Consider the following 72,089-nt stretch of genomic DNA (forward strand, 5'->3'; position numbering starts at 1 on the left):
ATTAGCAGGAGTCCTGCAGGACCAGCCCTTAAAGGGGCACTCTGCCCCTAGACATCTTATCCACTATCCAAAGGAGTGGTTCTGCAAGTGGTGACCGCAGACCACTTCTCAGTTCCTATGCTTCTTGGCTGATGTTTTGGATACTTTTGAATGCTGTCAGTGCTTTCACTTTAGTGGTAGCATGAGACGGAGTCTACAACCCACACAAGTGGCTCAGGTAGTGCAGCTCATCCAGGATGGCACATCAATGCGAGCTGTGGCAAGAAGGTTTGCTGTGTCTGTCAGCGTAGTGTCCAGAGCATGGAGGTGCTACCAGGAGACAGGCCAGTACATCAGGAGATGTGGAGGAGGCTGTAGGAGGGCAACAACCCAGCAGCAGGACCACTACCTCTGCCTTTGAGCAAGGAGGAGCACTGCCAGAGCCCTGCAAAATGACCTCCAGCAGGCCACAAATGTGCATGTGTCCACTCAAACGGTCAGACACAGACTCCATGAGGGTGGTATGAGGGCCCGACATCCACAGGTGGGGGTTGTGCTTACAGCCCAACTCCGTACAGGACATTTGGCATTTGCGAGAACACCAAGATTGGCACATTCGCCACTGGCGCCCTATGCTCTTCACAGATTAATGCAGGTTCACACTGAGCACATGTGACAGACGTGACAGTCTGAAGATGCTGTGGAAAATGTTCTGCTGCCTGCAACATCTTCCAGCATGAGCGGTTTGGTGGTGGGTCAGTAATGGTGTTGGGTGGCATTTCTTTGGGGGGCCGCACAGCCCTCCATGTGCTTGCCAGAGGTAGCCTGACTGGCATTAGGTACCGAGAACAGATCCTCAGACCCCTTGTGAGACTATATGCTGGTGCGGTTGGCCCTGGGTTCCTCCTAATGCAAGACAATACTAGACCTCATGTGACTGGAGTGTGTCAGCAGTTCCTGCAAGAGGAAGGCATTGATGCTATGGACTGGCCCGCCTGTTCCCCAGACCTGAATCCGATTGAGCACATCTGGGACATCGTGTCTCGCTCTATCCACCAATGCCACGTTGCACCACAGACTGTCCAGGAGTTGGCGGATGCTTTAGTCCAGGTCCGGGAGGACATCCTCAGGAGACCATCCGCCACCTCATCAGGAGCATGCCCAGGTGTTGTAGGGAGGTCATATGGGCACGTGGAGGCCACACACACTACTGAGCCTCATTTTGACTTGTTTTAAGAACATTACATCAAAGTTGGATCAGCCTGTAGTGCAGTTTTCCACTTTGATTTTGAGTGTGACTCCATATCCAGACCTCCATGGTTTTTTTTGTGTGATTTTGTTGTCAGCACATTCAACTATGTAAAGACGAAGGTATTTCATACGATTAGTTCATTAGTGTGTTATCTTAGTGTTCCTTTTATTTTTTTGAGCAGTGTATAAGTCTTGTTCCTGCCTTCCCTCCAACTGTACCATCCACCTTGTTTTTTTACTTCATCCTATGCACATTAGTACTAAGGAGGAAGCGTCACCGTGGTTGAGGCCATCCTGTTAAGGAGATGGGTCCCTTAAAAGGCAGGGTGAGTGAAATTGGGGGGCTTTTACTGTAGGGTGGGCACTATCCTATCACCCCCCCCCCCTTTGTTTCTCCCCTGTTTCTCTAAAATTCATTATCTAATATTCATTGCATCCCTACTCACTAATTCATAACACCACACCATCATTATTTGTTTCATTACATTTGTATTTTTGTAGTGTTATGTCCAGGTGGCCATTAATTGTATAGTACCTTTTTACCTAGTTTTCTAATAAAATTGAGTTTATATCTACCCTAAAAGGTAGTTACAGCTTCCGTGAATTGTTTTTGGTCCTCTACCTTGGGAGTGCCCTATTTACAGCTTTGGTTACTGTCTATCAATAACCAATTCTGTGACTTCGTATTCATATGATTCATGATCAGTAAGGCTGCATCCACACTACGTTTGCAGCCTATGGCTGCCGTATTTGACTGGGAAATTTCAAAACCGGGAGCTCCTGTATGCCAGCTGGATCGGCGTCGAAACCAATTCACTTTAACCGGATACAGGGCAAAAATGAGCCGCTATCTGACTCCGGTCGGCTCAATAAAGTGAATGAGAAGCTGCGCGGGCAGATGTAGGGTGTTATAATGCTATAAGAGACACAAAGGGGGCCATTATTACAGTGTGGGGCAAATCAGTTCTTGCTCTTTAGGTGGTTTATTAAGGTCTCCTTTGACCCTATGATTTTCCGTGACCATGCACTTTATGATGCTGTTTTACACGTTTAATAAACCGCCTAAAGAGAAAGAACTGATTTTTGCTGGATTTCTCTACATGTGTCCTTACAAGTTGCTGTTGTTCCAAAGCTGCTTCTTGCACTTCTTTCTTGCAGAGGGGGGAGCTGAGCTGATTTGTGCTGCTATTACACTAAATGGGGTCATATTGCGACCCCCAAATTACAGCTGCCAGAAACTCATCCTGGATGGAATTATGTTTGTCATGTTGTAGTCACAGCTACTTGTGGGCAGCACAACATGGTGATCTTTGGTCCCGCTATTTTTAATTTTGCCCAGGGCAACACTTAGTCTACAACATAACCTGCTGCCAGAGATCATGGCGGGTACCATTTAACTAAAAGGAGTAATCAAACGGACCAGGTCAGGAGCAAACAAGCATGTCAATGTCAGAATCAGAATCCAGAGAGAAAAACAGAAAAAGCCAGAGGTTGGAAACCAAGAAGCAGCAGCATCAGAATCAATTCAGAATCCAAAACAATATCAGAGGGCAAGCCGGGTCAGGACAGAAGGTCTCCTCTAGGCCAAATACTTATCCAAAGGAAGGGGTCAGAGAAACAGGCAAAAGTCCAAGGTAACAGTCAGACATTAGAAACTCCAACCACAGGCTAGCAGATGCCTGTTTAAATCTGGTATCACCAGACAGCCGATGCTGTGCCTGATTCAGATTACTGTCTGGGGCTGGCAGAGCATGGAGGACAGGAGATAGAGGACAGAGTGCAGGGGACAGAGAACAGGGGACAGAGCGCAGAGGACAGAGAGCAGGGGACAGAGCAGGGGACAGAAGAGAGCAGAGTGCAGGGAACAGAGCGCAGGGGACATAAGAGAGCAGAGTGCAGGGAACAGAGTGCAGGGGACAGAAGAGAGCAGAGTGCAGGGAACAGAGCGCAGGGGACACAGCGCAGGGGACAGAGAGCAGGGGACAGAAGAGAGCAGAGTGCAGGGAACAGAGTGCAGGGAACAGAGTGCAGGGGACAGAGTGCAGGGGACAGAGTGCAGGGGACAGAGTGCAAGTGACAGAGAGAAAAGGATGGAGTGCAGGGGACAGGGCACAGAAGACAGAGTGCAGGGCACAGGAGACAGAGCACAGGGGACAGACCATAAGGGACAGAGAACAGGGGACAGACCATAAGGGACAGAGAACATGGCACAGAGAATAGGAGACAGAGTGCAGGAGATTGCACAGGGGACAGAGCGCAGGGGACAGGAGACAGAATAGAGGGGATATAGCACAGGGACAGGGGGCAGAGGATATATCACAGGGACAGGGGAAAGAGCACAGGAGACAGAGTGCAGGGGACATCGCAGGAGGGCTTGAGGGACAGGGAATAGAGCGCAGGGGGGGACAGAGTGCAGAGCACAAGGAGTTGGGGCAGAGCACAGTGGATAGCGTGCAGGCGGCAGAGCACAGGGGAAAGAATAGAGGGGATATAGCACAGGGACAGGGGGCAGAGGATATATCACAGGGACAGGGGGCAGAGTGCAGGGGATATATCACAGGGGGAAGAGCACAGGAGACAGAGTGCAAGGGACATCGCAGGAGGGCTTGAGGGACAGGGAATAGAGCGCAGGGGGGGACAGAGTGCAGAGCACAAGGAGTTGGGGCAGAGCACAGTGGATAGAGTGCAGGCGGCAGAGCACAGGGGAAAGAATAGAGGGGATATAGCACAGGGACAGGGGGCAGAGTGCAGGGGATATATCACAGGGGGAAGAGCACAGGAGACAGAGTGCAGGGGACATCGCATGAGGGCTTGAGGGACAGGGAATAGAGCGCAGGGGGGGGGGGGGGATAGAGCGCAAGGAGTTGAGGCAGAGCACAGTGGATAGAGTGCAGGCGGCAGAGCACAGGGGACTGAGAACAGAGCGCAGGGGACAAGACACCGGGCACAGAAGTCAGGGCACAAGGACCGGGGCACAGAGCAAACGGCATAAGGCAAAGGGCACAGACCACACGACACCTCTCTTATTATTATTGTTGTGATGCTGCGTCACTCCCAGGCCCCGCCCTGCTCCCGCCGCTGGCTCCTCCCCCTCCGCCTCCTCACCGCGGAGACTCGCCGTCCTGCACTCACAACAAAGAGCAGCCGCGGCCACCTCTCCGCTCCCGGATCCGTCTCTGCCCGGTGCGGCCCGCACACATCATGGTGAAGTTAGCCTTTAATTCGTCGCTGGCGCAGAAAGACGCCAAGAAGGAGGATGAGAACAGCGAGGTGCTGATCATCCCGGAGAGCAAGGTGAGCGGACCCCCCGCCCGCAGACGTGTACCGGGGACGTGATCGGGATCCTGCAGCGTCATGGCCGGTGATCCCGGGGGAGGGCTATGCGGGCCGTGATACCGAGCTCCAGGTGCTGTCACCTGCCCTGTGTGTCCGGAGCCCTGAGCGCCACGTCCACCTCCCCCACCCCCTCCTCTCCCGGGAACCTCTGCGTTACCTGAGCGCTCAGGTATTACCCCATCCGGCAGAACGCATCGGGCGCAGCTTCCTGGTGTATGTGCACAGGGCCAAGACTGGGAGTGCAAGAAAATGGAGGCAGCTGCTTGTGAGTGTCAGACAGTAGTGCTAGAGAAAATGGCTGACGGGAGCAGCCGGGGCATGAAATGTCTCGTCCCTGCTGCACATTGTACCGGATCTGCTGCTGTGCACAGTGCTGGGTCGTATGGCTGTATCTGCCTGCTCCCCGAAAATGTCGCACGTCACAAGTCGCGTTGTATAAACCGTGAGGTCACCAGGATTGCCTGCTGTTGCCTATAGCAACCAGTCACGAAAACTACAACTCCCAGCATGCCCGTGCATGCTGAGAGTTGTAGTTTTGCAACAGCTGCCGGTCCACAGTTCGGAGACTGCTGCCCTAGTTATAGGTTTGCAGACATGACATAGATGGTAAAACTGTCTTCGTTGCCCATAGCAACCAATCTTTATGAGCTCTGCGGCGGTGTCTGGTTGCTATGGGCAACAAAGACAGCTTAGACTTCTAGTTCTTGGTTATTCTGTGTATTTGTGTGGTCCCCTAATGTGGGGGGTTAGTCTGGTCCAGTGGTGTCCAAACAGCAGACCTCCAGATGGTGTAAAACTACAACTCCCAGCATGCCCGGAGTTGGTTTTGCAACAGCTGGAGGTCCGAGACCTGGGATCTAATCCAGTGTTTTCCAACATTATGCCTCCAGATTTTACAAAACTACAACTCCCAGCATGCCCGGACAGCCGTTGGCTGTCCGGGCATGCTGGGAGTTGTAGTTTTGCAACAGCTGGAGGTCCACAGTTTGGAGACCTAGGATCTAGTCTTATCTAGGTAGAGACTTTTTGAGAAATTCTTGAGAATTTTGCATTGAAAAATGTTCCCGACCACTCTTCATGTGTCCCCTGGGGGTGTCCAGAAGAATGCAGCATATTTTCTTATAGACAGGCACCCACATTTTGGGACTGTAGAAGTGATGGACTAAAGTCACATAGGGACATATTGACCAATACAGGGGTCATGCCCATTGATATGCCAGAAGGGAATTGTAATGTATGGTGCGCCATATTCATTAGCGCTGATACGGTGCGACTGCTGCCTGTATGTGGCAGAAATAAAATCGCTCCAAGTTCAATTTTCAGCATCAACAAAAGGAAGTTTATTTGGGTTTCTCTCTATTCGTGTGACTGATTAAAGGAGTACTCCGGGATGGAAAAATAGTGTTTCAGACTGCTGGCAGTAAAAGAATAAATAAATAAAAGGATAAATACCTGCCTCCGGTAACCCGCTCTGTCCTCCGCCGCGATCCTCTTCCTGGTTGCCGGTGGTCGGTGAGTCATACTGCACAGCAGTGGGACATTTTCAGCCCCGGTACTGGTCTTCTTCCTGGTGTCGGGACCGAAAACGTCACACTGCCACTCAGCCTATCACCGGCTGTGTTGGGACTTCGCTGCAGCCGGTGATTGGGTGAGTGCAGTATGACTCACCGGCAACCAGGAAGAGGATTGCGACGGAGGCCGGAGTTACTGGAAACACCGGGGGAGCGGCGGCAGGTATGTATCCCTTTTTTATTTTTTTTATTTTTTTTTTTTACTGCCAGTAGTCGGAAACAGTTATTACGTCCCGGAGTACTCCTTTAATATTTTTTCTGCTGTGTCCACACTGACTTTGCATAAAACTGACTTTGCATGAATATATAACCCCCTAACCAAATGCTGTATTTTGGGGTTTGTTAGCTAGGGGTCAGTAGTTTTTAGCTATGTTTTAGCAAAGATTTTTTGGCTCACTGCAGACTTCAGTGGGTCCTCAGTAAATCCACAAGCGGAATTTCTGCCACGGAAAACACTCAGCGGATTATGCACGAGTGAATGTATCCTTAAAGGACAACTGCAGCGGTATGACACTTATCCCCTTTCCACAGGATAGGGGATAAGTGTTTGATCGCGGGGGGTCCGATCGCTGGGACCCCCTGCGATCTCCCTAACGGGGTGCCACCATTAGCGCTCATGGTGAGCGCTAAGGCGAGTAGCGTCGACCTAGAGGTCGATGGTGACGCCCCATCTCCTCCCCGTCCCCATACAGTTCTATGGGGGAGGCACAAACGCTGCCTCCCCGCCTCTCCCATAGAGATGTATGGAGGAGGCGTGGTGGCTGCAACATCATGCTGCGGCCGGCACGCCCCCTGCACGGGACAGCCGCGGCCCCTTACAGGGGGTCCCAGCAGTCGGACCCCCCGCGATCAAACACTTATCCCCTATCCTGTGGATAGGCGATAAGTGTTAATCACGCTGCAGATGTCCTTTAAAAGGGAACTCTGGGATTAGTGACTGATCATGGGGTGTCCAACTGCTGTCGCTATCTTTTGCCTGGCACCCCTGCTTTTCTCCAGCACGGAGCAACAACTAATTGGTAGTTGACGTGCCCCCTCCATGCATCTCTATTGGAAAGCCGGAGACACGGTGCTCATGTATGGGTGAGTTCACACTACGATTTTGCTATACGGTTCCATGAAAAAAAATGTATACAACCGTACAGAAAACCGTGCCCATAGACTTCCCATTCAAAACCGTATGCACCATAATGTATACAGTTGTCTCCGTTTTTCAAACCATACATTTTTTTGTTTTTTTTTTTACCTACCACGGTTTTTGGTCTGGGTGAAAAACCGTATTAAACCGTATGTCATTTTTTTTAGAACATGGGAGTCAATGGGAACTGTACAGAACCGTATGTGCGTACGGTTCCATCCGGTTTTCACCTTACGGTTTTTTGCTTTGCACAATTTTTTATTTTCTTGGAATTTCAAACTATTGAAACTTTATTCATAAGGGAGTGAAAAGTTAAAAATGTATACGTTTTTTTTCTTTAAAACGGATGCAACCGGACATCATTTTTCAAACCGTATACGGATAAAAATTTGTTCACGTTTTGATACAGTTTAGTCAGGTTTTGAGAAATCCGTTTTTTATCAAAAACCTGATACAGGAACTGTATAGCAAAAACGTGGTGTGAACCCAGTCTCTCTGGTCTACACATTATAATTTTTTTAAAATTATTTGTCTTATTGTGACTACTTTGTTTCTATAAGATGATGTTTGTATTTACAAACAGACCTCCAATATGTATATACATAGGTCTTCGTTTACATATTTCTTTTACTCAAGCTTTATAAAATGAGGGTGAGTCCCGGCCATTTGATATCGGCTGATACTGCACACTGGCTGACACTTAATCAGTTCCTATGCATGAACACACTGGGGGAGACTTATCAAAACCTGTCCAGAGGAAAAGTTGCCCAGTTGCCCATAGCAACCAATCAGATCGCTGCTTTCATTTTTAAAATGGCCTGGGAAAAATGAAAGTGATCTGATTGGTTGCGATGGGCAACTGCACCACTTTCCTCTGCACAGTTTTTGATAAATCTCCCCCACTGAATCCGTTCCTATATATGTGGACAGTACCTACATCATGATGATTTAGTTAGCCCAACCGAATCCTTATATATATGCATATACTTTTCTATTAAAACACCCTTTTCTACTACTTTCCTTATGCCTATCTGCATTTTCCACCACTCATTGGCTAGGACCATCCGGCCAATGAGAACACAGCCCCGCCTTATCTGAACTCCGCTACTATTAATATTGCTCCTTCCAGGGCTCAAGTCCTGCAGGAACGTGTGGGAACTGAGTTCCTGCACTTTTTCCACAGCTGAAACACCGTTCCCATTAGCAGGATCAGCCCTTGAGTGGAAATCTTGGGTGAGTTCCCACACTTTTATTTTTATTTTTATTTTTTTACCAGAACTTGACCCCTGGCTCCATCCCTTGTGACTGAGCTATACAAATAGACCAGTCTCGTTTTGCCGGACACCTGCTGTCACCAACCCCGCTCCCCTCAACCAGCGCTACGACAGTCTCGCTCTTCTCTACTTATTCGCCTGACAGCCACTGATGTGAATATTACTAATCCCGCCCCTTCATACAGCGCTACGGCACTAGCACTCTCCCGCATTATAATGAAACATTGTGACAGAACTTTTCAAAGGTCCCTCTCCTTTACCAATCATTCACTGTGATATTCAGTGTCACAGCGCTAATGTATGCCGCAGACAACATGCATAAGTCCCGCCCACTTTCAACTCTGTGATGGCTGCGTATCGCTTCCATAACAGCCTCGCCTGTGATCTGCTATGCTTGCTACGATATTAGCGCAGCCTACTCCAAAAATAGTAAAGCATTGTCATTAAAGCTAGTGAAACACACTGAATAACAAATCTTTCTTACCTCTGGCACCCCCAACCTTACATTTTATCATGTGAATTCCTATAGTTTTAAGTTTTGTGATTTTATACATGTGATGTTCCCTTTGTGAACAAATGTGTTCAGCTAAGTGTTCTGTGAATTCCCTAATTGATGTGCCCTTTACAAGGACACCATGAGGATATTTGTTTGCTCTGCCATTCTTGTGTATGCACCTGACGAAGGGTCCATTAAGGGCCGGAAACGCGTTGCTCTGTGCAAATAAATGCCTTTTTTTGGACAATATTTCTGTGTCCGCACCTACCCACTTCATTTGATCAGCGCCCAGAAGCTTGAATTTTGTTTATGTCTGAGCAGCGCATGGGGAGAAGCGGGGGAATAGACAGGGAGTCCCACCTGTCGGACCCCCATAATCAGACATTTATCCTCTATCCTGCTGATAGGGAATAGGAACTTTAGTACCAGAGTACTCCTCCTTTAGGGTACATTCAGACAAGTGGATCCACAGCGTATTTTACTCTGCGGATCTGCGGCCAAAGGACCCCTACAGGGTGCCTCAGATGTGCCTGCTCGGAGTGGCAATGCGCCGCTACAAGCAGACACACTGCTGCAATGTGCGAGTCGCCTGTTCATGCGTACGGCTACTCGCACATAGCAGCAGAGTGTCTGCTCGTAACGGCGTTTTGCCAAATAAAAAAAAAGCCTATACAGTTATGACCTTTGAAGAAGAAAAAAGACCAAAATCTGCATCATCGAGGATAAAAATAACGGGGCAGGTTTGTTTGTATTTTTATTTTTTTTTCTTTATTTAGGAAAAAAACAAAAGTTGTGTGCATCCGTAACCTCACAGTGTCCGTTACAACGCAAATCCATGACAGACTTCAAAAAGCCCCTGACTAACCCTATTAACTCATGATGGTGTCAGTTGTTTTATAATTTCTTTGCATAGCGCCAATGTATTCCACAGTGCTGTACAGAGACTGTTATCACTTACCTCACTCCCTGTCCCCATAGGGAAATATATATTCTGAATTCACTTTCAATAAGTGCCCTTTTAGGTGGGCTGATGTGTGCCCTCTCGTAGAGTAGCGCTCCTTTTGCCATCCTATTACATGGCTGGACTATTTTGCGGGCTGGGCTGCACGAATGATTGCTAGGCCACTTTCATCATTGTCGGCCACCCGTCTTCTATTATATATCACTTTCTCATTCATCAGCTGAACCCTTGGCCTATTACATAGGTCAGTATGGGCCTGTTTGGTCAATAGTCGCCCCGTGTAATAGGGGCCTTAGGCCCCTTTCTCACTACCGTTACCACATGGTAATGTGACGGCCGTTGGGGCTGCCAAGGAAAATAGCAGGAGAAAAAATACAGCTTGCGCCATCTTTTTCTCCCGCTACTCCCGCTGAAAAACAGCGGTGCCTGACAGACCCCATTGCCTATAATGGGGTCCATCGGTACCTGCTGTTGCCTGTTGTGCACTGTCAAAATGACGGCCAGCAAACTCGGGGGGGGGGGGGGGGGGGGGGAAGAGAAGAGAGTTTGACAATGTGAAAACCGTATGACAAACTATGCATCCAGTTGCATCTGTTTTGCGTCTTGTACGGTTTTCGTTTTTTTTTTTTTTTCTTTTACCCAAAACCGGTTTTTGGTCCTGGTGAAAAACCGTATTAAACCATATAAGTTTTTTTTTTTTAACACGGGAGTTAATGGGAACCGTAGAGAACCATATGCGTACGGTTCCATCCGGTTTGCACCATACGATTTTTGACTTTGCACGTTTTTTTTTTTTCTTGGAATTTCAATCAAACAAGTGAAACTTTATTCATAATGGATTGAAAAGTTAAGAACGTATACTTTTTTTTCCCCTTAAAAAAACGGATGCAACGGACATCATTTTTCACACCGTATACGGGTTAAAATTTGTACACACGTTTTGATACAGTTTTTAGTCCGGTTTTGAGGAATCCGTTTTTCATCAAAAACCGGATACCGAAACTGTATTGCAAAAACGTGGTGTGAATGCAGCCTTAGTCTTTTGGTTGTGGGAAGAGACTGGAGTACTTGTAGGAGACACAACATTCCAGGGAGAACAGACAAGCTCTAACTAGGTGTTGTCCGTTTGGACCCCAGCGCTAACCATGGAGCCTCATGCTATGTTTTCTCTTCCCATCTTATCGGATTGAAATACCGACACCGTAGTGTGAATAGAGACTGAAGTTTTCTTGGCATTGAAACGTAACTGTGTTAAAGGTGAACTCCTGAATACAAAAATTGTCCTCCATGCTGCGGACATACCTTCCTTCGGGCCTCCGGTAGCCCACTCTGGTCTCTGCCGCGATCCTCTTCCTGGTTGCCGGTGGTCGGCAAATCATACTGCACTCAGCCAATCACCGGCCGCAGCGGATTCCCGACTCGGTCGGCGATAGGCTGAGCGGCAGTGTGTCGTTTTCGGCTGGGGTCAGGACTCCGCTGCGGCAACCAGGAAGAGGATCGCGGCGGAGACCGGAGTGGGTTACCGGTGGCACCAGGGGAGCGAAGGAAGGTATGTGTCTATTTATTTTTTTACTGCCGGCAGTATGGAGGACCATTTTTCTATTCTGGAGTTCTCCTTTAAGAAACAGGTAGTGCAAGTGGAAGTATTCTACTGAGTCATGACTTAGTCTGCTCTGCTGAGTGGCGCTGACAGGTCTGGTGTACGTACGCATGTCATGTCATCACCGCTGCTGGATAAGCTCACGTTCCTTGTATGTTCCTTATTGCAGGGAGACGTATCTCAGCCGTATCTTGTGAACTTCCTTCTCTGTGTTTGTTGGCACAGGATGTGATTCGCCGCCGAACCAGTTGTCTCTTGAAATTCCACAGCTTATTTGCATTAATAGGCACGGCCGTATTCCCATGTTGGCATGTTAGATATGTTGTTGTTGAAACTGGCCCTGAGAAGCGGATATGGTTAGATGTTCCCATTGAACAATCTTTCTTTTGTGAGGCAACTCTTCATACTTTTGATCAGTATTTTGCCATCAGTATTTGTAAGGGCCCATACACACAGCTATTCTTATGTCTAATAGTGACTGTTGGGTCCATACACCAGTGTTTCCCAACCGGTGTGCCTCCTGCTTTTGCAAAACTACAACTCCCAGCATGCCCGGACAGCCTTCGGCTGTCCGGGCATGCTGGGAGTTGTAGTTTTGCAACAGCTGGAGGCACACTGGTTGGGAAACATTGCCATACACTGGCCCTTATTTACTAAGAGTGGAGTGTAGGTTTCTTTCCCTACAATTTATTTTCCACTGTATTTACTAAGGTTTCCCTACACTTTCAACTTTCCCTACATTTTGCTTTTTTTACACATGTTCTGATCTGTGGGGTTTTCCTCAGCTCAAATCCACTACATTTTATGTGGAAAGCTTAGTAAATATGTTGGGTTTTTATGAAAATGTCGGGAACACGCCCCTTCTAGGAGACCACGCCCTCTTTTCCTGGCGGCCATGCCCCTTTTCCAGGTTTCCTTGGAAAAACCCCGACTAACTCTCCATTTTGCTATTTCTGCCGCACAACCCGACAAAACATGTCTGGTTTGCAATAGTAAATAAGGAGCAATATATTGGACTGACCAGAGCCACTGTTGGGCTATCTGCCCGTTACAGGGGTACTCCGGTGCTTACACATCTTATCCTCTATCCAAAGGATAGGGGATAAGATGCCTGATCGCGGGAGTCCTGCAGCTGGTGACGCCCGTGATCATGCACGCGGCACCCCGTTTGTAATCAGTCCCTGGAGCGTGTTCGCTCCGGGTCTGATTACGGTTGACCGCAGGGCCGGCGGCGTGTGACGTCACGCTCCACCCCTCAATGCAAGCCTACGGGAGGGGGCGTGACAGCTATCATGTCCCCTCCCGTAGGTTTGCATTGAGGGGCGAAGCGTGACGTCACACGCCGCCGGCCCTGCGGTCCACTGTAATCAGAACCGGAGTGAACACGCTCCGGGGACTGATTACAAACGGGGTGCCGCGTGCATGATCCCGGGGGTCCCCAGCAGCGGGACTCCCGTGATCAGGCATCTTATCCCCTATCCTTTTGGATAGGGGATAAGATGTGTAAGCTCTGGAGAACCCCTTTTAAGGTTTTTTGCCTTCCTCTGGATCAACTCAGTAGGGACTCTTTAGGGATATAGGTTGAACTAGATGGACTCTGGTCTTTTTTCAACCTTATGAACTATGTTACTATAGATCAAAACTTTTCACATGGCAAAAAAAAAATCTACCACCTTACTTCCACTCCCTGCTCTCTGGCACTTCAGGGTTCGGGGACGTGATGGCCGGCTCAGCCAATCAGTGGTTGCAGTGGTACCCCACCACAGCAGACACTGATTGGCTGAAAAGGCCTGTAACTTATCGCAGAACCTGGAGGTGCTGGACAGTGGGAGCGGAGCTCTGTTAGGGTGGGTTCACACTACGTTTTGTCCCATACGGGAGCGCATACGGCAGGAGGGAGCTAAAACCTCGCGCTCCCGTATGTGACCGTATGCGCTCCCGTATGCCATTCACTTCAATGAGCCGACCGGAGTGAAACGTTCGGTCCGGTCGGCTCATTTTTGCGCCGTATGCGCTTTTACAACCGGACCTAAAACCGTGGTTGACCACGGTTTTAGGTCCGGTTGTAAAAGCGCATACGGCGCAAAAATGAGCCGACCGGACCGAACGTTTCACTCCGGTCGGCTCATTGAAGTGAATGGCATACGGTAACATACGGGAGCGCGAGGTTTTAGCTCCCTCCTGCCGTATGCGCTCCCGTATGGGACAAAACGTAGTGTGAACCCAGCCTTATACTGGCAGCAGTGTGAAAGCAAGCCAGAAAGGTAAGGGAGCTTTTGTGTATTTTATTTATTTATTTTTTCCACCAGATGTAAAAAAAAAAAAAAAACAAACAAAAAATAACGTTATGCCCAGGCAACTTTTTTATGCGTATGCTGTGTCCTCCACAGTGGCAGCTGGGTTTTTTTTACTGCTGTATTATCTCAGAATTCCATTCTTTGCTTTTTCCTAAGCCTGACTATCCTTTTAGGATCACTTCTATTACCGAACTTCTCTGTTTGTTTGGTTTTAGGTCAGGCGATTGTTTTCTAAGATATCTGTCCATTTGATGTTGAGAGAAAAAGAGTTCCTGGCAGTGACTTGTTTTTTTTTCTTATTTGCATTGAACACTTGGCTTCGGAGACATTTGGCACACCCAGGCAGAATTTTAGCTTCAGTTTCACCTTAACCCACATTTTCTGCGCAGTCACTTTAGTTCTGGTAGATAAGTGACTCTGTGGTGGGTCTGGGCTTAGAGATGTGCCTGTAAATATTTGTCATTGTGATGATTGGTCTGATCATTCGCTGTACTTGTATGAACCTATTACTTTTATGGCATAAACAACCCTCGTTCTTTGGGTTATGCACCCTGTTCATCAGACCTAAATGGCAAATCTACATGGATAGTGGAAAAACCTTTTGTAAAGTATTGTTTAGAAATATTTATTCCCTTTTCATTACCCCTTGGTGCCTAAGCTAATTTGGGCTTTGAACCTCAAATAATTTTTTTCATTATTGCATTCTAATAGTTATAACATATTTTTTTTTTTTTTTTTTTTTTTTATTACTTTTTCGTCAATATGGCCGCAGCGGCAGAAGGACTTTTTTTTTGTGGGACAAGTTGTACTTTTTAATCGAACAGTTTTGGGCTTCATATAATATAAGATAATTAAAAAAAAAAAAATTGTATTTTCTTGTCCTAAATTTACACAATTCACTGGTTCAAAACACATTTTTATTCTGTGAGTCGGTATAATTACAACGATACCAAATTTATATAGTTTAGGTTTTTACTAAGTTTTAGTAGATTGCCACAATAGAAACCCTTTACAAAACAAAAAAAAGGAAAAAATTTCCATAACTATATTTTTATTTTCTTGACCGAGCTGCTTGGGGGCTTGTTTTTTGCTGAAACTCTTTAATTTTCAGGTACATTAGCCTCTACTTTATTTTTTTAAATTTATTTATCATTTTTTGTGGGGGAGACAATGGGATAAATAATGATATATTTTTACAGTTCAGGTTGTTATGGACTTGGCAATACCAAATATGGATAGGTTTCCTTTTTTTATTATATTATTTTTTATATATGAACATGTATGCATTTTCATTTGGGTGGGGGGATTTTCTATACAATTCTAGTAGAGATAATCTCGGCACCATCCGGTATACGCCTATGCAATGGGGAAGACACAGTACTTATAGCCAGCACAGTCCCTGGAAGCTACACCTGATTCCTTCTCGGTCCTAACTCACTTATGATACAGATAGAATCAATAAAGCAATGTAAAAATGGCTGCGGAGCACTCGCCAGGTAGAAACCTGGGGGATTTTTTATGTTATTTTATAAAAGTTTTATATTGTATTTTAACTAGTCCCACTAGGGGACTTTTAAATGCATTCTTCTGATTGCTCATATTATACATTCCACTATTACTGTAGTGCAGTGTATTATGCCTGTCAGTGTTATGCCTGTCAGTGTCCATGCCTTGGACACTGCTGTATACAGGTTTATCCATGACAAGCCTCTGGTCCTTCAGAAAGACCCCAGCTGCCATGGAGACCAGCCTAAGCGATCTCTTCAGATACCACTCTAGTAGGTTGGAGGCCTCGTCAGTTCTGTTACATTCTGGGGGTCATGTTTTGACTGTGGCATATAACAGGTTAGCTGCAATGAACAGAGGTTTCCAGCTATCATTCTGGCATGGGGGTTCCACAGCAAACAATATAGCTGCCGCCGTTTAAAGACAGAAGTCTAGCTTCTAGCACCTCTCTAACCACCCTTTTTAGACGTAAGGCTGTCATTAAGAGTTATATGGGTCAGGCTGGGTAAGGAGCCACGTGTACCTTATCTCTTGCCACTGCCGGTCAACACTAATTGGGTCCCTGCTGATTTTCACTTCCAGGTCCTATCTCTGCACATGTGATTTTCAACCATTGTGCCTGAATCTGACAGCAATATCTTAGATAATTCATCCTGTCTGTGGCCCTTTTCTATGGAGTAATCATACACATCACCCCTCCATCGCATCTGTGTGTAACACTATGGAGAGGTCTGTGGGAATCTCTACCTATTTATTTAGAAGATCCTTGTTATGATGTCAGATACTTATGTTGGATGATGGGTCCTTGCTCACAATCTTTCACCAGCTTCATCCCAAAGGTGCTGGATGGGGTTGGGGTCAGGGCTCTGTGCAGATCGGACAAGTTTTTCCACACCAAACTTTCTTTGCTTAGAGTAATACTGAAACAAAAAAATACTGAACTCAAGCTGTTCAAAGATGGAAGCCTCAATTGTCCAAAATGTCTTGGTATGCTGAAGCATTAAAGGGGTACTCCGGCCCTAATACAACGTATCCCCTATCCAAAGGATAGGGGATAAGATGTATGATTGCGGGGGTCCTACCGCTGGGGACCCCCGCAATCTGTCACTCCGCACCCACCTTTGTGAGCTATCCGCTGCGCTGAAGGCTGTGTGAAGCATGACTACCACGGGGTCGGAGTATTGTGATGTCACGACTCCGCCCCGTGTGATGTCATGCCCCGCCCCCTCAATGCAAGTCTATGGGAGGGGGCATAGACTTGTTTTGAGGGGGCGGGGCATGACATCACACGGGGCGGAGTCGTGACATCACAATACTCCGGCCCCGTGGTCGTCACACTTGGCGCCTCCAGTGCTGCGGAGAGCTTGCAAAAGTGGGTGCTAAATGACAGATTGCTGGGGTCCCCAGCAGCAGGACCCCCGGGATAAGATGTATTAGGGCCGGAGTACCCCTTTTAAGATTTCCCTTCACCTCAACTAAGGAGCCTAGTTTAACCCTTGAATAACAGCCCCATGCCACTATCCCTCCAAAAAGGGTCATATGTACCATATTTTGCTGTGTTTTATTTATTTATTTTTTTTGCTGCATGTTTGCTTTGTTACCCACTGACTTCAATGGGTAGCAAAATACATCATGCGTGACCCTAACAGAGGATATACTGCTGACAATAATGCAAGTGAAGGGCTGCACAAATAGTTCAGAGATCATTTGGGTGACAGTACACTCCCAATTATTGGCTCAGCTAAAAGGTCTTTTGAACAAGTACCAGTTAAAGGGGGTACTCCGGTGGAAAACTTTATTTTTTTAATTTTTTTAAATGAAACTGGTGCCATTTGCTACAGAGGAAAATCTTTAATTTTTTTTGAATTTCTTTTTTGTGTTGTCCACAGTTCTCTCTACTGACACCTGATGCCCGTATCAGGAACTGACATTGACAGAGGTGTCAGCAGAGAGCACTGTGGACAACACAAAAAAGAAATTCAAAAAGTAAAGAATTTCCTCTGTAGCATAAAGCTGTTAAAAGTACTAAAAGGATTAAGATTTTTTTTAATAGAAGTAATTTATAAGTCTTATACAAAAAAAGAAGGTTGCAGCAGCACACTTGGTCAAAAAATGGAGGCTCTTGGTGCACTATTTGATCAAACCCCCCCCCCCCCCCCCCCCCCCCCCCCCATCCACCACGCGGAGGTGGCCTCATTTCGGAAATGAAATGAGGCCACCTCCGCGTGGTGGATGGGGGGGACACATTTTGATCAAAAATTGCGCTAAGAGCCTCCATTTTTTGGGGGACGAAGAGTGCTGCTGCAACCTTCTTTTTTTGTATACTCTGTATTTGCCACAGCAGCGTGCACCCGTGTATTAGGTAGTTGTGCTGGCTATTTTTCTTTTTTGCTTGTTTGTACAATTTACAAATCTGTTTAACTTTCTGACACCAGTTTATTAAAAAAAAAAAAAAAAAAGTTTCCCAACGGAGTACCCCTTTAACTTGTACATATTCAATCCTCTCCTGTATGGGCCAGCTATCTGCATGCGTAGGAGGAGCCTCATAACAGGGTGCATGCTGCGCCATTCTTCCCATCAAATCTGCAGTTATTGCCAATGAAGGCTCCAAACAGCTTCTGATAGTAAAATATATATATATATATATATATATATATATATATATATATATATATATATATAATATGTATAATGCTTCAGGGAAAATTGCTCTAGAATATGGAATAAAAAGCTCCACTTTAGACCTCGTTCACATCCAAGGCTCTGCTCAGGGCCTCTGTCCAATCACAGCAGAAAAAATGGAACTGGATGGTTTATTGAACAATGGACACCAAAAGAGCCGAAAGGATCCCATTTACTTTTTAGGTCCAACGGGTTTTCATTTGGTTTCTGTTTACTTCTAATTCTGCTTTAAGCATATCGGACAGCCCTTGGCTGTATAAGGAATGTTGGGCGTTTGTAGTTTTGGAACAGCTGGAGGCACACTTTTTAAGACCATTGCTATAAATAAATTAATAAATAAATGAAAATCATTGTAAATTAGAAGTATCTAAACATTAAGCGGCTGAGTGCTATCGACTGCCAGCTGAGAGATTAAATGTTCTTTTCTTCTTTGTCCCCTGTATTTATGAGGCAGAATAATTTTTTTCTAATTATAGTGATTTTTGTTCTGTTTTATTTTTTCAGCCAAGCTCCCCCCCCCCCACCTCCCCCACACCCGCTACAAACCATTTTAACAAGCGCCAATTGTCTTGTGAAAACCTGACCTCATAGTTTAAGTGAACCTCCATATTTTACATTGGCTTTATAGTCCATAAATATAAAAGCTTGCTTCTCTGTAATAAATTGTATCAGACACTCAATCCTTGTTGTCAGCTGGAGGACAGGAGTGCAGCGGTGCTCTCTATAAAGAAGAATGGGGGTGTTATTGGGTATTAACTATGTATTGTGCATTAATAAAAAATTAAATTATACAGGAAACACATGATCTATTGGAAATACCCCAGGATATGTGCCAACAAAACATAATGGGAGACTGCTGGTAAATGTGACAAAAAGTGTGTAACACCTACAGTCATTTTAGTAGAAGTAAGCTTCTTGGGGGACATGTATCAAAGATTTTACCCCTGTTTTGTGTGTATTTTTTTTGCGCAAAATTTTGCGCAAGCCCTCTTTTTGCGCAATTTTTTTGCGCACGTTTTGGTAGAGCATGTCCTCCAGATGTGGCTGAATCAGGGTACCTTGGAGTGACATCTATAGTACACATGGATTTATTACCTGCGTTCTTTTCCTTTACACCAAAAATTTTGCCGCAAGAGCTGTTTTTTTTGCGCAAATATAAGCCATCTTGGACTTAACGTAGCGAGATGCTCTAAATCATCAATTCTATTTTCCAAAGAGTGGATTGAGGAGATTACTACATTTACCCGCAATTTATGAAGCTCATTGCGCTTGATTGATAAATTTAGCGCTTCTGCACATAATTTAGAATTCGGGAAAAGGGGTAAAATGCTTCTACCATACACAAATAATGATACATGTCCCCCCGTGTGTGTGTGTGTGTGTGTGTGTGTGTGTATATATATATATATTCGAAGTATCACATTCTGTAGAACATTTCCTCTTCTGGTCAGACACTCTCTGTTCTCACACACCGTCGAATATACAGCAGCATATACAGCTGCTACACTGGCCTATCAGAAGCTTCTAGAAGTAGATCATTCACTGCAATAAATATGTATGAGGGGGTCTGGCTGAATATTCACTGGCCATGATGAGGTAAATATACATTATGTCCTGCCACAGCTTATTTATTATAGTCTGTAAAACTTAATCCACTTGACAGGAGGGGAAGGGGGTAGGATGTTATTCAATAGAATACCACTGAATGCTATCAGATAAGAGATAACTTTACCATTATGAAAATCAGATTCTTGATGCAGCACAGGAATTGGCATCTGCAGTAATGACTGCTGGGAAATGAAGTTCAATGCAAACCCTGTGACAGTCAGAAGCTCCACCCACCACACAGGTTTTCATATAAAAAAGGAATAGGATAAATAGAAGGCAAAGTCAAGAAATAAGGTCATGACTGTGTTATTTTTCTGAAGCAGACATTTAAAGGGGTTATTCACTATAAGGTGATTTTAGTACTTGCCTGCCAGACAGTAATGGACATGCTTAGAAAGGATCCGTACTTGTCTTGGGGTTAAATGGCTATGTAGTGAGATTACTATAACACTGTAGCTATCTTTTTGTCAACTGGCTATTTCCTGTTGGAGTTCTCTCTCTGCAAGTACATGTCCTATGATTCCTTGTTTGTAAGTCTGAGGTTACTTTTCGCCACCCCACCCATTGAAGCACACCTGTGATCGTGCCATGCAATGGACCAGTGTTTTCTAACCAGGGTGCCTCCAGCTGTTGCAAAACTACTATTAATTGCAAAATGATTACCCCACCCAGCAGTGGCTCCACGCATTGAATTAGACAGGCTCCCTGTCAACACCTGACTTGTGATGTAATGTCCCACACAGCAACATGGGAAAACCTGAGACCACAGTCATTTTATATGCTGTTAAATATAGACATTGTTACAAAGATCACATAAGAATTGCGAGATCACCATTACATACATGTACAGACACTATATTATGAACTATTTTAGCTTTATAGCCCCTGTAGCATAGTCAAATAAAAAATTCCTGGAATACCCCTTTAAAGTCATTCAACCTTAAAGTCTTAAACACAAAAGCAGTGAAAAATAATAAAGTTGTGCAAAGTTCACATATGCCACAAGTGCCTGTATCAACAGGGGTGTGTGCTCTTAACCACACTAAAGAACAGGTCATGATAGATTTGCCTTTCATCCACAAATGTAATAAAACTAGCTACTATGCCACCAAAATCTATATTTTAAATATATACATATATACAGTCATGGCCATAAATGTCACCCCAACATTTCTCCCAGAAAAGGATTGCAGTAACACATGTTTTGCTATACACATGTATATTCTCTTTGTGTGTATTGGAACTAAACCAAAAAAGGAGGGGAAAAAAACAAATTGGACATAATGTCACACCAAACTCCAAAAATGGGATGGACAAAATTATTGGCACCCTTAGCTTAATATTTGGTTGCACACCCTTCCTTTAACCATCAATAAGCTTCTTACACCTCTCAGCCGGAATGTTGGACCACTCTTCCTTTGCAAACTGCTCCAGGTCTCTCTTATTGGAAGGGGCCTTTTCCCAACAGCAATTTTAAGATGTCGCCACAGGTGTTCAATGGGATTTAGATCTGGACTCATTGCTGCCACTTCAGAACTCTCCAGCGCTTTGTTACCATAAATTTCTGGGTGCTTTTTAAGTATGTTTGGGATCATTGTCCTGCTGGAAGACCCAAGATCTCAGACGCAAACCCAGCTTTCTGACACTGGGTTGTATGTACAGTGCAACCCAAAATCCATTGGTAATCCTCAGATTTCATGATGCCTTGCACACATTCAAGGCACCCAGTGCCGGAGGCAGCAAAACAACCCCCAAAACATCATTGAACCTCCACCATATTTCACTGTAGGTACTGTTATTTTCTCTGTAAGCCTCATTCAGTTTTCGGTAAACAGTAGAATGATGTGTTTTACCAAAAAGCTCTATCTTGGTATCATTTGTCCACAAGATGTTTTCCCAGAAGGATTTTTGCTTACTCAAGTTCATTCTGGCAAAATGTAGTCTTGCTTTTTTATGTCTGTGTCAGCAGTGGGGTCCTCCTGGGTCTCCTGCCATAGCATTTCATTTCATTTAAAGGGGTACTTTTTTTTAAAAAATCAACTGGTGCCAGAAAGTTAAACAGATTTGTAAATTACTTCTATTAAAAAATCTTAATCCTTCCTGTACTTATTAGCTGCTGAATACTGCAGCGGAAATTCTTTTCTTTTTGAAACACAGAACTGTCTGCTGACATCTCTGTCCATTTTATGAACTGTCCAGAACAGCATATGTTTGCTATGGGGGTTTCCTTTTACCCTGGACAGTTCCTAAAAATGGACAGAGATGTCAGCAGAGAGCACTGTGTTTCAAACGGAAAAGAATTTCCACTGTAGTATTCAGCAGCTAATAAGTACAGGAAGGATTAAGATTTTTTTAATGGAAGTAATTTACAAATCTGTTTAACTTTCTGGCACCAGTTGATTTAAAAAAAAAAAAAAAAAGTTTTTCACTGGAGTACCCCTTTAAATGTCGACAGTTTATGCTGACACTGATGCTCCCTGAGCCTGCAGGACAGCTTGAATATCTTTGGAACTTGTTTGGGGCTGCTTATCCACCATCCGGACTATCCTGCATTTACATATTTTCAAAAAATTTTCTCTTTTGTCCACGCCCAGGGAGATTAGCTACAGTGCCATGGGTTGCAAACTTGTTGATAATGTTGCGCACTGTGGACAAAGGCAAATCTAGATCTCTGGAGATGGACTTGTAACCTTGAGATTATTGATATTTTTCCAAAGGGTGCCAATAATTTTGTCCAGCCCATTTGTGGAGTTTGGTGTGACATTATGTCCAATTTGCTTTTTTTTTTTTTTTCCCTCCCTTTTTTGGTTTAGTTCCAATACACACACAATGAATAAACGTGTATAGCAAAACATGTGTTACTGCAATCCTTTTCCGTGAGAATTACTTCATTTTCTATAAAAATTTCAGGGTTGCCACCATACGTGTGTGTGTGTGTGTGTGTGTGTGTGTGTGTAATTTATTTTTTTTTTTTTATGCAAACATACAACAAAATAATGTATTCTTGCAAATGCATTCATGCAGCTGAGGTTCGAGTCACAATTATTGATACCCCTGTGGCACAGATATGGATGAACTCTCCGCCTGTCAATCCCTTCTCAGTGGTCTTCAACCTGCGGACCTCCAGAGGTTGCAAAACTATAACTCCCAGCATGCTCGGACAGCCATTGGCTGTCCGGGCATGCTGGGAGTTGTCGTTTTGAAACCTCTGGAGCTCCACAGGTTGAAGACCACTGCGGCCTTCGTCATCATCCAGACATCCCCTTTAGTTTTCTACTCACCTCCCCTCAGTGGGAAGGAAGGGTGAGCTGGTCTGGGCCATCTATGCTGCAGGGACCGTCCGGTGGGGAGGGTTAGTCGTTCCTGGCTTTCCATTTTCACCGGGAGGCCCTCTTCTTGGGGCCGGGCCGGCCACGGACTAGTGACGTTGCCTTGACAACGACGCGCATGAACGTCCCTGTGAGTCATCATCAAGGCAACGTCACTAGTCCAGGGCCGGGTGCGGAGAAGAGGGCGTCCCGGGTGAAAATGGACTCTACTATAAGCCTAGGGTGGGAAATACATCATCCTCCCTGTCATCCTCTAGACCCCCGTCATCATCCCCACCCCCCTCCATCATCACCGCCTGTCAATCCCTTAATCAGTGGTCTTCAACCTGCGGACCTCCAGATGTTGCAAAACTACAACTCCCAGCGTGCCCGGACAGCCATCGGCTGTCCGGGCATGCTGGGAGTTGTAGTTTTGAAACCTCTGGAGGTCCGCAGGTTGAAGACCACTGTGGCCTTCGTCATCATCCAGGCACCTCCTTTAGTTTTCTACTCCCCTCCCCTCGGTGGGAAGGAAGGGTGAGCTGGTCCGGGCCATCTATGCTGCAGGGACCGTCCGGTGGGGAGGGCTAGTCGTTCCGGGCTGTCCATTTTCACCCGGGAGGCCCTCTTCTCCGCACCCGGCCCCGGACTAGTGACGTTGCCTTGACGATGACGCACAGGGACGTCCCTGTGCGTCGTCGTCAAGGCAACGTCACTAGTCCGGGGCCGGCCCGGCCCCGAAAAAAGGGCCTCCCGGTGAAAATGGACAGCCAGGAACGACTAACCCTCCCCACCGGACGGTCCCTGCAGCATAAATGGCCCGGACCAGCTCACCCTTCCTTCCCACCGAGGGGAGGTGAGTAGAAAACTAAAGGGGGTGTCTGGATGATGACGAAGGCCGCAGTGGTCTTCAACCTGCAGACCTCCAGAGGTTTCAAAACTACAACTCCCAGCATGCCCGGACAGCCTATGGCTGGGGATGATGACGGGGGTCTAGATGATGACAGGGGGATGATGTATTTCCCACCCTTATAGTCGAGTCAATAACTTTTCCTGGGTTTTTGGGGTGAAATTAGGGGCCTCGGCTTATATTCAGGTCGGCTTATACTCGAGTATATACGGTAAATACTCAAACACAGCAGCAAATCTGCTATGGACTGTATGTGTGAATGCACTCTTAAAAAGGTTGTATAACATATGATTAAGAAACATGAGTCTCAAATGAAGACTAGCAAATCCTGGAATACTATTCAAATACTAAGAATGCAATTTCTACTTCTGGGCTAGAATACGGCTGTAACATAGAATCTGAAGGGTCGTGACACGATTAGAGAACCTGATAGAATAGACTGCATGCCTTTGTCTGATATGTAAGGTACAGCGTGACCTCCTGGCCGACAGGTTCTCGTTTTACCTATTTATATATTTAATCTACATTCCCGTCTAAATTTTTTTATTTTTTTAAATAGATTTTCTCACTTTTCCATCTGAGCTTACCTAGCCTTCAACCCTGCATTTCTAATAAAAATGTCAGCAACATTGTCCAGTCATCCAAGCTTGAAGAGCATCGGCTTCTGAAGTGTTATTTTCCCTCTCCTCACAGTGCACCTTCAGTAACCTTCACAGACAATACTAGCATTCACTTATTCATGTGGATCGAAATGACAAGTGGGTTTTAGTTTATTGGATATTATATTTTGGCTTGGGTAAGTGTCATGAGGATTCTTTGAGTATAGATAAATAGATAGAGATCTCTCTCTCTCATGAAACATCAATTAAAAAAATATATATAATAAGCAGTTAGTACACAAGAAATTGAGGATACTTGTGTTAAATGTTAGTAGTAAAGCTCTAGTTTACGATGTAGTGATTAACCCCTTAAAACACAGCTAATCGTGGCCTTAAATGGGCACTGTCGGGTACAAAAACTCTTTATGTTGTACATCTTGGCAAAAACAGTAACCTTTCTAATATACGCTGCTCCAAAAAAAAAAAGAAAAAAGGAACACTAAGATAACACATCCTAGATCTGAATGAATGAACTAATCGTATGAAATACTTTTGTCTTTACATAGTTGAATGTGCTGACAACAAAATCACACAAAAATTATCAACGGAAATCAAATTTATCAACCCATGGAGGTCTGGATATGGAGTCACACTCAGAGTCAAAGTGTAAAACCACACTACAGGCTGATCCAACTTTGATGTAATGTCCTTAAAACAAGTCAAAATGAGGCTCAGTAGTGTGTGTGGCCTCCACGTGCCCGTATAGCCTCCCTACAATGCCTGGGCATGCTCCTGATGAGGTGGCAGATGGTTTCCTGAGGGATGTCCTCCCAGACCTGGACTAAAGCATCCGCCAACTCCTGGACTGTCTGTAGTGCAACGTGGCATTGGTGGATGGAGCGAGAAATGATGTCCTAGATGTGCTCAATCGGATTCAGGTCTGGGGAACGGGCGGGCCAGTCCATAGCATCAATGCCTTCCTCTTGCAGGAACTGCTGACACACTTCAGACACATGAGGTCTAGCTTTAGAACCCAGGGTCAACTGCACCAGCATATGGTCTCACAAGGGGTCTGAGGATCTCATCTCTGTACCTAATGGCAGTCAGGCTACCTCTGGGAAGCACATGGAGGGCTGTGCGCCCCCCCCCCCCCCCCCCCAAAGAAATGCCACCCCACACCATTACTGACCCACTGCAAAACCGGTCATGCTGGAGGATGTTGCAGGCAGCAGAACCTTCGCCACAGTGTCTCCAGACTCACTCTCCATGTCTGTCACGTGCTCAGTGTGAACCTGCTTTGATCTGTGAAGAGCACAGGGTGCCAATGGTGAATTTGCCAATCTTTGTGTTCTCTGGCAAATGCCAAACATCCTGCACAATATTGGGCTGTAAGCACAAACTCCACCTTTGAACGTTGGGCTCTTATAGGACCCTCATGGAGTCTGTTTCTAACAGTTTGAGTGGACACATGCACGTTTGTGGCCTGCTGGAGGTCATTTTGCAGGGCAATGGTGTGCCCCTCCTGCTCCTCCTTGCACAAAGGTGGAGGTAGCGGTCCTGCTGCTGGGTTGTTGCCCTCATACGGCGGCCTCCACATCTCCTGATGTACTGGCCTGTCTCCTGGTACTGCCTCCATACTCTGGACACTACGCTGACAGACAGCAAACCTTCTTACCACAGCTCGCATTGATGTGCCATCCTGGATGAGCTGCACTACCTGAGACACTTGTGTGGGTTGTAGACTCCGTCTCATGCTACCACTAGAGTGAAAGCACCGCCAGCATTCAAAAGTGACCAAAACGTCAGCCAGGAAGCATATGAACTGAGAAGTGGTCTGTGGTCCCCACCTGCAGAACATCTCCTTTATTGGGGGTGTCTAGCTAATTGCCTACAATTTCCACATGTGGTCTGTTCCATTTGCACAACAGCATGTGAAATTGATTGTCAATCAGTGTTGCTTCCTGAGTGGACAGTGGGATTTCACAGAAGTGTTATTGACTTGTAGTTACATTGTGTTGTTTAAGACCCCTTTCACACTGCCGGTATGCTCCGGCAGATTTGGCCGTCAAACTCCCTTTTTTTTTTTTTTTTTGCAGTTTGCCGTAAGCATACCAGCAAATAAGGGGTCCCGATAGACCCCATTGTATTCTCGGAGAAAAAAGCCAGAGAGAAAGACGGTGTAAGCACAATTTTTTTTTCTCTGTCTTTTCTCGATCCTAAAATAACGGACTTCACACTGCCGGAGAAGTGTTCCCTTTATTTTTTTGAGCATTGTACTTCATAAGAAAATGTTATTTCTTTTTATTGAAATCATGGCTTATAAAATCATGTTTTTTTCCAAGCTGAAGCACAGGCATGGACAAAGTCCAGTAAGTGAGGGTGGGCTAGCGCTCCTCTGTCCTCTCTCCTGTCTGATAGCACTCCTCTGTGTGCTCTCTCTCCGGTCTGATGGCGCTCCTCTGTGTGCTCTCTCCGGTCTGATAGCGCTCCTCTGTGTGCGCTCTCCTGTCTGATGGCGCTCCTCTGTGTGCTCTCTCCTGTCTGATGGCGCTCCTCTGTGTGCTCTCTCCTGTCTGATGGCGCTCCTCTGTGTGCTCTCTCCTGTCTGATAGCGCTCCTCTGTGTGCTCTCTCCGGTCTGATAGCGCTCCTCTGTGTGCTCTCTCTCCGGTCTGATAGCGCTCCTCTGTGTGCTCTCTCTCCGGTCTGATAGCGCTCCTCTGTGTGCTCTCTCTCCGGTCTGATGGCGCTCCTCTGTGTGCTCTCTCCTGTCTGATGGCGCTCCTCTGTGTGCTCTCTCCTGTCTGATGGCGCTCCTCTGTGTGCGCTCTCCTGTCTGATGGCGCTCCTCTGTGTGCGCTCTCCTGTCTGATGGCGCTCCTCTGTGTGCGCTCTCCTGTCTGATGGCGCTCCTCTGTGTGCTCTCTCCTGTCTGATGGCGCTCCTCTGTGTGCTCTCTCCTGTCTGATGGCGCTCCTCTGTGTGCTCTCTCCTGTCTGATGGCGCTCCTCTGTGTGCTCTCTCCTGTCTGATGGCGCTCCTCTGTGTGCTCTCTCCTGTCTGATAGCGCTCCTCTGTGTGCTCTCTCCTGTCTGATAGCGCTCCTCTGTGCTCTCTTTCCACTATAGAGGTAGCCGGAGGGCTTACCTCTCTTCCCTGGTGTCTGTGGCTCTGTCATTGATAGATCCTGGCTGGACTAGGCTCTATCAATGGAGCGCAGAGCACACAGATCAGTGGCGTTCAACAGAACTCTAATGATCTATATGAGGAATCTAATGATTCCTCCTAAAAGTCCCCTAAGGGACTAATAAAGTGTAAAAAAAAAAAAAAAAAAAAAAAAAAAAAATGAATATATATATTAATACGTTTGACACACATTAACCCCTTCCATATTAAAAGTTCAAATCATCTCCCTTTTCCTATATAAAAACTTGTAAGCATAATAACAATAAATCAATTTGATATAGCTGCGTGCGCAATTGTACGCAATATTAAAATATAACATTATGTATCCCGTACCGAAAATGACGTAAATGTAAAAAAATAAATAAATAAAAACACAGAATTGCAATTTTTATAATATCCCAGAAAAAAAGTTAAAAGCGATTAAAAAGTCAGATCAATACCAAAATGGTACCAATACAAAAAACAGATTATGGCACAAAAAAATTTGGCCTCATACAGCCTCGTATGCGGAAAAAAAAGAAGCCAGGCGCCAGAAAATGTCAATTAAAGGCTATCACGCCCCCTCCCGTAGGCTTGCATTGCGGGGCGGAGCGTGACTTCACACGCCGCCCGCCCTGTAGTCGCCGGTAATCCGTCCCGGAGCGAACACGCTCCGGGGACTGATTACAAACGGGGTGCCGCGTGCATGATCCCTGGGGTCCCCAGCGGCGGGACTCCCGCGATCAGGCATCTTATCCCCTATCCTTTGGATAGGGGATAAGATGTTTAAGCACCAGAGAACCCCTTTAAAAAAATTTTTTTAAAGTTCTGAGTTTTTTTTTTTTTTTTTTTTTATTCATAAAACATGACTGAAACTATACAAATCCGGTATTGCTGTAATAATGCCGGCCTAAAGTATCAAAACAGGTTATCTCAACCACAAGGTAAATGGCGTAGAAAAGAAAACCACCAAATTTGCAAAATTATCTTTTACTATTTCAATTTCACTTCACCCCCCAATATTTTTTTGTTTTTGTTTCAGAGCATATGTTATGGAACAATTAAAAGGTGTCATTATAGTAGTTAGTTATGACTATTATAGGGCAAGGAGGAAAAAACGAGTGTAAAAGCGAAAATTGCCCAGGACAAGTATCTTTTGCTCCAGTTTAGTCTGACAGTGCCCATTTAAGGACACAGCTAATTTTCTTTAAGTTTTTTTCCTCCTCGCCTTTTAAGAACCGAAACTGTTATTTTATTAAAAAAATAAAATTAAAATAAAAAGGTTTCCGTCCTAAGGCCTGCATGGAGGGCTTGTTTTTTGTATGGCCAATTGTACTTTTCTATTATTATACTGCTTACAAAATAAGTATGTTTAAAAAAAATTCCACATATAGTGCTGTGTAAGGGCTTAGTTTTTGCACCGTGACCTGTAGTTTTGTGATATCACTTTAGTGAAAATGTGATTTTTTTTATTTTATTTTTTTTATTTATTTTTTAAAATTAAATTATTATTTTTTTCAATGATGTTCACGCCGTTTAAAAGGCCCAGAAACCTTCCCCTACACCCACTTTTTATTGGGGTTAGGGCTTATTCAAGTTTTTTTTTTTTTTTTCAATGGGGCACTGTAAATATGCTGGTAAGGAGACCTTGATCAGCCATAGTAACGGCTGCATTGCCACAGATGCTGGGACCAATCTTGATCACGGCATCTGAGGGGTTATTGGCAAACATCAGCATGATCGCCCTAGCCTTATGCAGCAAAATGCTATGTAAGGGAAACTCCAGTTTAGTTCTAATCGATGCAGAAGTCTCCAGAACCAGAGTTTGTAGGGTCTGTGTTTAGTATTTTTTAAGCTGACCGTATCCATTAGATAAATGGTGGCAAAACTGATCTTGGTGGAATCAACCAATCATATAAAAAAAAATGTAAATTAATTTTTTTTTACGCTAACAGGCTGGTGTAGACCCCAACTTTTCCTTTTAATAAGGGGTAAAAGGAGAAAAAGCCCCCAAAATTTTTTAAAGCAATTGCTCCTGAGTACGGAAATACCCCATATGTGGCCCTAAACTTTCCTTGAAATACGACAGGGCTCCGGTGTGAGAGCGCCATGCGCATTTGAGGACTAGATTAGGGATTGCATAGGGGTGGACGTAGGGGTATTCTACGCCAGTGATTCCCAAACAGGGTGTCTTCAGCTGTTGCTAAACTCCCAGCATGCTTGGACAGTCAATGGCTGTCCGGAAATGCTGGGAGTTGTTTTGCAACAGCTGGAGGCTCCGTTTTGGAAACACTGCCGTATGATACGTTTTTCATTTTTATGTGTAGTGTTCTACCCTTTTGTGTAGGCGTAGTGTTTTTAGGGTACATTCACACGGGTGGGGGTTTACGGTGAGTTTCCCGCTAGGAGTTTGATCTGCGGCGGAAAATTTGCCGCAACTCAAACTTGAAGCAGCTAACTCACTGTAAACCCGCCGGTGTGAATGTACCCTGTACATTCACATTGGGTACAAAACTACAACTCCCAGCATGCACTGACAGACCGTGCATCCTGGGAGTTGTAGTTTTGCAACAGCTGGAGGAACACTGGTTGGAAAACCTTCAGTTACGTTATGTTATCTAACTCAGTATTTTCCAACCAGTGTGCCTCCAGCTATTGCAAAACAACTGCCAGCATGTACTGATCGCCGAAGGGCATGCTGGGAGATGTAGTTATGCAACAGCTGGAGGCACGCAACTACAACTCCCAGCATGCGGAGACAGCCTTTTGCTGTTTGTGCATGCTGGGAGTTGTAGTTTTGCAACATCTGGAAGGCTACAGTTTAGAGACCACTGCATAGTGGTTTCCAAACTGTCGCCCTGCAGATGTTGCTAGGCAACAGGCTACTCTCTTGCAGCAGGATTGCCTCACAAGCTGGAAGATTGCCGCCCGGTAAGGGACCTCCACCGCTGCTCACATCACGGTTCCCCCGCTCTGCCTGGACTACCGTGGGTGGGCAGAGCAGGAAAATTGAACTTTAATCCCCCCCGCCCCCGATCTGCTATTGGTCGGTCGCTTCTGACTGACCAATAAGCAGGGATAGGAGGGGTGGCAACCCTGCCACCTCACTCCTAGCCCACCGGAGACCTGTATGACCCGGAATCGCTGGTCTGAATTGACTGGTCTCGGGACCCCCTTCAGTGATGTGTCGGGATGCCTGCTGAATGATTTCAGCAGGCATCCCGGTCCGATCCCCAACCGGCTAGCGGCGGGGACCGAAATTCCCACGGGTGTACCTGTACGCCCTGCGTCCTTAAGGACTCGGGATGCAGGGCGTATGTATACGCCCTGCGTCCTGAAGAGGTTAAAGGATAAGTCTCATGCTAGAAAACGTATCCCCTATCCGAAGGTTAAGGGTTAAGTTTGAGATTGCGGGGGGGGGTCCCAGCGCTGGGGCCCCGAGTGATCCCCTGTATGGTGCCCCTGTGCTGTAGCACAGGAGCACGTCCTGACCCCAGCTTGAAGCGCCGCCAAGCCCCCTCCATATAGTTCTATGGGAGAGCAGTTTGCCAATCTTTGGCTCTCCTTTGGAGAGGGGATATGTTTTCTAGCATGAGACATCCTTTAAGACCACATTCAGACTTGGTCTATTTGCATCAGTATTTGTGCAAATCGATAAATCACAATACATTACTTTTAGTTAGGTTTGTCAAAACCTCAGTTAAACTTAGTATTTTGTTGTTGCAGATTTGGTATCATTAAGACTCCAGAAGGTGACCGAAATGGTTGCCAATGCAATGAAATGTCACAACATTTTTTGAAGTGATGTTTCTAACCTGGAATCCAGAAAATGTTGCAGTTAGATGGCTATAATGTTGTATATATTCTGCACATTTTGCTCTCAATTGGGTCAATTTGTGGTCCCAGCAGATAGCCTCTTATGCTTAGTTACTAATGGGCAATTCTTTGTTGTGTAGTTGGCAAAACTGAGTGCCCAGTTAGTAAGGTTCTGTTCATACCAGTGGTAGCCCCTAAACAAGATACGTGCAAAGGTTTTGTCCCAACAACTCATTGAAAGAAGAAACTAACACTTAACATTTATTAATAAATTATTACAACCTCTCTCGACGCTGAGCCCACAACATCAGTGCTGAAACTTCAGAAGATTTGGTCAATCGATAATACAATTGGCATTGGTCCACTGTTATTGATTGACTGAGCTTATTGACTCTCAGCACCGGCATTGTGCCTCCATTCTTCTGCTATTTGTCCCCTGTGCTGATCCTCTTCTACTGCAAAATGGAGCTACACCCTACAAAATGGAGCTAGACCTTTCTCCTCCACTGTGGAACCTCCCTCCACTCCATATCTAAGACCTCTCTCCTCTACTGTGGAATCTCCCTCCACTCCATATCTAAGACCACTTTCCTCCACTGTGGAACCTCCCTCCACTCCGCATCTAGAACCTCGCTCCACTCCGCATCTAAGACCTCTCTCCTCTACTGTGGAATCTCCCTCCACTCCATATCTAAGACCTCTCTCCTCTACTGTGGAATCTCCCTCCACTCCATATCTAAGACCACTTTCCTCCACTGTGGAACCTCCCTCCACTCCGCATCTAGAACCTCCCTCCACTCCGCATCTAAGACCTCTCTCCTCTACTGTGGAACCTCCCTCCACTCCGCATCTAAGACCACTCTTCTGCTTTTGTGAATTTTTGCAAGCAGAAAGATTTCACTTCATGTCTCCTGTGGAGCTGCATTCTGTAGAGGAGGAGGCTCGCCAAAGTGGAAGTGGCGTTTACAATAAAGTTTTAAGCCATACATCACAGTGCACTCGAAACATGGAAACTCCCCGCTTGCACAAAACTTCTAGATTGGCATATTAAGAAAACCGGGAATATTGGAGGCATGCACCAAAAGTGCCATTGTCATCACCTATACTAATAGGTTAGTGCAGTGATTATGGTCACAGATTCCCTTTTTTTAAGTTTTAGTTTCTTTCTGTTTATATCCTGTGGTTGCTATTAGAAAATAATCTTGAAATCTTGCAGTTTTCCGTCTGGCCCAGCAGTGGCCGACCAGAGTTATCATCACAGACAGGATTATAGTGAAAGCTGACACCAGTATATAGATTAAACGGGTCACAGGGTATTCCCAGAAACTTTTCCCATTTATGTCAAAGGGTCAACTCCAGACTATAGTCTAGTCTATTGCATAGCATATGTCCAAGGCTGTGAAAAACCATTTAGGCAATATGGCTGCCCCCATAATAATGTACAAAAAAAAATTGCAATTAGAAAAAAATAAACATTTAAAATAAATCAATAAATATTCGTTAAAATAAATAATCTAGATAAGACATTCCCTTTATTAACTGATGCTGCAATAGCTGTTGAACCCCATAGACATAGTACCAGCTGCATCAAGTTTCTTTAAAGTTACCCTGACACATATCCGTTCTGTCCTATTACTAGTCATGCAGGGAACAGCTGAAGTGGGGGAGATATTGGGGTGCAGCCGGATTGTGAGTGCCGGGCATTAGGGGCAATTGTTTTTCCTGTTTGTCACCGGCTCCATGACACTCCCTGGTATAAGGACTTTCATACCTGGATTGTTCCACCCTATGTGTCATGCACTATTTTGGCATACTGCAGCTTTTGCTCTGAATATAATCGATGCAATTATTAGAGTGCGGTTCAGGACTTTAGCTACCGAGGCTAAGTGCATATGTTAGTCATTGCTGTAGGTGCAAGGGTCACACAATATAAATCTATCTTTGACACTTTGTACAGACTGAAAAATAAAATAAAAAAATATTCAAAATGTGTTTACAGTTGCAAAGAATTTCAGAACTGCTTGTTATGCTCCACGCCTTCACATGAGTCAACCTTTTTTTTTTTTTTTGCCTTTGTTATGTAAGAGTGATGTAAAAAATTGAGCAACTTCATATCTTGCCTTAGCTCATCGTGACATCGAGCGCCAGGGCTGAGGGAGCATTTGCTTGACTGTTCTCTAGATCTGAATAAGGCTCAATGACCTACTGCACAGATGACTGGAACAGTCCTTGTGTCATAGACCTTTCTGCAACATGTGAATAAGACTTTTGTATTCCGGAGCTGCATTCAGAATTCTGCTGGTTCCCACTGGCAATAACCAGCAAATTTGTCAATTGACAGCAACTTAAGAGCTTGTTGAGGTCCTGTCAAGGTACTCGGTACACGTGTAATAGCTGTCTGAGGAACAGAGATTGAGCTGACGGCTATTTCTTATTTCATCCAGCCATACACATGAACATTCTGCTCTGTTCTGTCTAGCAGGGGGTATGCCGCTACCATACTCCTCTGACTTTTTATCTGAGAGCAAAAGGATCAGGCAGTTAAAACCCAACATGCCTGATCCTTCTCTCCTTTAGTGACTAGGAGAGTTGAGGGGCCGCCATGCACATTAGACTAGAGCAGTGGTTCTTAACCTTGTTGGAGGTACTGAACGCCACCAGTTTAATATGCGCATTCACTGAACCCTTCTTAATTGGAAAAATAAAATGTGTTAGGGGTAGCTAGGTAGGGATAGGGTTAAAAAAGATTATAGGCACAGATAAACAAATATTGAATACAGGCAGTGGTGATTCAGTGTAAGGATAGGGTTAACTATGAACTAGACACAGTTATCCAGGTATTGAGTGAAGGCAGAGGTGGTTCAGTGTGCCTACCTGTTCCCGCGGCGTCCGTGCGTCCAGACTGTCCGCTTGTCAGAGGGACCGTCTGGCTGAGCCTGTTTAAGACGCCGCGGGACCGGAAGAGCGTGACGGGAGGCCGCGCCGGAAGTGGTGCGTTCCAGCGTGGGACGCATGCAGGCGCTCGCGTAGGAGCGGAGCCACAAAGGACAGGAGGCTTCCTTTACAGTAGGGTAAAACAGTACTCTGAGATGTGTTAGGTGGGACATGATCACCTGCAGCCAATGATGGACAAGCGGAGCGTGTCATCATGAATCATATGAGTCGGGTGTGTGTCTTGACCTCCCCCGAACCAGCGATACTGACTCACCGAATCCCTGGACTAGTGTTTCCCAACCAGTGTGCCTCCAGCTGTTGCAAGACTCCAACTCTCAGCAGCCAAAGGCTGTCCGGGCTTGCTGGGAGTCATAGTTTTGCAACAGCTGGAGGCACAATGGTTGGGAAATTCTGCATTAGACACTTCTACAGAAATCCATGGGTTTGCCCATTTTTTTTTCTTCTAATGTCTTTAGGGGCCATAATGTATTGTTCACCAGTGCACTGCTTATTGGATATGCAAAACGGCTGAAGACTTTCTGTAAGAATACTGACCGGACAAGTTGGGCTTGAATAGATTTGTGATTACAGCGATATGTTAGTTGGTATTATGATACATACCATTTGTAAGTGAAGGAATGTTGTTTATCAGCAAAAATGCCTTAAAAAAAAGAAAAAAAAAAGTTGCTCTTAATTGAAAAATATAAAGGAATCTAATAATCTAGATGGGAACTAGATGCATACGCTGCTCTATACCTTACGGTAGTATTGCCATCAAGAGGCTTCGGGGTCTTCTGGGCTAATGATCTGTGGAGCTCCCCCCCCCCCCCCCCCCCCCCCGATTACATTATGACCTCTCCAATGGATAGCATTGGAGAGGATATCATCCTGTAAAAAAAAACTCCATTGTTACTCCCGGCAAAAAGTCCTGAAAACTGCCGTCAAAAAATCCCATTCATGTCAATGGGATTTTTTGACCATCCTTTTGCATCAGTTATGTCCGTCTTTACTAATGTCAGTTATTTTTGCCGGCACAAAAGTTGTTGCAGGAACTCATTTTTGGTCTGGCAAAGAAAATGGTGAAAAAAAACGGACGTTAAAATTTAACCTTCAAGTCTATGGGAACCGGATGTTCAAAAATAAAAAATCAGTTATTGTCAGTTTTTTTTATTTTTAACATCATCTGTATTTTGTACTGAGCATGCTCAGTACAGATATACAGAAAAGGGGTTAAAAAACTGATTAAAAAAAAAATTGATGTAACTAGTAACGGATGAACGTCAGGTTTTTTAAGAAAAAAGCCATTCAAAGTAATGGATGATGGTCATCAGTTATCATCCGTTATTACCAGTTATTGAATGTTTTTTTTGTTTTTGTTTTTTTAAATAATGGCAGTAAAAAAAAAGCAGGATGATACCTGTAGTGTGAAAGGGGCCTAATAGAAGCTTGTGGCTGGACTACCCCTAACAGAGACAGAGTACTTGTCTATCTATCGTCCAGTCTTCCACAAAGTCTGCCTGCGGGGTCCAAAACTGTATTCCTTGTTGGAAGCCCCCCTCTTGGTTGTCCCTTCTGTAGACTTATGCCTCAATACAGTGGTCCCTCAAGTATTAATTGGTTCCAGGATGACCATTGTATGTTGAGGCCATAACTCTATGGAAACCTGGTAATTGGTTCTGAAGCCACCAAAATGTCATCCAAAAATAGGAAAAAGTGAGAATTAAAGATAAATAAGTAGATAACTAATATAGATAAAGCAAATCCTTACATATAAAAGTAAGAAAGATCTGCTGGGAGCTGTAATCACTGTCTATGTCATTGTTTCCCAACCAGGGTGCCTCTAGCTGTTGTAAAACTACAATTCCCAGCATGCCCGGACAGCCTTTGGCTGTCCGGGCATGCTGGGAGTTGTAGTTTTGCAACAGCTGGAGGCCCCCTCGTTGGGAAACACTGGTCTATGTAGAGGACAGGAGCTTCTTCAGGGTCCTGTACAGAACACAATGTCCTAAAAAAGTTAAATGGAGCCGCCCTTACTTGGTGTCCAAAGGAGCAGGTAACCCTGGCATAGGTTAAAAGTACAGAACATGTAATACCTCCCTGTACTGTAGGGGGCGCTACCAGACACCAGTAAGTGCCTGCACTTTAGGAATACACGGGTTTTACCAGTGAATGCCCATTCTGATTGGTCAGTTCTTCCAGCCATGGACTTGTTACACAGATTCCATAGCATTGTATGTTGAGTCTGGTTTCGAGTTACAATGGTCCAGAAAAGACCATTGTATGTTGAAGCCATTACAAGTTGAGGGATCTCTGTACATTGAACTTGTAGGACTGTCCTCTGGAATAATTTTGACCATAGCCAAACACCCCAAGTCATGAGGACAAGTGTTTGCTCTGAATATTCTAGTCCCTGCTAAATGCCATGTGTCTCTTTTACCTTGCAGGAGGTGGAGGAGGTTGTGCCACTCGGACAGAGACGGGCCTGGTGCTGGTGCATGTGCTTTGGATTGGCCTTTATGTTGGCTGGCATCGTGCTGGGCGGAGCGTACCTTTACAGATACTTTGTTTCACAGGTAAGGTTTTTTATTTTGTCAAAGCATGTTACTATTTTCCTCGGGGAGAGGACGCTACTCCTGACATGAAACGGAGATTTAAGTAGGCCATTTGCACTCCACGGGCACCTGGGTAAAAAATATTCAAATGAGCTCACCACACCCCCTATACAGGTAGTGTGTCCTGCAACCAGCTCCGACTCCAGTTAAGAAGTCTCAGAACTGATTGGGATTTTATGCCAAGCCAGAACTCTCTCCAGAAGGAAAGAGTACCCATCTGCAGACAGCTGTTTCGGGGTACTTGCCCCTCGTCAGTACAGAGCAGGGTTATCTGGCTTGGCTGGGTGAAGAGATCTATTTACTTTTATGCACAAGACCCTGTATGTTCCAAAGCAAAGTTTAAACTTAACATCACAACGGTAGTGCAGTAGTGTTAAACTCCTCTTCTTTTATGAGATTAGCTGCTGCCAGATGTCTTTGGGAGAGGCTTTACTCTTAGACTGCTTTCACACTATGAAAAGTACATAAAATTATAAAATAGCGGGCGATTGCGGGGTTAAAAGGCCATTAGAAAAATCCCTAAAGGCTGTTAGAAAATCCCATTATAGTCTATGGCAGTGGTCTCCAACCTGCGGACCTCCAGATGTTGCAAAACTATAACTCCCAGCATGCCCGGACAGCCTTTGGCTGTCCAGGCCTGCTGGGAGTTGTAGTTTTGCAACATCTGGAAATCCGCAGGTTGGAGACCACTGGTCTATGGGATTTTTCGAATAGCCGTTTTAACCCGTTATCCCCTTATTAATAACGGATGTTATTAACGGATGCACTATTTCTTCCGTTCATTCGCCCCTTTATTAACTAGAGATGAGCGAACTTACAGTAAATTCAATTCGTCACAAACTTCTCGGCTCGGCAGTTGATGACTTTTCCTGCATAAATTAGTTCAGCTTTCAGGTGCTCCGGTGGGCTGGAAAAGGTGGATACAGTCCTAGGAAAGAGTCTCCTAGGAGTGTATCCACCTTTTCCAGCCCACGGGAGCACCTGAAAGCTGAACTAATTTATGCAGGATAAGTCATCAACTGCCGAGCCGAGAAGTTCGTGACGAATCGAATTTACTGTAAGTTCGCTCATTATAGTCTATGGGATTTTTCTAACGGCCGTTAGGGATTTTCTAATGGCCTTTTAACCCTGCGATCGGCCGCTATTTTATAACGGGCGTTATAGAACGGGTACTTTTCATAGTGTGAAAGTAGCCTTACAAAAAAGATGAAGATAAAGATGAATAAAGGACAAATAATTATTTGGGCTCTTAATGGGAAACATTCTGGCCAAAAACCAAGGGAACCAGCATGAATGATTTTTGTATTTTTCTTTTTTGTATCCCTTTTTCTCAAGCCATTGTCACATTGACCTGACTATAAACATCACATGAGAAGTATACATACCACCCATTGTACCAGTGTACAAGATATCCTAAAAATTCATGACAAGTCATATGAGTAAAATAAAGCATTCAAGCTATTGGTCAGGTGCTATAGATATATATTAAAATGATGTACATTTTTCCGCTGTTGTCTGTGTAAAATAACTTAGACTGTGTCCCCTTTCACACAGCATCTTACAGCAACAGCCCAGCATCTGACAGAGCTTGAAGAGGTATGTGCAGACTGAAGCAGCCTGGTCTACTGGTGCCTCTGTGTAATAGGCCTCCTGAGAACTGTCCGCTTACTGTATTCTCATGCTGTGCACCAGTGTTTCCCAACCAGTGCGCCTCCAGCTGTTGCAAAACTACAACTTCCAGCATGGCCGGCCAGCCAATGGCTGTCCGGGCATGCTGAGAGTTCTAGTTTTGCAACAGCTGGAGGCTCACTCGTTGGGAAACACTGCTGTACACTCTATTGACTTGTTAAAGCACAACAGTCACCAAGAATATGTTAGTGAAACCGCACGCACCATGCACTAGGGCTTCACAAGCATATTCTCGGCATACCTTTATAAATAAACTAGCGGAGTACCCGGCGCTGCCCGGTTTTTCCTACCTTATCCTTCTTATGCCTGATACTTAGAATAGGGGATAAGATGTCTTGGGGCCAGAGTACCCCTTTAATATCTTTAGCCGTTTGGGCGTAATGCTTGAACATACGCGCGCGCACACACACACACACACACACACACACACATACATATACACACTGTAAGGAACCGTCCTCGGGGATTCACTCTGGGATCGTCCTGGACTACACCACAGGATGCGTTTCTTCTCAATAAACCAGCAAACAAACGTTTATAATGCAAATCTGGCACCTTGCCAGTTTTATTAGACAGGTTGCAGGGAAAAAAATAAACAAAAAGCAGGAACAAAACAAAATCCTAGACCGTCTGGTCACTGACTAAACAGATCAGCTTGTCCTGACTAACAACCGCTGAGCTTCCCTCAGCCGGTTAAACATATGTCCCCTGAAACCTTCTACTCACAATTCATGTCACTCTTTGAGCCACTCATAGCTCGGGCTGTGTACTCCTCAGCAGGCTCTGTCTCTCCCCTACAGCCCACTTGCTGTCTCCTAGGAAGAGCCCACATTAGACTGAGTCTCCATCTCATATACACCTCCCTTCCCTCCTGCCTCATGACTTAAGAAGCAGGTGAGAGCTTCTGCAGGGTGAGCCAAGGAAATACACCCTTTCCTTGCCACACTGCCACAACACACACACACATACATACATACACTCACACACACACACACACACACACACACACACACACACACACATACATATACACATACACATACATACACACACATATACATATACATACACACATTGAGCTTTATATATAGATTAGGCCGCTTTAGAGTTACCAAAGAACAGCTTTATAATTCCTCTGTGAGCTCGGAGAGGTGGAGCCTGGGGTCACTCTGCTCCGGGACCGCCTTTCTCCGGATATGTCAGGCAGTTCATTTACACACGGCATTTGCCTGCCTGCGGCGGCCCTGTGTATCTCTGCTGCATGGTTGCCTGCTGTCAATCAACTGCGTGACTGCTGGCCTCCCCTCTCTGACTTGGCACGGTTCACTGAGAAATTATAAAGCTGTTTTATTCTTTATTTTTTATATATATGGAAACCACTTAGAAGAAAGTCCAGCTCACTTCCTAAGCCCGTAGCGCTCGGACTGGCGTGGGCAACGCCAACTGACACGTGTGTGCAAACGAACAGGATGTCCAGCGCAGGTATCGGAAAAACTCTTTTTATTGTATAAAAGCTTCAATACATGGAGGACATGACAACGTGACCCGTTTCGGTCCTAGGACTAAGGTCCGTGCCTAGGACCGAAACGCGTCACGTTGTCATGTCCTCCATGTATTGAAGCTTTTATACAATAGTTTTTCCGATACAAAAAACGTTGAAACGGCTAAAGATATTAACATGAAACTTGGCACACATGTTACTTATATGTCAACAACAAACATAGGATAGGTAATTTAACCCTTACTCACCCCCATTTGCCAGGGGCGGGGTTTATGTTTAAAGTCCCATACAAGTCTATGGGAAATATATTTTACTGCATAACTTCCAAACGGCTGGAGATATTTCGATAATACTTGGTCACATGTTACGTATATGTCCACTTAAAATATAGGATAGTTAATTTAACCCTTGGCCTCCCCCATTTGTGAGGGTCTGGGTTTTTGTTTAAAGTCCCATGAAAATCAGTGGGAAATGTATGTTCTCACATAACTTCCGTACGGCTGGAGATAGTTCAATACCTGGTCACATATTACGGGACGGGATATGACAACAATATATGGGGATGGGATATGAAGTCAAAAGCTTCCTCCTTTGTTGATTTTCCTCCCCAACAAGGATGAGGAAGGAAAAACCGGGCAACGCCGGGTACTCGGCTAGTTTATTTATAAAGGTATGCCGAAAATACCCCTTGTGAAGCTCTAGTGCAGTGTTTCCCAACCAGGGTGCCTCCAACTGTTTCAGAACTGCAACTCCCAGCATGCCTGGACAGCCTGAGGCTGAGTTGTAGTTTTGCAACAGCTGGAGGTACCCTGCTTAGGAAACACTGCTTTAGTGCACTGTGTGTGCAGCTTCACAAGCATCTTCTTGGTAACAGTTGTGCTTTAAATTACTCGAACACGAGTCAAGAGTCCTGTGCACATGTACATATCTGTTTCTGGTAGAGGTCAATGCTGCTTCTTTTATTTTTGGACAAGATCAGGGCAGACAGACTGATGGCAAATGAAAGGGCAGAGAGCCCATGTAGGACTTATTAACCCCTTCCCGCTATAGGACGTATGCATACATCCCAGCACCCGACACGTTCACGCGCTGGGACGTAGGCATATGCCCTAGCGATCTCCTGCACTCCCGCGGGCAGCTGCCAATCACAACCGAAGTACCGCTGCAGCTGCCGGGGCCACAATCGCGCCGGTCCTGGTGTATATCAGTAACCTTCATACCTTCCCCTGCAAAACAGATACCTCTACCCAGTCTTTAACCCCTTAAGGACGGACCCATTTTTTTTTTTTTTTTTAACCATGATCTGACCTCCTGCTGCCATAGCAACCAACTGTTACCCTCGATCGTATGGCGGTGGCACCGTTGGTGAACAGGAGGTCAGATCATGGTAAAAAAAAAAAAATGGGACACCTGTGTGCTTTTTTTTTTTTATTTATTTATTTTATTTTTTATTTTTTGTAAGTTACTAAAGCTTTCTTCATGACAGAATAGTCAGTTTATTAAAGGGGTACTCCCGTGGAAAACTTATTTTCTTTTCTTCGTAAATTACTTGAATAAAAAAAAAATCTTAATCCTTCCAGTACTTTTTAGGGGCTATATACTACAGAGGGAATGCTTTTTATTTTTTTTTTATTTTTTTTATTTTTTTTTGATTGCTCTGTCACGACCACAGTGCTCTGCTGTCCATTTTTGGAACTGTCCAGAGCAGGAGAAAAGCCCCATAGCAAACATATGCTGCTCTGGACAGTTCCTAAAATGGGCAGCAGAGGTCAGCAGAGAGCACCGTGGTCGTGACATCAGAGAAATCCAAAAAGAAAAGCATTTCCTCTGTAGTATACAGCCCATAAAATGTATTGGAAGGATTAAGATTTTTTTTAATAGAAGTAATTTACAAATCTGTTTAACTTTCTGGCATCAGTTAAAAAAAATAAAAAAATAAAATAAAAATGGTGGGTTATTTCCAGACATGGCCTATGGTCTGTTTCATGCTGCAGGAGGCTCCCTCTAATCTCTTAGCAGATTGAGAAAAGTTTATGGGTTGTGTAGGTGAGGTGTTAGGCCTAAATCTAGAATCTGCTTACGTTAGGACTTGTCCACCAAGTATAGTAGACCCGGCTCAGAGCAGTCCCTACAACAAGGTGTGGCATTGGATGGCATAAGGATATATGCTGGTAGGCTGACAGTACCATCCAAGTCAGTGTCCTCCAAACTGTGTCTCTCCCACTGTTACAAAACAATAATTCCCATCATACTTGGACAGCGGAAGGTTGATAGGTCATTCACAGCCTTCTTTTATTGCCGTTACAGGACACTGTGGGGAGGTTTATCAAAATCTGTCCAGAAGAAAAGTTGCCCATACCAACCAATCAGATCGCTTCTTTCATTTTTCAGAGGCCTTGTTACAAATGAAAGTGATCTGATTGGCTGCTATGGGCAAATCAGCAACTTTTCCTCTGGACAGGTTTTGATAAATCTCCCCCATATTATTTTCATCCTTGTATACACATTGGTGTTTTTTTGGCCACTTATCTTCTCTATAATCTAAAGCCCCACCATCTGCTCACTCAGACACTTTTCTTGGGATTTTAAGAATTAACATACACAGGTGTTCCACAGTTCTCCTAGGGGACTTTGTGGCAGAACGCCCAGTCATTGCCCATGACTAAGAGAAAAGAGTGAATTATTCATTTCCTCAGACTGGCCTACATACCTTGTACTCATTTTGCGCCGCTCTTACATAATATTACCAGAGAACACGCAATGACCTCAATAGTGCTTGGACAGAAACCTCTTCATTTACTCTGTGGAGAATATTGTCTTCCTACAAAGTCTGTATGTAGCCCTGACTTGGCTATGTGTAAAGACTCTACCCTGTATGTATATCCTACTGTGTACAGCTCTTATGGAGACCTACCGTATGTGCCTCCAGTTAGAGATGACAAACAACCCTTGTGTCATCGGAGACTGCAGTTGTGTTAAGGTGGCCATTTTCCTAAAGGTTCTCACACACTACGGATCTACAGAGCGGAATTCTTCTTGGAAATTCTGGTGTAGCATTGCTGTCAATGGGATTCCACTGTACAGTGCACACAACAGAATTTCAGCAGCGGGGCGTCTGAAATTCACCCGCCAAAAGAATGAACATGTTCTCTCTTTCGAGAGCAATGCCCACACAGTCCTAGTGCCAATGGCTGCCCCGGGATCTGGATTTTGAAGTGTGCATGGACGCTAAGATAGCTATTGGGCATGTGTGCTTATCTTCTAAATGGGGAGAGATAGTAATAAGCTGCTATCAGCCATCTTTTCGAGGTAGATTTGTAAAGGAATTCTATTTAAAATCTTAAAGGGGTACTCCGGTGGAAAACATTATTATTATTATTATTATTATTATTATTATATTTTTTTTTTAATCCAATGGTGCAAGAAAGTTAAACAGATTTGTAAATGACTTCTATTAAAAAATATTTGCCCTTCCCTTCCAGTACTTTTTAGCAGCTATATGCTACAGAGAAAATTCCTTTCTTTTTGAATTTCTTTTGTCTTGTCCACAGTGCTCTCTGCTGACACCTGATGCCCATATCAGGAACTGTCCAGAGAAGGAGAAAATCCCCATTGCAAACCTATGCTGCTCTGGACAGTTCCTGACACTGACAGAGGTGTCAGCAGAGAGAACTGTGGACTAGACAAAAAAGAAATTCAAAAAGAAAAGAATTCCCTCTGTAGCATACAGCTGCTAAAAAGTACTGGAAGGGAAAAGATTTTTTATAGAAGTCATTTACAAATCTGTTTTAACTTTCTGGCACCAGTTGATTTAAAAAAAAATAATAATAATATTCCACCGGAGTACCCATTTAAGCCTTCTAGTACTTATCAGCAGCTGTATACTACAGAGGAAGTTTCTTTTTGAATTTCCTTTCTGTCTGACCACAGTGCTCTCTGCTGACACCTCTGACCATGTCAGGAAATGTCCAGAGCAGAAGCAAATCCCCATAGCAAACCTCTCCTGCGCTGGACAGTTCCTGACATGGACAGATGTGTCAGCAAAGAGCACTGTGGTCAGATGGGAAAGAACTACACAACTTCCTCTGTAGTATACAGCAGCTGATAAGTACTAGAAGGCTTAAGATTTTAAATAGAAGTAATTTACAAATCTGTTTAACTTTCTGGCACCAGTTGATTTGAAACATTTTTTTTCCCTCTGGAGTACCCCTTTTTAATCGAATGTGTTTGGAGGTCTTTACTCCTTTTACCCATGTATTTGATACAGACTGTAGGGGAGAGAGATAAGATGGAAAGGAGTAACGGGAGTAACGACAGAGGTCCTTGAACTTAGCCTTACTTCACACAGGATTTAGTTTGTAATCTGTAAACATTGAGACAGATAGAAGTGGAAAAGAATTATAGTGATCCCTCAACTTACAATGGCCTCAACATACAATAGTCTTTTCTGGACCATTGTAAATTGAAACCAGACTCAACATACAATGCTACGGACAGTCCAGATCTACAAAATGTGTCAATGGCCAGAAGAACTGACCAATTAGAATGGGCATTCACTGGTAAAACCCCTGTATTACTGAAGCGTATGCACTGAATGTCTGTCTTTAATACCGCCCTGTATTTTAGGGAAGTGCTACATGGTGGGACCTGGGATCTAGGTAACTTATCCTTGATGTTTCAGAAAAGTGGAGGATCTGCAGCACTCTGGCAATGTTTACACAGCAGAATTCCCCAAGACTTTAGATTTCAATGGGATTCTGCTGCACTGTGCATACAGCGGAAATTCCTTGGCAGATTTTTCTACCGCAGAAATTCCGGGATCCGCATAGGCATTGAACCTGTTTAATGTTTCAGATTCCGCTTGTAGATGTATTGTGATCTATGAAAACTGCACATTTCCGAACGGCCAAAGTGCCGCCGAAACAAGCAAATGTGTGGAGTGTTTACCCGTATTTTCTGTGGACATTCTGCACATTTTAAGCTGTGTAAACAGTCTTAGAGGCAGTGCAGAACTGAGCCTCTAACCCAGTGTTTCCCAACCAGGGTGCCTCCAGCTGTTGCCAAATCAACTCCCAGCATGCCCGGACAGCCTTAGGCTGTCCGGGCATGCTGGGAGTTGTAGTTTTGCAACTGCTGGAGGCACCCTGGTTGGGAAACACTTCTGTAAGCCTTGGTCTGTCCAGCACCAGCTGCTTCAGCTCTTCCACCTCTTCCAGTGTCCTCTCTCCTCTATATGCTTCTGCCTGGGCAACCAAACCCCACAGCACACCTGCAATGTCCTGAGGAGAAGACATAAGGAGTAATATATGGAACAATATATACTGTGTGTAAAGTAACTGGATATATATATTTACATTTTTTTTTACTTATTTCAGCAAAAATAGAAAAATCTCTTCCATTTGTACATAGCACAAAGGGTTAATGTCTAGTAATCCCGAAAAGCAAGAAGCATGCAACCTCCTTGTCTCCTCCAAATCGCTGTTCCATCGTCCTGTCAACAAATATTCAGTTTCCCTGTGTGTGGATACGGGTCCTAGGAGAGGACACACTTCCTCTCTGATCGCCAGACTTCCACCACTTTACCATCTGATCTCTGCACTGTTGATTAAGGTTTACAGATATAAAAGCGACAAAACTGCTTGAACAGAGCAGATTCCAGCTGTTCTATTCTAATATACGTGACCTAGAAAGTCACAGGCGGTGCCTGACTGGTTTTGTCATTCTGACTTCATCAGGGGTCTGCCCTGTTGTAGAATTTAACAATAAATATGTACAACCTCACCTCTTCTTTTTTTTTTTTTTAGCAAGCAAGCTGGCCAAAATAAGTTGACAATTCATTTTTAAATTAAGGTTATGCCCGGTTTTATAGTCACACCATTTGAGGGTCATTTCATTGAGTAAATAATAGAATTCTATTTATCTTCTTTTAACCCCTTAACGATGCAGGACATAAATGTACGTCCTGGTGATGTGGTACTTAACGCACCAGGACATACATTTACGTCCTGAGCATAACCGCGGGCATCGGAGCGATGCCGGCATCATGCGCGGCAGGTCCCAGCTGTGGATCGCAGCCAGGGACCCGCCGGTAATGGTGGACACCCGCGATCCCGCGGATGTCCGCCATTAACCCCTCAGATGCCATGATCAATACCGATCACGGCATCTGCAGCATCGCGGTCACTAAACAGGATGATCGGATCGCCCGCAGCGCTGCCGCGGTGTTCCGATCATCCTGCATGGCAGACGGAGGTATGCGCCATACATTTTATGGTAAAGTGAGTGATGGCATTACAACGGACAACTGATCGCGCAAAAAACAAGCCCTCATACTAGTCTGTGGATGAAAATATAAAAGAGTTATGATTTTTTTGAAGGGGAGGAGGAAAAAACGAAAACTTAAAAATAAAATTGTCTTAGTCCTTAAGGTCCAAATGAGCCGAGTCCTTAAGGGGTTAAAGACCGTTTTTTTTTTTTGTGTGTTTTTTCTAAACCACCTGACAAACCAACCCATACAACCCAAAAGCTTAAAAAAAAAAAATCCATCTGCAATGGAACAATATGGTATGTTAGGATAGCGTAAGTAATGCTGGTCATTGACTATTAAACCATTTAAAAAAAATTATACAATATGTCAGTGTTTCCCAACCAGAGAGAGCCTCCAGTTGTTGCAAAACTACAACTCCCAGCATGCCCTGACAGCTAAAGGGTGTCAGGCATGCTGGGAGTTGTAGTTTTGCAACAGCTGGAAGCTTCCTGTTTGGAAACACTGCAGTATGGTTTTATCCCTTATGAGATATTGGGCTCCTAAGATTTACAGTCATGGCCGTAAATGTTGGCACCCCTGAAATTTTTTAAGAAAATGAAGTATTTCTCACAGAAAAGGATTGCAGTAATACATGTTTTGCTATACACTTGTTCATTCCCTTTGGAAACAATAACTGAAATCAGTCACTTCCTATAACCATCAATAAGCTTCTTACACCTCTGAGCCGGAATGTTGGACCACTCTTCCTTTGCAAACTACTCCAGGTCTCTCTTATTGGAAGGCGCCTTTTCCCAGCAGCAATGTTAAGATCTCTCCACAGGTGTTCAATGTTTGGGGTCATTGTCCTGCCGAAAGACCCAAGATCAAACCCAGCTTTCTGACACTGGACTGTACAGTGCGACCCAAAATCAATTGGTAATCCTCAGATTTCATGATGTCTTGCACACATTCAAGGCACCCAGTGTCAGAGGCAGCAAAACAACCCCAAAACATCATTGAACCTCCACCATATTTCACTGTAGGTACTGTGTTCTTTCCTTTTGTAGACCTCATTCCATGTTCGGTAAACAGTAGAATGATGTTCTTCACCAAAAAGCTCTATCTTGGTCTCATCTGTCCACAAGATGGATTTTGGATGTCTTCTTTCTTTTTTATGTCTCTGTGTCAGCAGTGAGGTCCTCCTGGGTCTCCTGCCATAGCGTCTCATTTCTTTTAAATGTCGATGGATAGTTTGCGTGACATGGACGCTCCCTGAGCCTGCATGACAGCTTGAATATCTTTGGAACTTGTTTGGGGCTGCTTATCCACCATCCAGAATATCCTGCATTAACACCTTTCATCAATTTTTCTCTTCAGTCCACACCCAGGGAGATTAGCTACAGTGCCATGGGTTGCAAACTTCTTGAAAATGTTGCGCACTGTGGACAAAGGCAAATCTAGGTTTATATTGCCCGCACCTGTTACTTGCCCCAGGTGAATTTAAAGGAGCATCACATGCTTGAAACAATCTTATTTATCCACAATTTTGAAAGGGTGCCAATAATTTTGTCCAGCCCATTTTTGGAGTTTGGTGTGACATTATGTCCAATTAGATTTTTTTTCCTCTCTTTTTTGGTTTAGTTCCAATACACACAAAGGGAATAAACATTTGTATAGCAAAACATGTGTTACTGCAATCCTTTTCTGTGAGAAATACTTCATTTTCTTGAAAAATTTCTGGGGTACCAACATTTACGGCCATGACTGTATTCTATCTATTTGTATTGCTGCGCAATCTGATAGAGAATCCGCACTATTTCTGGTAGCCCGTTTAAGCAATTTATTGCTCTGTTTTTCACGTCGTGAAATCTCACAAAAGAGTAAAGGAGAAAACCATTTTCTCTTTTCTGGGAAAGTGTTTTGTGTGTATTTCCTAGAAATGCTCATTGTTCTAGTAGGCTATTATTCCCGTACAGCAGATTTTATTTTTACCTGATGTATTCCCTATTTTTGTACGGTCTGCAGCTGTTTCCTTTCTATGTATATTACAGCGGTGCTGTCTCGGGCAAAAAGTAAACAGGATACTCTGGAACACTGATGCTGGCCTTTGTTTTTTGCTTTGTTGTTTTTCCATTATTGCCTTTGTCCTTTAAAAATAACAAAAAAAAGCAACATATTACAAAAGCTCAGAACAGGACTAAAAGCCAAGGCCAAAATTTAGGAACAGCAATGACACGGCATGTGCCATCTACCGCTTCATGCAGTTTAGAGAGTCGGGGCCCTGTTCTCAAGAATGCAGGGGGTCCCAATGGCCGGACCCCCTGCGATCAGACACTTATTCCTGTCGATGAGGCATACAGTGTTCCTGGCTGTATGACCCTTTTTGGGGTACAGTAACAAGTAGCTTCTATGGTTAGCAACATAATCTGCAAATGGAATTTCTTCTGCGGAATACCCTCAGAAAATAAGAAGTTACGTGAAATCTGAAGTTTATAGGAGATAAGAAAAGAGTCCGTTACGGCTATTCATAATTCCTATAGATTCAAAGGAGAGAACCACAGACTGGCATTGCCATAACTTGAACGATTTTAGAAGGCTGCTTTCCCCATATAAGATCAGGAGTGTCATGACCCCTGTTGATTTATAAGTGAGAGTCCCAGAGAATGTGGTTCTAAGGGTGCATTCACACCACAATCAATTAATACATTCACCGGATTCGGCTGGGGGATGTGATAACCGGACACTCCCCGGCCCCGCATCTCATTAATTTGAATGAACCGACCGGAGTCAGACAGTTACTCCGGTCGGCTCATTTTTGCACCATATCCGGTTTTGTGACCGGACTGAAAACCGTGGTATACTACCGTTTTGAGTCTGGTCAGAAAACCGGATTTGGTGCAAAAATTTCCAAATGGACATTTCCAAATGGTCCTAGAGCCGGCATGTTGTGCCAGTGCTCCGCCGTCAGGGGATTGTCTGAACGGAGATTTTCTGTGCGGCCCTTCCCCCCCGTGTGAACATAGCCTTATTCTTATTCTAAGCAGACACAAACTTGCACCAGGCAGGAGCCGACGCGTTTTGGTCCGTTACAGGTGCTTAGTCATGGCATGCTTTTTAATTTTATTACCTTTTTTTTTTGGACCACAGATGTGTCACAGCACAGCCCCTAATCCATCAAGAAGTTACTTTTCCTCAGCAGTCACAGTAAATCATTTTATAATGTTTACGTGAAGAATGTGCGCGCTTAGTACGTAGTTATTACATTGAAAGAAAAACTATGTTCATCAAGTTCAGCCGAGGTGTGGAAGAGGAAACGCCAGCCCCTACACTACTACTGGTTTTGTTGTTATCTCTGTCCTTATCTATCACATCTGTTCAGGAAAGATTAGCTTCATATTAAAGGGGTACTCCACCCCTAGACATCTTATCCCCTATCCAAGGCATAGGGAATAAGATGTCTGATCGCGGGGGTCCCGCTGCTGGGGACCCCGGCAATATAGCATGCAGCACCCACTGTATCTGCTTCCGGAACCGCTGGAGGATCTGGCTCCCAACCATGAGGACGGAAGATAGTGATGTCACGGCTCCGCCCCCCGTTTGACATCATGCCCCGCCCCCTCAATGCAAGTCTATGGGAAGAGGCGTGACTGCTGTCACACTCCCTCCCATAAACTTTCATTGAGGGGGTGGGGCCTGGCTTCACACGGGGGCGGAGTCGTGACGTCACAATCTTCCTTCCCCGTGGTTGGGAGCCAGAGCCTCCAGCAGTTCCGGAAGCAGATACGGTGGGGGCTGCATGCTATATTGCGGGGGTCCCCAGTGGCGGGACCCCCGCAATCAGACATCTTATCCCCTATCCCTTGGATAGGGGATAAAATGTCTAGGGGTGGAGTACCCCTTTAAAGGCACCAAATGCATTTAGCAGACCTGCGAGACCTGGTTGACAGAGCCAATATTTCTAGGTGATAAAGTGACTTTTGTTCCTTTTACATAAAAAAAAAACATTTTATAAATGTGTAACATAAAGGTTTGCTGCTTATTTATTTTTTATTAACTTTTTCTTTGGATGTGTTAAGATGATCACTTGGATGTTCCAGATCTGTATGCCTGGTTATATATTTTCTTCCATATTTCTCTTGTAGCGTGGTGTATACTTTTGTGGAATAAGATACACTGAGGATGACATGGCACTCGCTGAGCCTTACACAGAATCCCGCGTCCGCTACCACTCATTCAAGGAGAGAATTCAGATTTTGGAAGAAGAGGAGGTTGAATTGATCAATGTTCCAGTCCCAGAATTTGCTGACAGTGACCCTGCTGACATTGTTCATGACTTTCACAGGGTAAGGTGCATTGGTTGAGAATTTGGGAATGTGAAACTTGTGATATGGAAACTTGGCTTCAGGAAAAAACTGCTCAACGGCGCTGATCGACCAAGCAGGTATATGGATAAAAAAAGGGTTTATTGACGAGAATGCAACGCGTTTCGCTGCGCATGCGCAGCGAAACGCGTTGCATTCTGGTCAATAAACCCTTTTTATCCATATACCTGCTTGGTCAATCAGCGCCGTTGAGCCGGTTTTTCCTGAAGCCAAATTTCTATTGCCGATTACCTTCCGGAGGGCAGCAGATGACCTATCCTATATACTGGTACCATTGTTGTGTATGTGGCTACACAACCACCCAGGGTGAGCAGCTAATTTTACACACCAATCTCACGCCTGGGTTGAAACATTAATACTCTATGGAGCGCTTATTTCCTTATCTTTAAAACTTGTGATAGGACTGGTCAGTCATGTACATTCTGTATCTATGTTCACATCACATATGGGGTATTTGTCTGCAACCTGTCAAACAGGGATGACATAGACTCCAGTATACGGACACCAGGCCTATTGGGTTTTATGGACCAAAGTAGTCAACTAGGGACCATGGGGGAGATTTATCAAAACCTGTGTAGAGGAAGAGTGGTGCAGTTGCCTATAGCAACCAATCAGATTGCTTCTTTCTTTGTCCAGGGGCCTTTTTAAAATTAAAATAAAAGCCATGCGATTGGTTGCTCTGGGCAACTGCGCCACTCTTGTTCTTTTATTTCCCACACCTTTATTTTATGGGACTCAAACGTGTGGTCTCCAGCTTATTTTGAGTCCTGCAAAATGAACATATAACTGTAGGAAATGGACTGGATGTAGGCACTAGAGATGAGCGAATTTACAGTAAATTCGATTCGTCTCAAACTTCTCGGCTCGGCAGTTGATGTCTTTTCCTGCATAAATTAGTTCAGCTTTCAGGTGCTCCCGTGGGCCGGAAAAGGTGGATACAGTCCCAGGAGACTCTTTCCTAGGAATGTATCCACCTTTTCCAGCCCACCGGAGCACCTGAAGGCTGAACTAATTTGATAAGTCATCAACTGCCGAGCCGAGAAGTTCGTGACGAATCGAATTTACTGTAAGTTCGCTCACCTCTAGTAGGCACTAGTTGGCTACAATTAGTACATTAGAGTCTATAGACTCTATGGACCTGTATTCCATGGTATATTTATCTGAAGCCATACACCTTAGAAAAAAAAAGTTTGTGGAACTAACCGATTATTTTATGTGTATAAGTACCTGCCTACTGTCCCCTAACAAATAGGGTAAAGAGGATCGGACATGTTGTTTTAACCTTCTTCTTTTTTTCCTCTCCATTGAAATAGGCTGCTTCCATATGTGTCTGGGAGCAGCCTGCTACTCTCTAACCCTAGCAAAAGAGTTTATGGGGGAATTGGATTAGTGATTCTTGGCTGATAGTGTTTGGCTGTAAGCTATTGGAGGTGTATGGCTATCTTTGCAGTAAACTAAATCACAGACCACAAAAATGGAGAAAAGTGTGCATTAAAACTATCACAGAAAAAAAAAATCTTAACTGGGTACTCCGCTGCTCAGCGTTTGGAACAAACTGTTCCGGAAGCTGGAGCCGGCAGTGGGAGCTCGTGATGTCATAGCCCCGCCTCTCATGATTTCACGCCCCCTCCCATAGACTTGCATTGAGAGGGCAGAACGTGACGTCATGATTGGGCAGGGCTATGACGACACGAGCTCCCGTCTCCAAACGCTAAGCAGCGGAGTACCCCTTTAACAAAAAGTATATCTAAAAGAGCCCACCAGTGTACCTGTCAGATCGATCAAAAAAAAATGTTTTATGTTGCTCAGTACCTCATCCTGATCACGTACATGTAATTTTTATGAGTATACGGCCTTTATATCTGTTATAATTACCTTTTTATATGCTGTTCACTGTAAAAGTTGTTCACCAAAAGCAGGGGGAGTGTCCCTCTTCTCCTATGTGTCATAACCACTCCCCCTCCTCCACCTCCCTCTCTCTGCTCTGGTCAGCCAAGTACAGAAGTCTCATCTGTAACCCTTACCTCTCTGGTTTTATGCTATATACAGATATACAGGCTGTCAGGACATGTTAGAAGTTATAGTTTCAGAGAGTTTACTGTACCCTAAATGTCTGCCCGCAATGCCTGCCCCGCTACTCCGGGCCATCGCAATCGGCGTTGTCCGGGGGTCGGCAGTTCCTGCGGGGAGCACTCTGGGCTGCTTCTCCATCCTGCAACACTGCCGGGGGACCGCAACATACACATACCAACTCTATTGATCTTGGTTGCTGCTCAGGATGCTGCTGATGTGCCTGATGTATGTGCGCGTGCTCGCTCCTGGCGGCTACGCGCTCACACAGGCAGTGAGAGGGCCGGGAGCGAGCAGAGCAGCGCTGGACCTGCTGTCAATCAAGGAAACCATCCATGATGTAGGGGATGACGGCAGGACGGGGCCAGACTGGTATGTGTCCCAGAAGGCAGAAGGAACACCTAGCAGCAATTTTTTTGACTGGCTTTTTCACCATGAAATTCTAAGAAATTTCTGATGAAAGCAATTGCAAAACATATTGTTTTGTAATGCTTTATAACATATCAAAAGTTTTTATATCTGACAGTGCCCATTTAAGGAGTGCCACAAAGCTCAAAACAATGTAAAAATATTGAACCATTATATGCAGATCATCCAATCAGAATAAAGAGGAAGTGCCAATATTTTGTACCTTAGAACCAGAGCGAATATTCAGGAAGAACAAAGCGACTTGAGTTTTGTGAAGGTAGTGACCCTATTAATTCGCTCTAGTTTGGTATTTAGTGCTCATCCTAGACTGTGTGATCTCTCTGAAAATAGTGGCCCCATACAGGATCCCATCCTAGTCGCCCCTATATCCTCTTAGGTGCAGAACTAAGCGCATTTTACCTGCTAGTTCCTTCACAGTGGCCACACACTACGGCCAAATAAACTTCACCAAAGGGATGTATGGATATAGTGCAAACAGCATCCATAATCACGGAGCCTACCCAAACATGTACTTACTCTAGAAAATCTGCACAATAGTATGGGCTAAGATCAGAAACAATTGAATGGTAAAATAAATATAAATCGATGTCCCTACACGTTTCGCAAAGTGAGCCTCCTCAGAAAAATGGTTGGTATCAGATGAGCGGTATCAAGATAGCATGAAGTGATACGATGACGTGCACGTTCTGTGGTAAAAGTGAAGTGACTGCTCTACCTTTTTGTAGTAAAGCTTCTAGATCCTACTGTTTTCTGTAATACCCATTTCCAACCTCCTATATCTCCTCAGAAACTCACTGCATACCTGGATCTCAGCCTGAACAAGTGCTATGTCATTCCACTGAATACATCAGTTGTCATGCCGCCAAGGAATTTCTTGGAGCTTCTTATCAACATTAAGGTAATAATAAATGCAGGTGCAATTTCTTAGATTTAACTGCAATGTCAGACATCTGTTGTGTCTCCACTTATCTGTATGTACAGTGATTTCCCCCCCCCCCCCCCCCCCCCGACCTACGATGGCCCCGACATACGATCATTTCAACATACGATGGCCTCTCAGAGACCATCGCATGTTGAAGGCAGCATCACCATACGATGCTTTTGTATGTCGGAGCCATCGCATAAACGGCTATCCGGCAGCGCAGACTGTTTCAGCTGCCACCGGATAGCCGTTTACGGTGCCCCGTGTGGTCCGCTGACGATCACTTACCTGTCCTCGGGGCTCTGGCGCGTCCTCTTCGGGATCCCCTGCATCGTCGGCACTCTCTATCGTCGTCATCACGTCGCTGCGCACGCCGTCCTGTCATCCAATAGGAGCGGCGTGCGTAAAGACGTGATGGTGGCGACGGAGAGCGAGGATGCCGGGGAAGCAGAGGCCTTGCCGGAGCATCGGGGACACCCCGGGGACGCGACGACAGCGATGGAAGGCGACATCCAGGGCAGCGGTGACGGTCCGGAGCGGTGGGGACACGTGAGTATAACCTCCAATACCAGTGGTCTTCAACCTGCGGACCTCCCAGATGTTGCAAAACTACAACTCCCAGCATGCCTGGACAGCCGTTGGCTGTCCGGGCATGCTGGGTGTTGTAGTTTTGCAACATCTGGAGGTCCGCAGGTTGTAGACCACTGTCCTATACTTTATATTGCACGGATCCCTCAACATACAATGGTTACATTTGGAACGGATTACCATCGTATGTTGAGGGACCACTGTATCTTGATCAGTGTTTCACAACCAGGGTGCACCCTGTTCAAGAAACGCTGATCTAGACAGTTCACGCATTTATGTATCCTGATTAGAGATGAGCGAACTTACAGTAAATTCGATTCATCACAAACTTCTCGGCTCGGCAGTTGATGACTTTTCCTGCATAAATTAGTTCAGCTTTCAGGTGCTCCCGTGGGCTGGAAAAGGTGGATACAGTCCTAGGAGACTCTTTCCTAGGACTGTATCCACCTTTTCCACCCCACCGGAGCACCTGAAAGCTGAACTAATTTATGCAGGATAAGTAATGAACTGCCGAGCCGAGAAGTTCGTGACGAATCGAATTTACTGTAAGTTCACTCATCTCTAATCCTGATGTGTAGCGTGTAGGATCAGTTTGGTATTTTTACACTGGCATTATGGACTCTTTGCATTGGATTTCACTGGCTCACGCCATTATAAATCTGGTCTGACACAAGCATTACTAGCAGGAGGATGCGCATTCATTGATAGATTTGCCGTGGGCATAACCTTTATAGCGCCCTACTGCACAATACTTGGACAATTGCACTCTAGTCTGGATAGATATGGAGTGCCATTTCCTAGGCCTTATTAGCACCAGTGTGGCACTAATACATATTTGTAAGGCTGGCCTAATAATTGTTCCAACCAATTGTTTTAGCACTATAGGCAAGAACGTCTAACAATGGTTGTGACGCTACCAAATATGTGTATGATCAGGTTAACAAATAGTATTATGGATTACAAAGTGAGTCTGTAGTGGATATCTGTGCAAGTGAAATGCAGAAAATATTGTTGCAAACGTTGCATTCATAGATTGTATTGAATTTTCTTTTTTTCCTTCATCACTTTTTTGTACAGGCCGGAACATACCTTCCTCAGTCTTATTTAATTCATGAGCAGATGGTAGTTACTGATCGCATCGAAAATGTGGACCAACTGGGTGTCTTTATCCGCCGCCTTTGTCAGGATAAGGAGACCTACAAACTCCAGCGCAGAAACACCATTCGAGGTACTGACTGAAATTAAAAAAAACACTAAAATAAGTGAAAAAGCCAGATAATGACCAAAGTCAAGACAGCCACAAAGTTGTCCCCATCCTTAGAAAGATGTGTGTCTAAATTGTGGGAGTTCGACCACTATGGCCCCAATTGATCATGAGACCTAGGTCCTGTGTGTCCACCTCCGAATGGCCTCAGCAGTCTTGTGCAAGCGTCACTGCTAAGGCCAATGGTTGGCTGCGGTGGTCATGTGAACAATACATGTGACGTCATTGCTGCACGGCCATAAGGGGGCGACAGGAATAGTGGCACTAAATCACCAGGGCATGGTTTGTGAATAATGGTAAATTTTTAGTAAATCTCCACTAAGATTTGGCAGATCCGAATCTTCTTAAATGGCCATTTATTTGTTAAAAGAAAAAAAATCACTGTTTTCCATTTGTTTAAATTTCCTGAGGAATCTGCTGTGACTTTCTCATACCAGACTTCTTGGGAGTCAGAACACTTGGAAAACTTAGTGACCTTTTGAAGACCAAGGGTCTATTCACACGTACAGTATTCTGCGCAGATTTAATGTGCAGGATTTCAAGTCATTCAGTTTACATTGAGATCTGCAGCAGAAAATCCTGTGCAGAAAATCCTGTGCAGAAAATCCTGTGCAGAAAATCTGCGCAGAATACTGTACGTGTGAATAGACCCTTAACAAATATATAGTCTGTTCTTTATCATTTCAATTTAAAGGGCTACTCCACTGCTCAGCGTTTGTAACAAACTGTTCCGAACGCTGGAGCCGGCGCCGAGAGCTCGTGACGTCACACCCCGCCCCCTCATGATGTCACACCCCACACCCTCATGATGTCACACCCCACCCCCTCAATGCAAGTCTATGGGAGGGGGCGTGATAGCCGAGCTTATTCACTAACTGACTATGTTCGGGTCATTTGAGTCTGAGCTCTGATACGTCTGCAGCCAATTTTGATGGATTGTGAAATGTAAACCCAGTGAAATGTAGATTTGCTCATATCTTTTTATTTATTTAACTTTAAACATTTCGTGTTTTTTTTTTTTTTCCTTTTAAAGGGCAATTTTCTTTAAAGGGTACCTCTAATCGTGCCCCTGGCAGCAGGATATGTTCTTTGAGTTCACAGCCATTTTTGAGCACGACTTGCCCCAAGACTACCGCGATCTGTAGATGGATTTGACCGTAGTCCTATGCAAGTTTGAGACTTCCATAAAATCTCTCTCCAGAGCGCAGTAGCCTCAGGGCAAGTCACATGATCAGAAGTGCCTGCTAAATTTAAAAACCTATCCTGCTGCCGGAAGCAAAATTAGAGGTTCCTTTAAAGGGGTACTTCGGTGGAAAACTTTTTTTTTTTTTTTTTAAATCAACTGGTGCCAGAAAGTTAGACAGATTTGTAAATTAAAGAATATAGAATATAATCACTCCTCTAAGATTTCACCTACAAAACCATTGGATGCCGGACTATTAGATTGATGCCAATTTAGTATTTTCCAGAAATGTGAATAATGTTCTAAAATTTACATATTGTGTGAATATCCCCACTAGGGCCCAGTGGTGGTTTATTCCTATATTAGTGCCAAGATATATATTTTATCATATTTTTTTATATTGACATTTTTAATAAATTAAAATTTTATTCCAATTTTGCAATCCTTGAAATATCATTATGCACCTTTTGTAGGTGAAATCTTAGAGGAGTGATTATATTCTATATTCTTTGATTTTCCTTGGCCGGTTGGTTCCGGTATTTAATCACACTATCCTCAGATTTTTGGTTGTGAGCTGCACCAAATTTTTTTAGCTTTGTAAATTACTTCTATAAAAAAAAAAAAAAATATTAATCCTTTCAGTACTTATTAGCAGCTGTATGCTACAGAGGAAATTCTTTTCTTTTTTAATTTCTTTTTTGTCTTCTCCACAGTGCTCTCTGCTGACAACTGATGCCCGTATCAGGAACTGTCCAGAGCAGGAGAAAATCCTCATAGCAAATCTATCCTGCTCTGGACAGTCCCTGACACGGACAGAGCACTGTGGACAAGACAAAAAAGAAATTAAAATAGAAAAGAATTTCCTCTGTAGTATACAGCTGCTAATAAGTACTGAAAGAATTAAGATTTTTAAATAGAAGTAATTAAAAAATCTGTTTAACTCTCTGGCACCAGTTCATTTAAAAAAAAAAGTTTTCCACCGGTGTACCCCTTTTAAATCCCCGCCTATCCTGCTTTGAAAGTACAAATACCATAGTCTATAACGTGTATATAATACATATCTAACGTATCTTTATTTCTTAACAGGAAAGCAAAAACGAGGGGCTGAGCGTTGTTCAAAGATCATTCACTTTGAGAACAAGTTTGCGGTGGAGACCAGCATTTGCCACCTCTAGGGGGAGTCTCGCGAAGACTGTGTCAGCCATTTATCAACAGTATAGCCCTGCCCTTTTGTTGTGTGTAGTCATTCTTTTAAGGAAGGGTTTTGTTCTTAGTGGCTAGACTTTTGCACAGCAGATTCACTTTCATCTCATCTGTTTTCAATCTGCATTTTTTTTCAGTTTTTTTTCCATATTCCATCTTCTGAGTGTGGTATTTTCTATTTAAATCTAGAGAATAAGACCTTAGATCAGTGTTTCCCAACCAGGGTGCCTCCAGCTGTTGCAAAACTACAACTCCCAGCATGCCCGGACAGCCCTTGGCTGTCCGGGCATGCTGGGAGTTGTAGTTTTGCAACAGCTGGAGGCACCCTGGTTGGGAAAGGCTGCCTTAGATAAAGACCATTTACACCAACTTTCATTCCTGCTGATTTAGTGGATTACTTTATATAAGACTTTTTACATGGAAATGTCACAGCATTTATCCGCCACTACTATACTACACACACACACACACACACACACACACACACACACACACACACACGTACTGCACTTACTATATGCATTAATTTGCATCTTTAAAGCCTGTTTAATGTCGCATGTTCATACACCTAAAGTACCTGATTTGACTCATAATAAAACACAAGTATACATGTTTTCAGAGGAGCTCAGGACGAACTATAGAAAGTCACGCTTAGTATGGTATAGAGGAAGAATAAGGAATACGTTTCTGTTAAAGGGGTTATCCAGGAAAAAACACATATATATATATATATATATATATATATATATATATATATATACAGAACAATATGGTGCAGCACACCACAAGGTTGCAGAAAATGGTGGTTTATTCCATCATGTGCATAGACAACGTTTCGCCAGTCTCACACTGGCTTTTTTTAATATATATATATATCTCAACTGGTTCCAGAAAGTTAAACAGATTTGTAAATTACTTCTATTAAAAAAAAAATCTTAATCCTTTCGGTACTTCTCAGCTGCTGAAGTTGTTCCTTTCTGTCTAAGTGCTCTCTGATGACACCTGTCTTGGGAACTGTCCAAAGTAGAAACAAATCCCCATAGCAAACCTCTTCTACTCTGTGTAGTTCCCGAGACAAGCAGAGATGTCAGCAGAGAGCACTGTAGCCAGACAGAAAAGAACGAGTCAACTTCAGCAGCTAATAATTATTGGAAGGATTAAGATTATTATATATATTTTTTTAACAGAAGTAATTTACAAATCTATTTAACTTTCTGGAGACAGTTGAGATTATATATATAATTTATACCCCTTTAATGCCCTACGGCACAAAAGCAGTTGCGGACTAAAACTCCTAGCTGATGAGTTAATGAAATGTGGAGTCATAGGGTGCCTACTTTTTTTTATGTATGTTTTGACCTTTCAGATGAAACTACTTTATCAGTAGCACTGTAAATGACTTGTATATGGAACTTGAAGAGCTTTTTACATAAGGTATCAGCTATGCAGATAATAAAAACAGCGCCCAAAACCTGATAGTAACAAGGCCATTGAGGGTGTGTTCACACGTGCGTATTTTTGCTGCAGATTTGCTACTGCAGATTTTGCAGCCCATTGACTTCAATGGGCAGAAAAATCTGCTGCAGCAAATCTGCAGCAAAAATGTGCACATGTGAACGCACCCTTAGAAGGGATTGTAGCCAGCGTAGTCTTTGTGAATTCTGTTGTGTACATAGGTTGGAAAGGATCCGTCACCCACCACCAAAGGCTATCCTATTATTTGACAGGCTACTTAACATTGACATCTTGTTTCCATTGTTAAGCTGTGTTATTTGTGAAAGAGTTAATATAAACTTTTATCAAGCTGTCTATAACGCAGGGCAAATACTACAGAATCTAGCCCTGACAAGTGTATCTTTTTACAATATAGTTGTCTTTTTAAGCTTTCGGTGTGCAGAAAATACATTTAGAGGGATTGTGGTGATCGCCCTGCATATAAACCAGTGAAGTACTGTAGTTATTCACCATATTTCATTTCTATACAGAGAACTGGAAGTGATTTAGTTCTGATCTATTCAGTATGCTGAGATGGAATCTATATGGAATCTATAAAGTTTGTTGATGGGAAATTACATTTTATGTAAATATTTTGGGGCACTGTGCAAATGGGCACATCTATGTACATACATATATTCAATACATGCATATTGGAGTATGTTAGGGTCTTGGCATTAACCAAAAAAAAATGATATATATTTAAAAAAACGAATGGAGGCGCATCATCGTACTGGTAAGTAACCTGACCTCCAGCGCTATTTCTATGGGGACATATCTATCTACAGCTGTGCATTTCCACCTACTAAACATTCAGATATTTGTGTTACTATTTTCTTTGTTTTTAAGCTTTTTTCTTAAATCTGTTTTTAACTCTAGTTAATGGTTTGGTATGTCCACTTACTATAAAAACAGGAGTGTGAATAAAGAATTAGGTGGTAACGTGTTACTAATTTGTATATAATCGTACTTGTAAGAGAATAAAACTTACACCACCTGTTTAATCCCTGCCTGTGTGCTTTTCTTTACATTTAGGAGTTCTTCCTGTATCCTTGTAAATAAAGTTTCAATTGAAATCCTGTTGCTGCCAACGCGTGAAAATAAAAAAACAGAATTATTAATGTATAACACACTCCTTTTATGCAGCCCCAAAAGAAGAAAGAAGTTTCAGGGTATACCATGACTTTTTTATTGCAATTTATTCCATTTAGTTTGTGGAATGTGATGTGTCCGAAAAAATTATTTATTTTTATTTATTTTATGTCATATTTTGATATTTTGAGGGGTTTAATGTTTTTAAAATTTCTTAAAACGTTTGACTCCTTGGTGGAGGTGGGACAATGCTGCCACCAGACATTAGCTGAGCTGCAGTTTTGTTTTTTTGTAGTGCTGGCAACCAAAATAAAAAATGTATCACTGGACAATTCCCCTGTAGGCTTTGGCCTGCTTCATACACTATATGAAAAGTATACTTGTCCTGGGTTGTAAACAGGTTATGAAAGCCTTTTCTTAATAAAAAAAAAAAAAAAAAAATATGATTTCAAATGTAGTGGTCGAAGAGGAGGGTAACCTTTTTCGAGTTGTTTTTTTTTTTTTTTTTCTTTAAGAAGAAAAAATAAAGACGACGTGGTCTCAAATGGCTGGAGGTGCTCAACCCCAAATGCAGTTGTGCATTTATGCTGGGGGAGTAGATCCTGCCCTTGTAGTCCGTTGCTAAGGGCGATCCCCAGCATAAAAATGCATACAATGGAGGATGCCTGCAGTGGACTACAAGTGCCACAATAGAATCCTACACCAGATAAACGGTGTGGATGTGTAATAATTAGAATACAATACAGGAATATGGGTGCACTACTGTGGTAGATGTAAACAATGACATTGGCTAATCCCTCAACACTGATGTTAAAATGTTGAGATATTAGCCAGTGTATCCTTTATATGAAGGACACACCAGAGCCTGCACACCAATGCCAAGGTTTCTCAAGTGGCACGGGACCTAACACTAACCTACCTGTGCCGTATGGGTAATACCAGGGGCCAGTGGGCAGTTACAGCGGCTTTAGGTCCAACTCACAGCCTGTTCCCATTCACTCCAGTGTGGCTGAGCACACATACAGTGGGAGGAAGGAGGCTATGAGCCCCACCCAAGTTGGCTGATATGTCGCCGGCCCCACAGGTGAAATTTTAATGCTGCCTTAATAGTGATCTAGGTGCATTAAATGTGGAGTTTATACACCTCGGCAAGTATATGGAATTATTAAAGAGTACCTATCACCATCTAAACTTTCCCTAATCCCCCTCCCCATCTGTCCCTGACTAACTCTATCCCTGCATTTATTTTGCTTTAACCCCTTGGGGACGGAGCCCATTATGACCCTAAGGACGGGAGTATTTTTTGCAAATCTGACCACTGTCACTTTAAGCATTAATAACTCTGGGATGCTTTTACTTAAAAATTTGATTTCGATAGTTTTTTTTCGTGACCTATTCTACTTTGTTAGTGGTAAATTTTCGTCGATACTTGCATCATTTCTTGGTGAAAAATTCTAAAATGTTATGAAAATTTAGAATTTTTCTAACTTTGAAGCTCTCTGCTTGTGAGGAAAATAGACGTTCCAAATAAATTATATATTGATTCACATATACAATATGTCTACTTTGTTTCCATCATAAAGTTGACATGTTTTTACTTTTGGAAAACATCAGAGGGCTTCAAAGTTCAGCAGCAATTTTCCAATTTTTCGCAACATTTTCAAAATAGGAATTTTTCAGGGACCAGTTCAGGTTTGAAGTGGATTTGAAGGGTCTTCTGGTTAGAAATACCCCATAAATGTCCCCATTATAAAAACTGCACCCATCAAAGTATTCAAAATGACATTCAGAAAGTGTGTTAACCCTTTAAGTGTTTCACAGGAATAGCAGCAAAGTGAAGGAGAAAATTCAAAATCTTAATTTTTTACACTTGCATGTTCTTGTAGACCCAGTTTTTGATTTTTTTTTTTTACAAGGGGTAAAAGGATAAAAATCCTCTCAAAATTTGTAACCCAATTTCTTTCGAGTAAGAAAATACCTCATGTGTATGTCAAGCACAGTAGATGGCTCAGAAGGGAAGGAGCAACAATGGGATTTTGGAGAGTGAGTTTTTCTGAAATGGTTTTTGGGGGGCCTGTCCCATTTAGGAAGCCCATATGGTGCCAGGACAGCAAACCCCCCCCCACACACATACACACGTCGCCATGTGCATTTACAAAGCCCCCCGTGGTGCCAGAACAGTGGACCGCCCCACATGTGACCCTATTTTGGAAACTACACCCCTCACGGAATGTAATAAGGGGTACAGTGAGCATTTACACCCCACTGGTGTTTGACAGATCTTTGGAACAGTGGACTGTGCAAACAAAAAAATTAAATTTTTCATGTTCACTGACCACTGTTCCAAATATCTGTCAGACCCCTGTGGGGCGTAAATGCTCACTGTACCCCTTGTTACATTCTGTGAGGGGTGTAGTTTCCAAAATGGGGTCACATGTGGGTATTTATTTTTTTTTGGGTTTATGTCAGAACCGCTGTAAAATTGGCCACCCCTGTGCAAATCACCAATTTAGGCCTCAAATATACATAGTCGCTCTCACTCCTGAGCCTTGTTGTGCGCCTGCAGAGCATTTTACGACCACATATGGGGTATTTCTGTACTCAGGAGAAATTGCGTTACAAATTTTGGCTGTCTTTTTTTCCTTTTACCTCTTGTGAAAATAAATAGTAAAGGGCAACCCCAGCATGTTAGTGTAAAAAAATTTTTTTTACACTAACAGGCTGGTGTAGACAATACAAGAATATGGATGCACTACTGTGGTAGATGTAAACAATACATTGGCTATCCCTCAACACTGATGTTAAAATTGAGACATTCGCCAGTGTATCCTTATATGAAGGACACACCAGAGCCCGCACACCAACGCCAAGGTTTCTCATTTTGGTGCGAGACCTAACGCTAATCCTACCTGTGCTTGATAAACAGAACAGGGGCCAGTGGGCAATTACGGCAGCATTCGGCTGGCTCACAACCTCCTTCCAGATACCCTCCAGTGTTACTACGCACACATGCAATGGGAGGAGGGAGGCAAGTTGCAAGCCCCACCTGAGTTGGCTATTATGGGTGCCTGGCCTCACAGGTGCTTCCTTAATGCTGCCTGGTAGATATTCAAGGCGCATTAATGTTGGAGTTTACACACCTCCAAGTTTAAAATTTAAACAAACAACAAAAAACGTGGTTTCAAATGGCTGGAAGTGCTCAACCCCAAATGCGGTTGTGCATTTATACTGGGGGAGCAGATCCTGCCCTTGTAGTCCGTTGCTAGGGGCGATCCCCAGCATAAAAATGCATACAATGGAGGATGCCTGCAGCGGACTACAAGTGCCACAATAGAATCCTACACCAGATAAACGGTGTGGATATGTCTAGGCTGGTGTAGACCCCAACTTTTCCTTTTCATAAGGGGTAAAAGGAAAAAAAGCCCCCAAAATTAGTAGTGCAATTTCTCCTGAGTACGGAGATACCCCATATGTGGCCCTAAACTGTTTCCTTGAAATACGACAGGGCTCCGAAGGGAGAGAGCACTATGCGCATTTGAGGACTAAATTACGGATTGCATAGGGGTGGACATAGGGGTATTCTACGCCAGTGATTCCCAAACAGGGTGCCTCCAGCTGTTGCTAAACTCCCAGCATGCCTGGACACTCAGTGGCTGTCCAGAAATGCGTGTTGTTGTTTTGCAACAGCTGGAGGCTCCGTTTTGGAAACACTGCCGTACAATACGTTTTTCAATTTTATTGGGGGGGGACAGCGTAAGGGGGTGTTTATGTAGTGTTTTACCCTTTATTATGTGTTAGTGTAGTGTTTTTAGGGTACATTCACACTGGTGGGTTACGGTGAGTTTCCCGCTAGGAATTTGCACTGCGGCAAAAAATTTGCCGCAGCTCATACTTGAAGCAGGAAACTTACTGTAAACCCGCCTATGTGAATGTACCCTGTAAATTCACATGGGGGGCAAACCTCCAGCTGTTTCAAAACTACAACTCCCAGCATGTACTGACAGACCATGCATGCTGGGAGTTGTAATTTTGCAACAGCTGGAGGCACACTGGTTGGAAAACATTCAGTTAGGTTCTGTTACCTAACTCAGTATTTTCCAACCAGTGTGCCTCCAGCTGTTGCAAAACTACAATTCCCAGCATGTACTGATCACAGAAGGGCATGCTGGTAGATGTAGTTATGCAACAGCTGGAGGTACGCAACTACAACTTCCAGCATGCCGAGACAGCTGTTTGGGCATGCTGCGATTTGCAGTTTTGCAACATCTGGAATGCTACCATTTAGAAACCACTGAACAGTGATCTCCAAACTGTGGACCTCCAGATGTTGCAAAACTACAACTCCCAGCATGCCCAGACAGCAAACAGGTGTGTGGGCATGCTAGGAGTTGTAGTTTTGCAAGATCTGGAGGTCCACAGTTTGGAGATCACTGTGCAGTGGTCTCTAAACTGTAGACCTCCAGCTGTTGCAAAACTACAAATTCCAGCATGCTCACACGGCAAACAGCTGTCTGGGCATGCTGGGAGTTGTAGTTTTGCAACATCTGGAGGGCTACAGTCTAGAGACCACTATAGTGGTCTCAGACTGTAGCCCTCTAGATGTTGCTAGACAACTCACCGGCTTCCGTCGCATCCAGGGAGCCGTCCGCTTCTGCCGCACGCTGCCCGCAGATCTCCGTCGCCGCCGCCGATCACTGTCGCTCCACAGCCTCCGGACGGGTAAGTGGACGTCGGCGCCCGGTCCTCTTCGTTTTCCCCGTTCTGTCCGGCCTATTGTGGGTGGGCAGGACGGGGAAAACGAAAGTAAAGTCCCCCCGCCCCCGATCTGCTATTGGTGGTCGTGTCTAGACCACCAATAGCAGGGATAGGAGGGGTGGCACCCCTGCCACCTCACTCCTATTGCTTCAGGTGGATCGTGGGTGTCTTAGACAACCGCGATCCCCCTTATATTCCGGGTAATGACCCGGAATCGGCGCAAATCGCAAGTATGAATTCACTTGCGATTTGCGCCGATCGCCGACATGGTGGGGGTCTAATGACCCCCCTGGGCATTTGTACGGGGTGCCTGCTGATAGATAACAGCAGTCACCCCGGTCTGGTGCCCGCCCGGCGGGGACCGAAATTCCCACGGGCTTTGTCCTTAAGTACCAGGACGCAAGGGCGTATGCATACGCCCTTTGTCCCCAACAGGTTAAAAACCCCTAAAAATACCTTTTTTCTATGTTCTCCAGTAGCTCAATTCAAAGGACAAAGCACAGGAGGTTGTCATAGCAACCACAAGTGTTTAGAGAGCATATAAGCAGTGCATATATAATTAGCCATGTGGAAAGTGGTTAGAGGAACTGGGGAAAAGAGAAGAGGGAATGTATCCTCTCGGTTTGCTCCCTGCTTGTGTATGAACTGAGTGCTCCCCCTCCCTCCCTCCTGCCTGTCTGTCTGACAGGCAGGGAGCTGCACAGAGCAGATTTCACACTCACTCACTGAGTCCGAATTGCTTGCTGACAGGATTGCTAGGGAGACCCCTAGTGGAGAAGTTTGTAAAGTTAAAAAAAAAAAAACATGAAAGGAGGAAAATTTTTTAAATAAAAGCAATTAAAAAGTTATTCAGTAGGACTTCATCTTTAATATATAAAAAGTTTGTTTCATGAGAGGTACACTTTAAAGCAGTTAGAACTACCATAAGCCCCGTTAATGGTTAAGAACAAAAATCTATTCAGGATCCGATCTTTAAGGGTCATGGACCTAAATATTGTATGTGTTCCCTATTTATAACCTATTAAAGCCCCGATTTAAAGGCATGGAAGAACACTGACCAAGTTTTATATTCCCAGGATAGTAAAAAGAAGATATTCCGTTGAAGAGGTGACTGGGGATGGCTATAGTGGGATAGAACACCTAAAATTGATGCTATGGTGGCAACATTTTCTAAAGGTGCTTACTCAAGGACATGGGATTCCTAAAACCATATGGGCAGGAGAGCAGAGGTTTACAGAAAATAGGAAGCTTTTGCATTGCTTTTTCAAAAATCAAAGAAGTGATCTGATTGGTTGCTATGGGCATCTCTTCCTCTGGACAGGTTTTGATAAATCTCCCCCAGAGAGATCTACTGTTGGCATCTATTCTTTATTTACTGCTGATGCTTCTGCACATTCCCTCAGATTAAATGCCAGGGCTGCAGCATTGTCCAGCTCTGCCCACAGAGCTTTTTTGGCTTAAATGTTGGCATACGTATACAGGATCAAAAGTAAAACTTTGTTCTATTTCCTGCCCAGAGGAATTTCTTTTTGGGCCAGACCTTGAACAAAATTCATGAGAAAACCTCTGACAAGGAGGGATTTCCAGCCCCAGCTTTTCCTAAAACAAAAAATTCCTTTGTCCTAAACAGAAATTAGAAGGACTGGACTTTTCATAATAAACAATTTCCAGAACAATTCCAATTAGAATGGGAAGATATCGCCGCAAATTCTTAGGTCAGGCAACTAAGAAGATAAAGAAACAAGGAGTTTTTGAAATTTCCACCGTTGACACTGTTACTTACTTAAGAAACTCAAGGGGCACCTATTGCACCATTATGTCTTTAAAATACCTAATAGGCATTTACCAAAAACTTCATATGGAAACCATTCAGTCCTATGCACTTTGTTTTCAGGGATTGTCTCTTGGTATCTCTAGACATCAGATTTAGAGATGAGCGAACTTACAGTAAATTCGATTCGTCACAAACTTCTCGGCTCGGCAGTTGATGACTTATCCTGCATAAATTAGTTCAGCTTTCAGGTGCTCCTGTGGGCTGGAAAAGGTGGATACAGTCCTAGGAGACTCTTTCCTAGGACTGTATCCACCTTTTCCAGCCCAAGGGAGCACCTGAAAGCTGAACTAATTTATGCAGGATAAGACATCAACTGCCGAGCCGAGAAGTTCGTGACGAATCGAATTTACTGTAAGTTCGCTCATCTCTAATAAGATTCCTACTACCATATTTCAGTACATCTATCATCACAAATTTCCCATCATACTCTTGCAGTACAGGACTCTCCTGTTTGATGTGCCTCATGCCCAGGGGTCGTTTTAAAACTAGTAGCAGAGGTGAGGGCATATATAAGAGAAGGTTGCCATCGTACCATATGTAGATTACTTTCTGATTGTGGGTAATTTAGAATAAACTCTTTCTGATACCTCAGACTCTTAGTGTCCTGGTCAAACTGGGATGGCAGATAAATGTGGAAAATTCCCTTATAGTAAAGGGGTACTCCGCTGCTAGACAGCTTATCCCCTATCCAAAGAATACAGGATAAGATGTCTGATCGCGGGGTCCCGCTGTTGGGGCCTCCGTGATCTGAAGCACTCGGCTTTCTAAACAAACGCCGGGTTCCTGTGGGACTGGTCGTGATGTCATAGCCACGCCCCCTCGTGGCGTGGCTGACATGAATGGAGGGGTGTGGCCGAGACTTCATGGCCTCTGGCTCCAAGCGTTCTGAACTAAATGTTCAGAATGCTGGAGCACTGGAGTGCCCCTTTACGTTTTCAACATAAAGTTTTTCTCAACATCTTTCTTGGGGATAGTTTTTGTATAGTGAAGGATAGCACTCACCACTCCACTTCTTTCTTACTTGTCCTTTATTCGTTACATGGGTATTCCAAACTGTTCAAAGCAGCGAGGAACGATCTCATGCATGCGGATGCCGGGAATCTCCCAGCAGAGGGGTGTGACAACAGTTTCGTAGGTCAGCGCCTACTTCATCAGACCACGCCTCCTGGGGAAGCGGATCCAGGTAAACACCTGTCAGAGTCAGTGTCACGGAGGCACAAGTAGACTTAGGTGTATTCTTGTAATTATAACTTAGTCTCATAGTAAAGAAGGTGCTGTTGCTCTGATTAAGGATACATGTTTTAACTTATTATCCCAGGTTTTGTAAACGCCTACCTGGTGACGCAGACTCTGACAGGTATTTACCTGGATCTGCTTCTCCAGGAGGCGTGGTCTGAAGAAGTAGGCTCTGACCTACGAAACAGCTATCACACCCCTCTGCTCGGAGATTCCCAGCATCCATGTGCAGGCTTGCATGAGACTGTTTCTCGCCGTTTTTAACCGTGGAATACCCATGTAACGAATAAAGGACAAGTAGGAAAGAAGCGGTGTGGTGAGTGCTATCCTTTTCTATACATAAACCATTCTATGCAGCACTTTGTGCATTATAGGATTTAGCACCCCCACCTTTGCATTGGCCGCTACATTCACTGGGGACATTTGCACACCTATCTGTCTTGTAGCACAAGGTCCAGACAACGTAGTGCCAGACGTGTCTTATTCTACTCATACACTGCTCAAAAAAATTTAAGGGAACACTAAGATAACACGTCCTAGATCTGAATGAATGAACTAATTGTATGAAATACTTTCATCTTTACATAGTTGAATGTGCTGACAACAAAATCACACAAACAAAAATTATCAATGGAAATCAAATTTATCAACCCATGGAGGTCTGGATATGGAGTCACACTCAAAATCAAAGTGGAAAACTGCACTACAGGTGGATCCAACTTTGATGTAATGTCCTTAAAACGAGTCAAAATGAGGCTCAGTAGTGTGTGTGGCCTCCATGTGCCCGTATGACCTCCCTACAACGCCTGGGTATGCTCTTGATGAGGTGGCAGATGGTCTCCAGAGGGATGTCCTCCCAGACCTGGACTAAAGCATCCGCCAACTCCTGGACAGTCTGTGGTGCAACGTGGCATTGGTGGATGGAGAGAGACCTGATGTCCCAGATGTGCTCAATCGGATTCAGGTCTGGGGAACAGGCGGGCCAGTCCATAGCATCAATGCCTTCCTCTTGCAGGAACTGCTGACACTCTCCAGCCACATGAGGTCTAGCATTGTCTTGCATTAGGAGGAACCCAGGACCAACCGCACTAGCATATGGTCCCACAAGGGGATCAAAGGATCTCATCTTGGTACCTAATGGCAGTCAGGCTACCTCTGGCAAGCACATGAAGGGCTGTGCAGCCCCCCCAAAGAAATGCCACCCACACCATTACTCACCCAGCGCCAAACCGGTAATGCTGGAGGATGTTGCAGGCAGCAGAACGTTCTCCACTGCGTCTCCAGACTCTGTCACGTGCTCGTTTTGAACCTGCTTTCATCTGTGAAAAGCACAGGGCGCCAGTGGCGAATTTGCCATTCTTGGTGTTCTCTGGCAAATGTCAAACGTCATGCACGGTGTTGGGCTGTAAGCACAACCCGCACCTGTGGACATCGGGCCCTCATACCACCCTCATGGAGTCTGTTTCTGACCGTTTGAGTGGACACATGCACATTTGTGGCCTGCTGGAGGTCATTTTGCAGGGCTCTGGCAGTGCTCCTCCTGCTCCTCCTTGCACAAAGGCGGAGGTAGCGATCCTGCTGCTGAGTTGTTACCCTTCTACGGCCTCCTCCACATCTCCTGATGTACTGGCCTGTCTCCTGGTAGCGCCTCCATGCTCTGGACACTACACTGACGGACACAGCAAACCTTCTTACCACAGCTTGCATTGATGTGCCATCCTGGATGAGCTGCACTACCTGAGCCACTTGTGTGGGTTGTAGACTCCATCTCATGCTACCACTAGAGTGAAAGCACCGCCAGCATTTCAAAGTGACCAAAACATCAGCCAGGAAGCATAGGAACTGAGAAGTGCTATGTTCTCACCACCTGCAGAACCACTCCTTTATTGGGGGTGTCTTGCTAATTGCCTATAATTTCCACCTGTTGTCTGTTCCATTTGCACAACAGCATGTGAAATTGATTAACAATCAATGTTGCTTCCTGAGTGGACAGTGTGATTTCACAGAAGTGTCATTGACTTGGAGGTACATTGTGTTGTTTAAGTGTTCCCTTTATCTTTTTTTTAGCAGTGTACATTCTTGGGGATTTTACTGGACCACAAACAGATGAGCAGCTTCTCAGACTCCTACATTCAGCTTTTTAATACAAAGATTGGAGTGGATTCTCTGAACAGGTCCAGGAGAGTGTTAAAGGGGTACTCCAGTGGAAAATAATTTTTTCAAATCAACTGGTGCTAGAAAGTTATACAGATTTTTAAATCTACTTCTATAAAAAAAAAAAATCTTAATCCTTCCAGTACTTATCAGCTGCTGTATACTACAGAGGAACTTGAGTTGTTCTTTCCAGTCTGACCACAGTGCTCTCTGCTGACACCTCTGTCCATGTCAGGAACTGTCTGGAGCAGGAAAGGTTTGCTATGGAGATTTGCTGCTACTCTGGACAGTTCCTGACATGGACAGAGGTGTCAGCAGAGAGCACTGTGGTCAGACAGAAAAGAAACTACAAAAGAACTACACAACTTCCTCTGTAGTATACAGCAGCCGATAAGTACTGGAGGGATTAAAACATTGTAATAGAAGTTATTTACAAATCTGTTTCTTTCTGGAGCCAGTTGTTATGAAAAAAATAGTTTTACACCCGAGTGCCCCTTCAAGGGAAGCCACCTTGGTATTTAGCCTAAAGCAATTGTGTATTCTGGCTGTAAGTTGGACCCAGAATGCCTCAACAAGAGATTCTGAACGTTTTTGACCGTTCTTCTTCTTTGATTGACAACAAATTCTTCTTGTGTTTCCAATTAGTGAGATGGTGGATGAACTCCATAATCCTGTCCTGAGTAGAGGATTCTCCAATGACCACTAAATCTCCGTGAACAACAGATGCAAGCCTGATGGGGTGGTGTGTACACTAAATGGCCCAGATTAACCAATCTAAGATAAAAATGGCTGATTTGTCTCTCAGACGGACAGGTTTCTTTTCTTAAAATGCAAGATCAGATAAGTTTTTGTTTTTAGATTGATAAATCTGGGCTAATATTCTTCCTTCTTCAGGGACCGTTGGACGCTTCCCTGGGAGTGGACTTAGAAAATTCTAGAGAATTGAGGGCAAATATGTAAAAATCTTGGGCAGTGCAACATCCATGTTAACAGAACATGGGACT

The 72,089-nt window shown here is 44.3% G+C and overlaps 1 protein-coding gene across 2 annotated transcripts; it reads left to right on the plus strand.

Moving 5' to 3' along the window:
* The first annotated feature begins 4,179 nt into the window (after positions 1 to 4,179).
* ITM2B (integral membrane protein 2B) lies at positions 4,180 to 59,021 on the plus strand. 2 transcript variants are annotated; one of them, XM_056562102.1, is made up of 7 exons: positions 4,180 to 4,524; positions 36,875 to 37,003; positions 38,597 to 38,638; positions 50,622 to 50,822; positions 54,148 to 54,258; positions 55,948 to 56,098; positions 58,404 to 59,021. In XM_056562102.1, exons 1-7 carry the CDS (start codon positions 4,432 to 4,434, stop codon positions 58,490 to 58,492), a joined length of 816 nt encoding a protein of 271 aa, XP_056418077.1. In that variant the 5' UTR covers positions 4,180 to 4,431; the 3' UTR covers positions 58,493 to 59,021. The 2 variants fall into 2 exon arrangements, with proteins under 2 accessions (XP_056418077.1, XP_056418078.1); XM_056562103.1 differs by lacking the exon at positions 38,597 to 38,638 and having other exon boundaries at positions 4,195 to 4,524.
* Positions 59,022 to 72,089: the final 13,068 nt, after the last annotated feature.

Source organism: Hyla sarda, chromosome 2, assembly GCF_029499605.1.
Source record: "Hyla sarda isolate aHylSar1 chromosome 2, aHylSar1.hap1, whole genome shotgun sequence".
Lineage (NCBI taxonomy): Eukaryota > Metazoa > Chordata > Amphibia > Anura > Hylidae > Hyla > Hyla sarda.

Bases quoted from the DNA above. Each gene is read 5' to 3' on its own strand.
- ITM2B (XM_056562102.1), top strand. From the start codon at position 4,432: ATGGTGAAGTTAGCCTTTAATTCGTCGCTGGCGCAGAAAGACGCCAAG. The intron at 4,525-36,874 runs GTGAGCGGACCC...TTTACCTTGCAG, and splicing joins TGATCATCCCGGAGAGCAAG to GAGGTGGAGGAGGTTGTGCC. The intron at 37,004-38,596 runs GTAAGGTTTTTT...CCTTTCACACAG, and splicing joins ACAGATACTTTGTTTCACAG to CATCTTACAGCAACAGCCCA.